Raw genomic sequence first — 60,948 nt, forward strand, 5'->3', positions numbered from 1 at the left:
TTTGGGTTCATTTTAAGTATTTTCAGCCAATATTTCACCACCCCAAATCTCGCTACGGTATTGCATTATTGGAACAATTTTTGTATCACAAATTTTAAAACAAAGAAATAGGCGCTTTTGTAGCCTGATCTGCTAGATGTTGTTGGCATATTGACCAAAAACCACGTAGTGAGGGTTTTATACCCAAATAAACGTAATACTTATTTACTTAATTATTTTCCCATCGTATCGCCACGGCTGGTATCCTCGCAACGGTCCTCCATTTCTAAAAAACTATTACATTGGTTTTGGTTAAATTAACTCTCAAACGATGTTTATCACAATATGATTTCAACTTATTAAGTAATCTTTGCAATCCAATTGATTGTAAGACATCAAAACTAAATCTACCGCAAAAAGAAGATAAAATAACTTAATTAAACCTACAGAACAACCAACACTATCACCTAAAAGCTCGTGTGACTGAAGTTCTACGTGAAGGTCATTTATAAAAAAAGAGAACAAAAAAGGTGACAAAATACCACCTTGACGTACTCCAACAGTTAAACAGGACAGTTAAAGAAGCGTGTCAGACCATCGCTGGTCAAGACACATGACTTTAAATTCATTGAGTTAAGAATGGAATACATTTTACCTCTAATACCTGCTTTACCAAGTTTGAAAAATAAAGCTACCCGATTGACTCTGTTGAATAGTCTGTCGGGGTGATGGTCTCGAGTCGGATTGGGTTGGAGAGTGTTCTGTTCGAACCAGGAGTGAGAGTGAAATGGCTTAATTCTGTAGTTGGGGAACTTTTGACTCACTTGGCTTCAGCTTGAGGGGCCGGGTCGTAACGCTTGTAGACGCACACAATGATGAAGAAACACCAAAATTACTTAGTTATAAATATATATTGATAAGATAAGACGCGACTTTTAAATACAATGGTTGTTGATACTTAGGCTAACTGAGCGCATGTGGGGAGTTGGCTGTGTTGCGACGTGTCGAGGAAAAGACTGGAAAACATATAGAGCTGGCGGCCCGTCGTAGGTGCTATGTCAGTCGGTTGCTACTCTCTGCCTCCACTTCCTTGCCCTCAGTAAGCTGCCCAAAGCCCAGTTCGACTCGTTGTGTGTATTAACCTTCTTTTAGGGGTTAACTTCTATCATGCGCCAGCTGCACTTTAGCCAGTGTTTGTAATTGAAAACAATACACTTTGAATATTAATTACAATATTTGATTATCGCTAATTAATGAGAAGGAAACCACTGTTACAATAATTGGCAATTAAGATAAATGAAAACAATACATCTCGCATGTTGGTTACCATGTTTGGTTGGCATTAATTATTAGACAAAAGACCGATGTTACTATCCTTGGCGAGATAAATTACGCTGTATCAGTTTTCCAAGTTCAAAGCCAGTGGAAATGATTATACTACCACCTGCTGTGCCTAATTAATGTGCCCATTGTCTCAGCTACTAATCCTCTATAATGATACGGGTAACGTAGTCAATGAGCTGGTATTGAACAATTGATTCATTAAACATATACCATGACAAAGGAAAATAATTCAGCTGGCGACATATCATGAACTTTCACATTGGAGATGCGACAGTGAATAGCGCTGGAAATAAATATACATAAAAAAAACTCCTAACAACTTCCTAACAAGTCAATAAAAACACAATAGAAACATCCCAGTTTAGTTGCAAGATATGCTTGTACCAATGTGTGAATAATAAATACGTTATATATGGTGCTATAACCTGTCCTGAAACCCGCTTGTTCTTCTCTAGTAAATTCAGTAATTTCATCCCATTTATGTAGCCTATTGTATAAAATTCTATTGAAAATTTTACTTAATATATATTGGTAGAAATGTGATATCCCGATAATTACAAGCCTTATTCCTAGAACCATTGTTATGTATCGGGAATATAATAGTCTCACACCATTGCTTGGGGAAAATGCTTGTATCGAAAATACTGTTAAAGATGCCATGTAATAATTGAATTAATTGAGGAGAGCAAAATTTGTAAAATTCAGGCGGTATGCCATCACTGACTGGTGATTTACAAAATTTCAACTGTTTGATACTAACCCCAATTTCAAGTTGGGAAATTGTATAGTTAATAAAATTAGTAATTTTTTCCTCCTGTGAGTAGTTGAAATTACCATCTTGGGCAGCAGATTCAATACTGCTCCACAAATTATCATGCTCAGTATTTCTTTCCACATTAATAACTGGATTAAATGAAGAATTGAAATAATTAAACCATTCAGTTGGACTAATTATGGGTGGTGTGTGCTGGTCTGCATTTTGGAAGAATCCCCAATCCGTTTTGCTATCACTGCCACGAGCGGCTTTTTCTAACTCGTATATTTGGTAATTTTGATAACCTTTTTTTCTTTTTTATAAGCATATCACTGTATTCTCTTTCGTTAGTACGATAATCAGTTAAAGAATCAAGTGTTCTTGTATGACAAAATTGTTTTAGTTGTCTTAGTAAATCTAACTTATCGTTATTACATTCAGTGTCAAACCACCTAGCAGAGTGAATGCTTACACCCATGTTATTCTGACGCATGCGTGGTCGAGTATTCATGAACAAATCCGTTAGTTTAGAAAGAGCACCATTTATATCACCGTTATCAGTGTCGAACTGAATGGTTTGGATCACATGATTAAAGTCATCTATCCATTTCGCTTGGAATATTTGACATGATTCCCGATTCACATAACATCTTCTAAACTGCAGCATACTTTTATTATTAACAGTTACAGTTTGATGATTACCAATAAAATATCCATCTATGGTGCATTCTACTGGCATCTGGTCCGATTCAATTCTACAGCCAACATATGCAAATCAGATATAGTGCTAAAAATATTTTGTGATCATACTAGCCCCATTGTAAGTTATGCATGTGAAGTGCCCTATGGTGTCAGCAGGTCTACGTCCATTTATGATCAGTGGTTTTGCATACACTCAATAATTTATCTCCATAATCATTATTTTCTACATCACAGTTACTACGCACGCCAATATCAATATTAGCACTGTGTGTGTCACCAATAGGCACATGAGTAGAATTTTCATCTTTGACATAATCATTTAGTACCCCTGTCAGTGCATTAAAGTCTCTCATTGATAACACATTTGCGTCATAATAACGACTGGATAGATTTACTATATCAGATTCAATTTCTGCAAAAAAAGTGTCGTTAGCATAGTAATAATTAGCATAATGCCACCGATGGTTATTATCTCTAATTGGTTAAAATAACCTCTTATCCTGGATATGCAAGAAACGAAGTGGCAATCATTCCATCATGATTTGCCTTAGTTGCCCTGCATATTCAACAATTATACCAAATCTGGACGAAATTTATCAGCTGTGAGTTTGAAAAATTATGATTATTTGTTATTTTAAATTCAGCCATTTGGTCAAAAACCATCTGATCAAATGTCAAGTTTTGTCACCGTGCCAATTTGAAGGAGATTGACAAAAAATGTGTGATATGGAGAGGTGAAATCAAGAAACAAATAAGCCACTAGTCAAATATTTTGAATAGAAAGAACAAAAACAGAACATACATCAGTATCTCAACCAGCATACAAAAATTTGAACAAAATTGGACAATGCATGTTGACAGCACTGAAAATGTGTTGACATTTTGGTCCAATTAAAAAAAAAGATAACATGCACAAGTAAACTAATGTGACCTGTCATTGTACCAACGGATCAGTCAACGGATGTCTGAGAAATGACTCCAGATATGCAAAGGCATAAACAAATGACTGCTAGTTGGCCATTTTGAATAATCTTTTATTTCATTTTGATTCAAAATGCATGCATCACACAACTCACATTAGATAGGGGGTTCTTTTATTGCTAAATAGGGTAGACAAGACAATAGTACTGGAATACACATACACCAAAATATCAACATCAAGTTACTAGCTTTAATACTTTTCAAAATAATTACAAGAAATAATAAATTCACTCAAATAGGGGATTGCCTAGGTAAGTGTGCATTGGTGATAACTCTCAGTTCCAAGATGTGGAAATTGATAACAGTCGATGGCTTCTGCAACACAACAACGAAGAAATACAGGAGTCTTACTTGAAGAGGAACACTGTTATTCTGGAGGGCACTGCTGATAGCAGGAGATTGCAGAGAAGTTCATACAAGTCTCACAGAATGATGGCGGAAGCTTGTATCACTTGTCTCACAATATAGCAGCAGCAACACACAGGATACACAGTAGAAATGATAAACCCACAACTGTCCCAAGTCTCGCCAATTTATAGGCATAAATGGCCCAGATTCAGGTACACCACCTGGATTTCCACATGAGCCAATCAGAATGTAATCTTGCTAGCAGCTATCTCATGTAGCCAAGTCAGTAGATCGTAATCACCTTTTGTTATGTAAATCACAAGCACACCTGGTAGATTCCATCTGTACTTGTGAGAGTTGTAAACAAGTATGACCTGTAAATCAACTTTATGACAGTTATCAAACGACAATGCACACCATTTCAGTAGTTAAAGTTACATTATAGGGACGACCATGAGGGCGCTGTTCATAGTTGGAAGTGATGATGAACAGCGCCCTCATGGTCGTCCCCATAATGTATCTGAGGTGGGGATGCGATGACGTCATACGGGGTGGGATGACGTCACAATGGGAGGCTGTGCATAGCTTAGCATAAATAATGACGTCACAATGGGAATTCGTACATAAATTAGCATAAATGAGGACCAATGCCGTAAAGGGGATCATTTGAATGAGGATGACGTCACAATGGGATATTTTAATACATTTGCATAAATTACCATCAATTTTTTTTGTAATTATTTTGTTTAATTATTTTTAATTATTTTTAATTGTTTTTTAATTGGACAGGCGTGGACGAAAGATTTTTCATGAGGATGACGTCACAATGGGATATTGTGAATACATTTGCATACACACTAATAAATACACATCATTTTGAAAACTAACAGAGTTTATTACACAAAGAAGGGAAATCTACTAATGAGTAAATAATCAAAAAGAATGGATTAAAAACTGAGTAATTGAAATTGAGTATATAGAAAGTATACATTTTGTTTTTGTTTTGTTTTTGTTTTTTGTTTTTTTTTGTTTAAGTAAATAATCAAAAAGAATGGATTAAAAACTGAGTAATTGAAATTGAGTATATAGAAAGTATACAATTTGTTTTTGTTTTGTTTTGTTTCTTGTTTGAGTAAATAAACAAAAAGAATGGATTAAAAACAGTAATATAAGAAATATTCGATTATAATAAAAACAAGAGAAAAACGAAAAACATCGAAAAGTCAATACACACTTTTTTCTAATCAGAATCGCTCATCTGTGATAAAAAGAAAAAAAATAATATGAAATCGATTTTTGTTTTGTTTTGTTTCTTGTTTGAGTAAATAAACAAAAAGAATGGATTAAAAACAGTAATATAAGAAATATTCGATTATAATAAAAACAAGAGAAAAACGAAAAACATCGAAAAGTCAATACACACTTTTTTCTAATCAGAATCGCTCATCTGTGATAAAAAGAAAAAAAAATAATATGAAATCGATATATATACATGTGAAATTTCAAAAGCATAAGTCATCTAGTAAAACTGCGTGGGAAAAAATATTTGTCATAAATAGGGAGGTTGAGTCCGGTCACGTTTTCGATATATCTGTTCACATAAAGGTCATTCAAATGTCTATCACGCGTAAAAGAGTCGGCTACGGAGTTCACAGGTTTCCCCTCGTCATCTGCGCAACAAATAGGGTTAGGGATCAGTAGAAAACTCACCGAGTGTCTTTCACTGTACTACGGAGAATGATTGACATTCTTATTCTATATATGTTGTTGTATAATGTCAAGGAGTTGGGAATCCATTTCACGAGTTGATAGCGTAATTTCACAGGAATCTAAACACAGTTCAGGGTTAGATTTATACCTTTGAAACAGAATACGTGTATAACGCTTGGAAAATTTTCCAACCAAATCTGGGTAAATGCGTTGAAATGCGTCATAACACATGGAAATTTTACCAATATCAATCTCAGATAAAGCTTGGTCAATAAAAAACCGGATTTCATCGATCCGGCTATTTTTATCGACGAATCCATAGGATAGACACCAATGTTGACGTTGTGACGGGTGGTCTATTTCACATCCGAGACAATTAGTTTGGATGATGCAACGTACGTGTCTACAAATAAAATGCAAAGTATGCAAAATCGGTTGGTCGACGTACAGTTTGTTTTTTTCAAAAATGGTGGACTACGGTACGATGAGTTAAAATATATAATTACCTGATCGTTTCACAGAATAACTTTTGACATACATAATCATCACACGGAATGAGTTTACGGTGTAACGTAGCGATTTTCATTTTTCCCTTGGCGAAGAAGATATGTCCTCGCCTTCTTGCCGAAGATTCAAAGGCGGTAAACCAAGTTTGACCTTCTATGAAAGGTCATCTCATGGATATCTACACAACGAGTCATACACGACGTATTGGCTACACATTGCTTGAAATCAAAGTATTTGATGATTGTAGATCCACGTACGAGAAATCTCTTAAATTCTGTGACATGATTACCGTACGAGTCAAAATAGTCTTCGTGGTAAGGTATTTCAGACAGAAAGTGGCCCAATGCGTTCCACCCGCGAATATCAACGGTGTTTGATACGAGCGATGTGTATTATTCCGAAGCACTGTCCGTGAATGCCAGTTTGAACTCAATCACAAGATTAAGTGTGAGTGCATAGGATTATTTATAAATCGTTCGTCATAAATGTTCCTAATGTGAAATAGACCTCCCACGTAGATGATAAACAACAGATGTTGGTGTATTTGTATATTTATGTTATCTAAAACATGAACACTCGCAAACAGCCTGAGGGATAGGGTTTCAAGTTGAAAGCATTACCCCTATACCTGCGTGTATGGGATAATGATAACAGGACTGGAAACACGGGGTCAACTTGATTCGGTCAACGTGAATCAGTATGGTTCTTGTCCATCACCAATTCACTTTTCTGAAAAGGCACACCCCCACAGAGTGTAATGGCATTCCACAGCTACCATCCAAGTGCTACAATTGATTTACTCATTACAGTAGCGTTAATTTGGATTAGCGCTTCCTTCTCATCACTTTTCTCATCACAGTACCGTCTTGCGTAGTTATATAGTGTCTTCACATACGCGCTAAAGATTCCTGACCTGACACCATTCAGTTACTCTGATCGTTTTTGTATCATTTTTGAAGGTTTATTTTACAACGACTGGAAAACCGACTGAAAATCAAGACTATTCAGTTCATTCTCTTCACTAATGAAATGGCAGTACTCAGCAAACTATCATTCGTCGTTTTTTTAAACATGATTTCGAATATCCACGATTTCGAAATTCTAGAAGAGGCAAGAACGAACGTTACATTTGAATGGTCAAATGACAAGGGGCTGACCCCGCTTGAATGCGCAACAGAATGTATTAAATACAACCATATTCAATATTTCGCTTTTTTAGTGTTGACCCATTTAAACGACAGAACCAGTCTCGAAACACTGAAAGCCATAGCGGATGCTTCAAAAAACGAATTTCTCTTCCAATGGCTCGAAACCAAATTAAATGAAGCACTATGATTCTTCACAAATTACGATGACATCCTTCACAGCCTGGCAAAAGAAATCACTCAACTAACCTCACCACCAGATTCGAATTTCCACGATCAACGATCAACGACGAAAAAAATTAACCATTGAGGTAACAGGCTTCGCCACAGAGAAACAATGGAAGTTACTAGCTCGCCAAATTGAATACTTTGAAACGGGACATCTAGCCGATCATCATCGAGACATCGACTCAGAGACTGTACGCCTCAGCAAAACAACCGATTGATGAATTCGTGGACTCAAATTCTAACAAGAACAATCCTGACATAATACTTAAACTACGCTCCTTGCAAGAACATGTGGACATGAACACGACATTTCTACCCACAAGATGAAGGACATAATTTTAGTATATCTGTTAATTACTTTACGATTGGAAACTGTCGATAGAACACATTTTTATGAATGAATTGGTTTTCCGATTTGAAAATCATTGAGTAGGTATTCATGCATTAATTAATTAATAATGATCAGTCCATTGAATTTGTGTCTCACCCAAAAAAAAAATCAGAACAGCATTACTAGACATCTCCATATTATCCAAATTTCGAAATTATACATATTTTAATATTAAATTTACTATTTTTTTTTACCATCAAACTACTGAATCACTGTACATATAATATACTATACGTATACCATTGACAAATTCATACTCCGCTTATAAATTATACTCGATTATGTTTTTACCAATCATTACCCCGCCCATCATTCATGATTCGATTGACCACGTTCTGAATAATTCGTACACACAGATAAACGGATTTTTGCGATATACATGTACTTCTTGTTTTCACTCCAAAACTTACTGCTTATTTGATCCCTCAATCAAAAGCTGTTTTACTTGGGATTGACCAAGAGTGTATTTCCACGTTAAACTGATGTGACGACATGTCGGTCATCAACGATTTCATAAAGGGTGACTGTCGAAAAGTGGGACACCAATAATTTAAAATAATTAGTTATACTGGAGAGAATGGATGACATTGTTTAATATTATAGAGATGTTGCGTAGTTTGTTCTTTGACGGTAAGCACGTACGCATACCATACACGTTGTATGCTAATTCATGTTAAATAAAATGCGCTAAGTTTTGATTATTCCCAAGATGTACAGAGAGCACTCGCTTATCCATTAGACAGATTCCACTATACAATTACATGTATAATATCCTGACCGCATTGTTTACACTCTCGTAAATCGACTGTTTGACGTGACTGGGGCACCGGTGGACGAGGAATGCGTGCGTGCACATTACATTTCGTCAACACTTTCATTCATAATAGTATCACTTGCAATATGGCGTAATATCAATCGACGATCCTCAAAATACTGTATGTATGTATGCACGTTGTAGTTCGAATGATTAGATATTTCTTTTATTTTGCCATTTTTGTCGATTCTTTCATTATGAACAGTGTTGACTTGCTCTCGAAATAAATACTTTTACACCGATGTTACCGTTTGTAATGTTTATAAGTGTATACGTGAAAGATATTCGCCTTTGAAATAATAATTGAAGACACAACTATATAGTCTTCAAATCAGCTGGGTGTTATTATTGAAGTAACGCACGACGCGTGATATTGTTGTAATGGGGTCTGATCGCGTTCCATAACTCCTGAATAATGCCATGAATCAAATTGTCCTAACAACATGGTAAACACGGGTCAGCAATAAGTAGCTATTTTATCGGTGAGGAAAGATCTGCTTCTTGATTGCGATTATGATTATGTCTAATATAATGTATAATAATCTATTACTCTACGTACACAACTTGAAGTGGGCTTTTCAATTCAACTCACTGCGGCCGTACACAACATGGCTAGTTCCCCCTTCGAAAGAGTGCGTGCGTGTGTTGCAACGCTTTCTGTGACCACTGAGCTTTTCAAATATTTACAAAGCACGATGTGATAACTGAGGTAGTAAACTGACCATGATGTCAATATCCAACCATCTAATTTGCACAATTACAATTAAAATTGAAACCGTATTCATGCGTGGGATCTTGGTTGGAAATACAACGAAGTAACAAAAAACCAACAAAGTGTAACAATAATAAAATCACAAACAAGTGAATGTAAAGCAAAAAAAAAAAAAAAAAAAAAAAAATATTTGGTGTTTGGTTTAGGCATTTGGCATTTTAGGATTTTTTTTTCTTATCGTGCCCTGAATCAGATGTGGACGAATTTTCCTAGCTCAATGATTGTTTTGTCATTTTAACTTTTTAGTATACCTGTTAGGTGTTCATCATCTGTTCTAAAGTTGATTTTATTGTATTTAATATTTTAATCATGATTTTTTTGTTTCTTATTGTATAGATTACAAATGAGAAGATATTTTTTTTCGTTCTCAATTTTCTAGTTGTCACAAACTGAGCAAATTCAGTCTTCAGCTATAAGATTATATACAATAAAGTAACAAAAATAAGCAATGTGTAACAATAATAAAATCACAAACATTTGAATGTAAAGAAAAACAAAATTATTTTGTGGTTGGTTTAGGCATCTGGTATTTTAGTTTTTTTCTTGTCGTAACCTGAAACAGATGTGGACGAATTTTCCTAGCTCAATGATTATTTTGTCATTTTAACTTCTTAGTATATCTGTTAGGTGTTCATCGTCCGTCCTAAAGTTGATTTTATTGTATTTAATATTTTAATCATGATTATTTCGTTCCTCCAAGTATAGATTACAATTGAGAAGTTGTTTTTCGTTCTCAATTTTCTAGTTGTCACAAACTGGGCAAATTTAGTCTTCAGCTATAAAGTTATTATATCTACCCCCTTTCCATTTGAAGGGTATGAGCCTTTATTCCGAGTTTCGCCTTAGCGCAGCACTATGTTTTAGATTTTTTATTGTGGTGAGATATTTTTTATATGCAAATTCTGTTTTAATTTTCTGTAGGTTCGTAACTTGTTTTTATGATGTGTACTTTTATTTGCATCATGTAATGTTTCTGTGCTATGAATTTCTAAAGGATTGTTCGAATTACCTGTCAATGTTTCAATGATTTTCTTTTTTGTCATCCTGAGATTTATGTGTATTCCAAAATATTTTTTTTTCCATAGTCAAATTGTCTAAAATCTGATTCATGTCTTTTACAAGGATATTTTCTCAACTCTAGCAGGCTTGCCAAATTTCTTGGTTTGCTATTTACTTTGATTCATGTCTTTTACCCAGTTGTCTTTTCCCTTTTCGTCAATATGTATTCCAAGTTTGTGAGCTTCGTGAACTAGCGAGTTTGAGTTAGAATTATTTATTTTGATCCAATATTTCAATCTAGTTGCTACGGGGGAGGATATTTTCCCAACTCTAGCAGGCTAGCGAAATTTCTTGCTTTGCTATTTAATTTTAGAAGGTATTTGCAGTAATATATTTTCATTTTTTTTTCCATTGGTCTTTTGATTGGAAAAACAAAACAAAAACAAAATGTATACTTTCTATATAATCAATTTCAATTACTCAGTTTTTAATCTATTCTTTTTGATTATTTACTCATTAGTAGATTTCCCCTTCTTTGTGTAATAAACTCCGTTAGTTTTCAAAATGATGTGTATTTATTAGAGTGTGCGTGTGTGTGTGTGTGTGAGCGCCATCTACGATACATTCTGAAAATCTTTCGTCCACGCCTGTCCAATTAAAAAATAAAATAAAACATCCAATTAAAAAATAATAAAAAAATTAAATTGATGGTAATTTATGCAAATGTATTCACGATGACCTCGACACGACCTCGTATTCACATCAATTTTATGTATGCAAATGTATTCACAATATCCCATTGTGACGTCATCCTCATTCAAATGAACCTTTACATCCATTTATGCTAATTTATGCACGAAATCCCATTTTGACGTCATCATTTATGCTAATCTATGCTTACACCATTTATGCTAATTTATGCACGAAATCCTATTGTGACGTCATCATTTATGCTAATCTATGCTTCCAAGTATGACGTCATCGCATCCCAATATGAACAGCGCCCTCATGGTCGTACCGAGGTCACACACACACACACACGCACACTCTAATAAATACACGTCATTTTGAAAACTAACGGAGTTTATTACACAAAGAAGGGGAAATCTACTAATGAGTAAATAATCAAAAAGAATAGATTAAAAACTGAGTAATTGAAATTGAGTATATAGAAAGTATACATTTTGTTTTTGTTTTGTTTTTCCAATCAAAAGACCAATGGAAAAAAAATGAAAATATATTACTGCAAATACCTTCTAAAATTAAATAGCAAAGCAAGAAATTTCGCTAGCCTGCTAGAGTTGGGAAAATATCCTCCCCCGTAGCAACTAGATTGAAATATTGGATCAAAATAAATAATTCTAACTCAAACTCGCTAGTTCACGAAGCTCACAAACTTGGAATACATATTGACGAAAAGGGAAAAGACACCTGGGTAAAAGACATGAATCAAAGTAAATAGCAAACCAAGAAATTTGGCAAGCCTGCTAGAGTTGAGAAAATATCCTTGTAAAAGACATGAATCAGATTTTAGACAATTTGACTATGGAAAAAAAAATATTTTGGAATACACATAAATCTCAGGATGACAAAAAAGAAAATCATTGAAACATTGACAGGTAATTCGAACAATCCTTTAGAAATTCATAGCACAGAAACATTACATGATGCAAATAAAAGTACACATCATAAAAACAAGTTACGAACCTACAGAAAATTAAAACAGAATTTGCATATAAAAAATATCTCACCACAATAAAAAATCTAAAACATAGTGCTGCGCTAAGGCGAAACTCGGAATAAAGGCTCATACCCTTCAAATGGAAAGGGGGTAGATATAATAACTTTATAGCTGAAGACTAAATTTGCCCAGTTTGTGACAACTAGAAAATTGAGAACGAAAAACAACTTCTCAATTGTAATCTATACTTGGAGGAACGAAATAATCATGATTAAAATATTAAATACAATAAAATCAACTTTAGGACGAACGATGAACACCTAACAGATATACTAAGAAGTTAAAATGACAAAATAATCATTGAGCTAGGAAAATTCGTCCACATCTGTTTCAGGTTACGACAAGAAAAAAACTAAAATACCAGATGCCTAAACCAACCACAAAATAATTTTGTTTTTCTTTACATTCAAATGTTTGTGATTTTATTATTGTTACACATTGCTTATTTTTGTTACTTTATTGTATATAATCTTATAGCTGAAGACTGAATTTGCTCAGTTTGTGACAACTAGAAAATTGAGAACGAAAAAAAATATCTTCTCATTTGTAATCTATACAATAAGAAACAAAAAAAATCATGATTAAAATATTAAATACAATAAAATCAACTTTAGAACAGATGATGAACACCTAACAGGTATACTAAAAAGTTAAAATGACAAAACAATCATTGAGCTAGGAAAATTCGTCCACATCTGATTCAGGGCACGATAAGAAAAAAAAATCCTAAAATGCCAAATGCCTAAACCAAACACCAAATATTTTTTTTTTTTTTTTTTTTGCTTTACATTCACTTGTTTGTGATTTTATTATTGTTACACTTTGTTGGTTTTTTGTTACTTCGTTGTATTTCCAACCAAGATCCCACGCATGAATACGGTTTCAATTTTAATTGTTATTGTGCAAATTAGATGGTTGGATATTGACATCATGGTCAGTTTACCACCTCAGTTATCACATCGTGCTTCGTAAATATTTGAAAAGCTCAGTGGTCACAGAAAGCGTTGCAACACACGCACGCACTCTTTCGAAGGGGGAACTAGCCATGTTGTGTACGGCCGCAGTGAGTTGAATTGAAAAGCCCACTTCAAGTTGTGTACGTAGAGTAATAGATTATTATACATTATATTAGACATAATCATAATCGCAATCAAGAAGCAGATCTTTCCTCACCGATAAAATAGCTACTTATTGCTGACCCGTGTTTACCATGTTGTTAGGACAATTTGATTCATGGCATTATTCAGGAGTTATGGAACGCGATCAGACCCCATTACAACAATATCACGCGTCGTGCGTTACTTCAATAATAACACCCAGCTGATTTGAAGACTATATAGTTGTGTCTTCAATTATTATTTCAAAGGCGAATATCTTTCACGTATACACTTATAAACATTACAAACGGTAACATCGGTGTAAAAGTATTTATTTCGAGAGCAAGTCAACACTGTTCATAATGAAAGAATCGACAAAAATGGCAAAATAAAAGAAATATCTAATCATTCGAACTACAACGTGCATACATACATACAGTATTTTGAGGATCGTCGATTGATATTACGCCATATTGCAAGTGATACTATTATGAATGAAAGTGTTGACGAAATGTAATGTGCACGCACGCATTCCTCGTCCACCGGTGCCCCAGTCACGTCAAACAGTCGATTTACGAGAGTGTAAACAATGCGGTCAGGATATTATACATGTAATTCTATAGTGGAATCTGTCTAATGGATAAGCGAGTGCTCTCTGTACATCTTGGGAATAATCAAAACTTAGCGCATTTTATTTAAATGAATTAGCATACAACGTGTATGGTATGCGTACGTGCTTACCGTCAAAGAACGAACTACGCAACATCTCTATAATATTAAACAATGTCATCCATTCTCTCCAGTATAACTAATTATTTTAAATTATTGGTGTCCCACTTTTCGACAGTCACCCTTTATGAAATCGTTGATGACCGACATGTCGTCACATCAGTTTAACGTGGAAATACACTCTTGGTCAATCCCAAGTAAAACAGCTTTTGATTGAGGGATCAAATAAGCAGTAAGTTTTGGAGTGAAAACAAGAAGTACATGTATATCGATAAAATCCGTTTATTTGTGTGTACGAATTATTCAGAACGTGGTCAATCGAATCATGAATGATGGGCGGGGTAATGATTGGTAAAAACATAATCGAGTATAATTTATAAGCGGAGTCTGAATTTGTCAATGGTATACGTATAGTATATTATATGTACAGTGATTCAGTAGTTTGATGGTAAAAAAAAATAGTAAATTTAATATTAAAATATGTATAATTTCGAAATTTGGATAATATGGAGATGTCTAGTAATGCTGTTCTGATTTTTTTTTTGGGTGAGACACAAATTCAATGGACTGATCATTATTAATTAATTAATGCATGAATACCTACTCAATGATTTTCAAATCGGAAAACCAATTCATTCATAAAAATGTGTTCTATCGACAGTTTCCAATCGTAAAGTAATTAACAGATATACTAAAATTATGTCCTTCATCTTGTGGGTAGAAATGTCGTGTTCATGTCCACATGTTCTTGCAAGGAGCGTAGTTTAAGTATTATGTCAGGATTGTTCTTGTTAGAATTTGAGTCCACGAATTCATCAATCGGTTGTTTTGCTGAGGCGTACAGTCTCTGAGTCGATGTCTCGATGATGATCGGCTAGATGTCCCGTTTCAAAGTATTCAATTTGGCGAGCTAGTAACTTCCATTGTTTCTCTGTAGCGAAGCCTGTTACCTCAATGGTTAATTTTTTTCGTCGTTGATCGTTGATCGTGGAAATTCGAATCTGGTGGTGAGGTTAGTTGAGTGATTTCTTTTGCCAGGCTGTGAAGGATGTCATCGTAATTTGTGAAGAATCATAGTGCTTCATTTAATTTGGTTTCGAGCCATTGGAAGAGAAATTCGTTTTTTGAAGCATCCGCTATGGCTTTCAGTGTTTCGAGACTGGTTCTGTCGTTTAAATGGGTCAACACTAAAAAAGCGAAATATTGAATATGGTTGTATTTAATACAGTCTGTTGCGCATTCAAGCGGGGTCAGCCCCTTGTCATTTGACCATTCAAATGTAACGTTCGTTCTTGCCTCTTCTAGAATTTCGAAATCGTGGATATTCGAAATCATGTTTAAAAAAACGACGAATGATAGTTTGCTGAGTACTGCCATTTCATTAGTGAAGAGAATGAACTGAATAGTCTTGATTTTCAGTCGGTTTTCCAGTCGTTGTAAAATAAACCTTCAAAAATGATACAAAAACGATCAGAGTAACTGAATGGTGTCAGGTCAGGAATCTTTAGCGCGTATGTGAAGACACTATATAACTACGCAAGACGGTACTGTGATGAGAAAAGTGATGAGAAGGAAGCGCTAATCCAAATTAACGCTACTGTAATGAGTAAATCAATTGTAGCACTTGGATGGTAGCTGTGGAATGCCATTACACTCTGTGGGGGTGTGCCTTTTCAGAAAAGTGAATTGGTGATGGACAAGAACCATACTGATTCACGTTGACCGAATCAAGTTGACCCCGTGTTTCCAGTCCTGTTATCATTATCCCATACACGCAGGTATAGGGGTAATGCTTTCAACTTGAAACCCTATCCCTCAGGCTGTTTGCGAGTGTTCATGTTTTAGATAACATAAATATACAAATACACCAACATCTGTTGTTTATCATCTACGTGGGAGGTCTATTTCACATTAGGAACATTTATGACGAACGATTTATAAATAATCCTATGCACTCACACTTAATCTTGTGATTGAGTTCAAACTGGCATTCACGGACAGTGCTTCGGAATAATACACATCGCTCGTATCAAACACCGTTGATATTCGCGGGTGGAACGCATTGGGCCACTTTCTGTCTGAAATACCTTACCACGAAGACTATTTTGACTCGTACGGTAATCATGTCACAGAATTTAAGAGATTTCTCGTACGTGGATCTACAATCATCAAATACTTTGATTTCAAGAAATGTGTAGCCAATAGTCGTGTATGACTCGTTGTGTAGATATCCATGAGATGACCTTTCATAGAAGGTCAAACTTGGTTTACCGCCTTTGAATCTTCGGCAAGAAGGCGAGGACATATCTTCTTCGCCAAGGGAAAAACGAAAATCGCTACGTTACACCGTAAACTCATTCCGTGTGATGATTATGTATGTCAAAAGTTATTCTGTGAAACGATCAGGTAATTATATATTTTAACTCATCGTACCGTAGTCCACCATTTTTGAAAAAAACAAACTGTACGTCGACCAACCGATTTTGCATACTTTGCATTTTATTTGTAGACACGTACGTTGCATCATCCAAACTAATTGTCTCGGATGTGAAATAGACCACCCGTCACAACGTCAACATTGGTGTCTATCCTATGGATTCGTCGATAAAAATAGCCGGATCGATGAAATCCGGTTTTTTATTGACCAAGCTTTATCTGAGATTGATATTGGTAAAATTTCCATGTGTTATGACGCATTTCAACGCATTTACCCAGATTTGGTTGGAAAATTTTCCAAGCGTTATACACGTATTCTGTTTCAAAGGTATAAATCTAACCCTGAACTGTGTTTAGATTCCTGTGAAATTACGCTATCAACTCGTGAAATGGATTCCCAACTCCTTGACATTATACAACAACATATATAGAATAAGAATGTCAATCATTCTCCGTAGTACAGTGAAAGACACTCGGTGAGTTTTCTACTGATCCCTAACCCTATTTGTTGCGCAGATGACGAGGGGAAACCTGTGAACTCCGTAGCCGACTCTTTTACGCGTGATAGACATTTGAATGACCTTTATGTGAACAGATATATCGAAAACGTGACCGGACTCAACCTCCCTATTTATGACAAATATTTTTTCCCACGCAGTTTTACTAGATGACTTATGCTTTTGAAATTTCACATGTATATATATCGATTTCATATTATTTTTTTTTCTTTTTATCACAGATGAGCGATTCTGATTAGAAAAAAGTGTGTATTGACTTTTCGATGTTTTTCGTTTTTCTCTTGTTTTTATTATAATCGAATATTTCTTATATTACTGTTTTTAATCCATTCTTTTTGTTTATTTACTCAAACAAGAAACAAAACAAAACAAAAATCGATTTCATATTATTTTTTTTCTTTTTATCACAGATGAGCGATTCTGATTAGAAAAAAGTGTGTATTGACTTTTCGATTTTTTTCATTTTTCTCTTGTTTTTATTATAATCGAATATTTCTTATATTACTGTTTTTAATCCATTATTTTTGTTTATTTACTCAAACAAGAAACAAAACAAAACAAAAACAAATTGTATACTTTCTATATACTCAATTTCAATTACTCAGTTTTTAATCCATTCTTTTTGATTATTTACTTAAACAAAAAAAACAAAAAACAAAAACAAAACAAAAACAAAATGTATACTTTCTATATACTCAATTTCAATTACTCAGTTTTTAATCCATTCTTTTTGATTATTTACTCATTAGTAGATTTCCCTTCTTTGTGTAATAAACTCTGTTAGTTTTCAAAATGATGTGTATTTATTAGTGTGTATGCAAATGTATTCACAATATCCCATTGTGACGTCATCCTCATGAAAAATCTTTCGTCCACGCCTGTCCAATTAAAAAACAATTAAAAATAATTAAAAATAATTAAACAAAATAATTACAAAAAAAATTGATGGTAATTTATGCAAATGTATTAAAATATCCCATTGTGACGTCATCCTCATTCAAATGATCCCCTTTACGGCATTGGTCCTCATTTATGCTAATTTATGCACGAATTCCCATTGTGACGTCATTATTTATGCTAAGCTATGCACAGCCTCCCATTGTGACGTCATCCCACCCCGTATGACGTCATCGCATCCCCACCTCAGATACATTATGGGGACGACCATGAGGGCGCTGTTCATCATCACGTCCAACTATGAACAGCGCCCTCATGGTCGTCCCTATAATGTAACTTTAACTACTCATTTCTTCCCATGATTCCATGCACACTTCTATTTGCAGGGTTTGAGGTAATACATGTACGACTAAAACATGGAATAAGGGATGCTGACAGGCACCTAACATAAAATCATAAGCATGTCTGAACAAAGTATTTTAAAGCATTTATATTTGAATCAAAATATACAACAAGCAGCCAGTCGGCTGAGATAGCTCCGATGTTAGCAATGCATATTTCAATAAAAGAACAGAAGATATCATTAGAAAATGAACAATATGTATAGTATCAAAACAATGGGACTTAATGTTTTCAACAAGAATTCAAGAATATCACTTTTCACCAAAAATAATCATCAAAATTAGATAATTGAAGAGATCACCACAAAATTAACAAATCTGAAAGAGGTCCACATGTAGTACCTATATATGTAATATCAAAGCAATTGGACTTGTCGTTTTTAACAAAAATGCGAAGATATCACTTTTTACCAAAAATGACAAAAATATTCACCAAAATTAGACAATCACTCGTATGATACGCTCAGCTCGACAAAGTCGACAGCGGAGCTAAAAACTTGAACAGACTATTAAAAAAATATTAATTAATTTGTGAAATTACTGTATTCAACACTAACAAAAATCATTCAATTATATTGTTACATCTCCACCATCATACCATGCAAGTTACATAAGTATTAATAAAACTGGTATTGAATTGTTGATCTAAAACAAAAAAGTAATTCTGAACACGTCTACATTGTCAATTTGTGTATCATGCTTCAACTGAATTTTATGCAGATTAAAGTTTGGTACAATTAAAGATTCAAACAAAACTGACAATCCAGAAAGCAAATGATTTGAAGTGGAAATATTTTCCACAGGTTTTTCACCTGTATCAGACTGACTCGAACTTTTTTGACATTGGGTTGAATGAAATTCTTTCTCATTTTTTAGCATGTGGTAATTTAGGTTACCCGAAAAAGTAACCCCCTTCATACATTGTGGACAAGGAAATGGTTTTTTACCTGCATGTACTAACATATGCCGTTTAAGATCAATAAACCGATAAAATCTCTTTCCACAGTGTTGACACTGAAAAGGTCTATCACCAGTATGTGATAACAGATGTTTTTTTAGATGACCTGAATGAATGAAACTCCTCTCACAATGACTACAATTGTATGGTCTTTCACCGGTATGTGTTCGCGTATGAATTTTTAAATCACTGGCCTGATTAAAACCCTTTTCACATTCTTGGCATTGAAAGGGTTTAACACCTGTATGTAATAATTCATGCCGTGTCAGATAACGTAATTGACGAAAACTCTTTTCACACTGTTGGCAATGAAAAGGTTTCACATCTGTATGTGTTAATGCATGATATTTCAGATGGCTTGCCCAACGAAAACTCTTCTCACAATGTTGACAATGAAATGGTTTTTCGCCTGCGTGTACTTGCAGATGCTTCTTAAAGTTATCAGCCCCACTTATACGCCTATCACATTGCTGGCAATGAAATGGTTCATCATCTGTGTGTATTTGCATCTGCTGTTTTATATTATCAGCCTGACTAATACGCTCATCACATTGCAGGTATTGAAAGGGTTTACCACCTGTATGAGTTTGCATATGTTGTATTATATCACTCAAACAGTTGAAGCGCATCTCACATTGCTGGCAATGAAATAGAACAGTATCTGGTTGCTCAGACATGCTTTCCAAATATACTAAAATTTGCTCAAGTTCAGGATGACATTTTCTTCCACTGCTACAGATGATATGCAGGATTGTCAGATTTACTGGTTTTCTTCTTGACACAGACTATCCTTGATGTTTGGTATAATAATACTCTTCATTATGTCCAATGCAACTTTTTAAAATTATGTTTTTATGTTATTATATTTGGTTCAAATCCTGAAAATGAAAAAAAAGTTAAAAGTAATCAGAACAGAATGATAACAAAACTATTTGCAGAAATATTGTCAATAGGTGATTTTCCTTTCACTAGGAGATCTTGCATATTGCGTGAAATACTCAGATCAAATGTCAGCCACAAAATTTTAACTAGAATTTATTTTTTTATAGCTCAATGTAGTAAAGACTTCATCAGACTTTAAGTGACCATCATCAATGACCATAGCAAAGTATTACATGCGGAAATACTACTTAAATACTTTTGTGTTTGTTTAAAGCTCACACAATGTTTTGACATTACCACAAGATTGTGTTTGCCCTGTTTTTACGTTCTATCTCACATACATTACTGGATGTTGCAGTGATCAGAAAATGGTCTATTCCTTTCAAGTGGCACAATCACCATAGTTTTTAATAATCTTTATTTCAGCGATACAAATTGATTGGAAACATGTTTTCAAATTAAAGTATGTAAACAGGTGTGTAAACATGGTACTGTTTTAACAAGTCATTGTTAATGTTATAGTCCCTGGTGGAATTAAGGGAAATGTTATTAATGCCATAAAATAAAGTAATGTGCACTAACACCAAATTTAATAATTTAGAGTGAATAATTGGCTGGTCCAGCATCAACAGGAATTAGGTATATTAAATGACTTCAGAAATGGTAATATATGGTACGAAATTTAACGGGATTCATGCATTTTTTGTATCAAAATAAAATTTCATTTGTCCTGGCTCATGTACAGAGATACAAAACATAAAATGAATCATGGACATGTATTTCATCATATATAATGTTTCTAACAAATTTGAAAACCGACAAATCCTGTCAAAAAACCACTTTTCCGAAAAAAACAAGATGGATGCCAGTCGGCCATGTTTGATCTGATTATCAACCAAACTAACATGGACATGTACTTCAATATGTATGATGTATGTGCCAAATGAGATTAAAAATGGTCCATAAGCTTTAGGAGATATAGTAGTATGGTCAAAGGGCAAGATGACTGCCAGTCGGCCATGTTTAAGCAAATTGCATTTAACGAATCGTCTTAGACATGTATCCTAACATGTAAAATGTATGTACCAAATTTCAACAAAAACTGACAAAGCATACATAAGACACCACATTTTCAAAAAACAAAATGACTGCTAGCCATCTTGGATTGAATCAGTAAACCACTGCATGTGCGTATGTCCCAGATAAAGTACTAGGCACATGCAAAGAATGAACAATTTTGGTTAACAGGCTTCTTATATCTGCATCTGGATGGATGGATGGACGGATGGACAGACAGACCAACCAACTAATCAGGAAGTGGTCAAATGGCCACATCCGGTTTAACTGCCAAACCAATTGACCAATCAAATTTTGAAAGTTTAATGCACCAGATTACATTAGGGACTATAAACAGTGAGAATTTTAGCTCATTCTGTTTTTGGTGGTTTTCTCAAACAAAAAAAGTTTCCAAATCTGAAGATGACACAGCCCCCACTTGTCAGATGTGATTATAGTTGGTTATGAATTATACAGTTCGAATGTATATATATAAAATCGGGTAGGAAGATTAAGTTGAAAATCAACATTACAAGGCACATACCAAGTATGGTCTTATTTTAACTAATAATTCACAAGATATTAACAAAAAAATTTAATTAATTAAATATGCCCATTAATTAAGTTGAAACTCAATATTGCATAGCATGTAGACCGGTCTGGATACGAACCATATTTATTTGAAAAAGTGCTTGTCACGTGTAAACGATCAGCGTGCATATCATTAGCATTCTTTTTGACCCTCCAGAGATGGATTGCAGCCAGGTTAATATGCCCAGAATGCAAAGCGCCTGACTGAACGCATGCGTAGTGCATAGCCAAAAGATTGAAACCATGCCACGGAAAGTATACATTGACTTTATAGATTTTGACGACGACAACATTGACTAGGATTTTGTTCTTGAAATGGAAGATGCAGTTGCAGTGGAGGAAACTCACATTACTAATCCTGATATAGAGTCGATTAGTAATCATGACATCGTGAATCGACTGGCGACATTAAACCTTTTCAACAGCACAAATGCTCAAAATATAAACATCGTGAAAATCCGACCAATTCCTAAATAGTTGTATCTTGACATATAACAACAAATAATTGGGAAACGGTTGCAATTCTTTACAAAGGAGTGATAATGAAATGTTTTGGACGAGTGCCATAATGCATACTTGGAATTAAGATGGCATTCGCAAACATGCAATCGTAAAACAAAAACAAAAAAAAATACAAGAAACCTTCAATTCTATAATATTAAAATACTTACAAGCGATTGGACAGAAACACAGTTTAACAGCTATACTAAGTCATGATGTACTAATTTAATAGCTACTACAGATAAGAGAACGATGTATTTATACCTGGACAAAACATAGAGAAAGGGTGCCATTTTCAACAATGAAAATATTAGGGTTGTACAAACCCATTTGTTTACCTAATCATACCAGAAAGTCTGTGGAAATAATAAATTCCATTTATACTCGTTAGGCTTAACTACAGATTACAGCCCCAATCGGAAACTATTAGGGAATATACCCTGTTCACAAAGAAGGTGGGGAAGTTCCAACGGCTGAAATGTGTATTTTTTTCAAGGTCCAAAAACAAAAACTGAGAAATCTAAAGCTACTCACCAACAAGGAGTCTAGTCCCAGGATAAAACCAATTAGGTGACTCTTCAGAGACGGGGTACCCGAGGGTAGACACCCCCCCCCAATTTAGGGAGGCTACTAAAGCCATTCAACTGAACAATAAATAGGGCCCCCAACAATTTTAATGCATCAAAACAGTATAATGCTAGGGTTCGATAGCGCTGAATGAAAACCGACAGCGTCAAGGAAAGGAAGTTGGTTTCGGCTGAAGGCACTTTCGCACATAGGCCCCCTTGGTGGTGCGGGCTCGGTCAACGAACACAGACTGACCCGTCACCACTGGACCCAACCTGTAGAGGCCCTCAGTGCTTGGAGGTCTCTCAGGTAATAATTAATGAAGACATTCAGAGATCTCCAAAAACCTGCTCGAAGCACCTGCCAATGAGTTAGCTACCCAGCGCACCTTGCGTGCCTTCACCATGTGGCGTTCCAAACGAACTGATGAAGAAGCAGTTAACCTATATGCTTCCACAACCGTATCAACAATCCACTGCGAAATAATGATATTCAAAGCAGGGTGGCTCTGTTTGCCTCACCCATAACAGACAAACATGCAATTACATGTACTTGCTGGCATGCATGGATCGGACATCTAGCAAATACATAGCTTGTGTAAGCTATCTCTCCTCAGTGAAAACCCATTTTTAGTAACCACACATGCACCTCTCCATAGGAGGCAATCAGGTTTTGATAGACACTATCTGTCAAAATGTACCAATCTGGACAGAATCAGGAAAACAAAAATAAAAGCAACCAGGTCTATATATTGCAATGCAGTCAACCCTTACATTATATCCAGCCATTTTACATCAAACCAATGCACTCTGATACAATTGAAACGTATTTAGGGGACTATCGTCCACGTATTTCTTATAAATCATTGGTATGATTAACTAGAAGATTAAATGTATTCCAATTCAATCTTCATGACGAAAATAAATATTTTGCATGTAATTTTGAAATGTTTCGTACACAAAGAATGACTATGGAATGAATTGCTGTATGTTTGTGCTTGACTGTTGATTCCCTTACGTAATCAATGACCATGAATAAATTGAATTACTTCGTCAATGAATGACCATAATTGACCATGACTGACAACTGACTGTCAATACACCATTCATGGCATAGTTTCAGAAGTCATACCTACACTTTATGCAATTTTTTAATATTATGCTAATTTATTCATGACGTTTCTGTGCTCATGAATAATCATTAATTAGTGGGTCAATACATTCAAAAAGTATTATTTTGGGAGGCAAGAGTTAGAAAGGGGGAATTAGCAATCCTCAGGGGGGTCAATACAAAAGAAGGGATCCATTTGGAGAGCAGCAAAGATCCTTGTGTCTGTTGTTGTTGTTGCATGTACTTCGACGCCTGCTTCGTCGGCTATGACTGGCTTCCATGTGAGCTAGTATTCTTGTGTTCTGTTATTGGGGTGACTTGAGTTCTTGATATACTGAAGCTGTATATGTTTTTAACGTCTTTCATATCTTTCATACGAGTGTCCAGTCCATGATTCAAATTTGCAATCCATGACTTTCCAGTGCACTGTCTTGTCCACTGTTCCACGAGTGTCTTCACACAAGTGATAGGATTTAAGTCCTATTTCTAGGAGCACTGTTCTCACTAGCATTCAAAAATCATACTAACCAGTGGATTCGAACCAGCGATCTCTAACATTACTGACAGTGCACAAATCCACAGAACCATGCAAATGAATAATTTGTTGTCATACTTAGCTTTATTGCAAGTTAGTGTTTGCGGGAGAAGACGGGCAGGCATGGGAATTGAACTCGGGTCTCCCTGATCACTATGTAGACAACTGACCCACAAAACCACGATGGACTGACTGGTTGTGTGTGCATTTGTTGAGACTATATTTCTATTATTGAGTCACAATTGTCAATAGTATTGCCAATTTGGTGTTTTCTCCTTGTGTAAACTATATGCATGCCATAACCCGTTGATGTGTATCTTTTGGTGTTTGTCATTTGCATTGCCCATACCTAACCCTAATGCCAAGCCACGTTAGTGTTTATAATTGCGATGCACATACCTGATCCGACCCTAACCCTAATGCCAAGACACGTTCCTGGTATTAATTGCGTTGCCCATACCAGCCCCAAACCTAACCCTAATGTGAAGACATATTCCTTTTATAATTGTAGCTCAATAATGACACTCTCTTGTGCACTGTCTGCGGGTACGTTGGAATGAAGTCAAACGATTAAACAAGTCATGTTTAATTATCTTCCACCATTACAAATTCTTAAATTGAGAGAACAAATGTTTCAACAAATATTTAAAACTTATTTTGGTCTAAACAACTCATTACAAGTTGTTAAATTAAGAGAATAAATGTATGGACAAATATTTGAGACTTTTTTTGGTGTAAACAACTTGCGTTTGATTAATTCCGACAATTACAAGTTGTTAAATTGGGAGAATAAACGTGTGGACAAATATTGGTCATATATTTATGAGTAAATACCTGTCATTTAATTAATATCCACCTCTACTAGGTTGTTAAATTGAGAGAATAAATGTGTCGACAAATATTTGAACTTGTGTTTGATCAACTTCCACTATTGCAAGTTATTAAAATAATGAAATAAATATACTGGTATCATTGGATATTTGATTTAATTGTGAAACTTTCTAACAAAATATTAACTGCTGACTTTGAACCCTCAATCAACAAATCCACAGAAATTGTATAAATACCACAACACCACAGAAGATATTTATCTGTTGTTTGAATTGTTTTCGTAATATAGAGAACACCATCTACACTTTAACAAAACTTACCTTGACTTGGGTCTTTTGTTTATCTCTTGTCACGATCTGGAAACTGTTGAACAAATTGCGCGTCGTACAGTTTAAGATGTAAGTTATTTTATTATTTATTCATTCAGTTTTGCATGGTGGATTTTCGTGAGGTTTATTTTTTTCGCGATGTTCTTTGTTTTACTTGTTATGGTTTGAAGGATTTCAGTTTATTTGATTTACTATTCTACGGTACCTCTGAGCGGGACTCAAACCCAATGCCTTTTTAAGCTAATTTTGTTTTATCTCGATGGTACGCTTGTGTACCATGCCACGACGTTGGTCTTTGAGTGGTGTTTGTTTTGCTAACTACTTCAATGTTCCGATGAGTTGAACGGGAAAGCCAAAACGATTGCTGGTTTCCAATTGCTTCGGTTCAATTCGGTTCCGGTGAGTGTGTACATTGTATCTAGTGGGATTCGAATCCATGGTGTTTGTGCGGTTTTTCATTTCCCATGTTGGCTACGCCGTAATATGCAACCATTTTCCCGTTTTATTGTGAATTTGTGAGTGTTTAATGATGTCTTCCTCACCTGTCACACCATGACCCAGTTTCAACCATGCGACCATTTTGCAACAAAGTGCGTGACCCTTGGCGTGACCCCACTGAGTATATGATAGTTCTATTCAACTGTTATTATCATTATATTGTCACATGATTTGTTCCACCTTATGTGTAATGTCTTAAGAACCTTTATTGTAATTCGTATATACTGTAAAATACTTTATTCTCGCTTGGAATTAATATTCGCTATTTTCGATGAAAGAAAGCTTCAGTGAAAATAAAATCCAGCGAATATAATTTTTTGTCTATATTTATATTGTCCAAAATGCGTTATATCGCGTTATTTTGGTCAAATGAAAGCTGGGCAAGGGGGTCGACATAACCACAGTCAGCTGGCATCAGTGTTGCTGGGTGTATATGATAGAGGGAAGTTGTGCAACCAAATTTGCTGAGTTCGCAGTTTTTCGCCGATAAAAAAATAACTAAGGCAAAAACTCAGCATTTTCAGCATTTTTGTAATAAAGACATTATTGTCTATCAATAATCCGCCCAAAACAGAAATATTTCTACTAATTCTTGTGTTTTTTCGTCGTTTTTCAAAAAACCTGCAATTCGGCTGCGAAAGTAGAACATTTCGAAGGGGTGAAACGGAAGAGCCAAATACACCACGAAAAAGGGAACGCGTATTTTGACCTCTATGTGGCCAACCAATGGCTGGACACGATACGTTTGCCGCCGTTGCCAAAGAGCCCCGCGTTCATTGCCTGGCAATGCTCTTCCATTTCGTCCCTCCGGAATGTTCTACTTTCGCAGGCTATTCGCAGGTTTTTCGAAAAACGTTGAAAAAACACAAGAATTAGTAGAAATATTCCTGTTTTAGGCGGATTATTGATAGAGAATAATGTCTTTATCACAAAAATAATGAAAAACCTCGAGTTTTTGCCTCAGTTATTTTTTTATCGGCAAATTTGGTCGCACAACTTCCCTCTATCATATACACCCAGCGACATCAATGCCAGCTGACTGTGGACATAACGACCATGATGGTTGCTGAGGTCACCGTCGTGAAGACACGAGAACAATTAGAATCGTATCTTATATGTATTATTTCTCAATAGCTCAGACAGAGAGTAATCACAGTTGTACTTGCCTTCCCTGTTCGACTAAAGATGCTTCTAAATTTACAACACACACAGTTCTGCTCATCTGCAAAAACAAACACTCGTTCTGGCTCACGCTTTTCACTGAGGTCAAATAAGATTCACTGTAACAAACAAACAATTTATTAACTCATAACAACCTACTGAAGGAGGTTAAAGGTTACAACAACAACAAAAATTACAGATAAAAATTAATCAAATTACAATGACTAATAGTTTAAAGACAACCAGAAACAGACTAAATTGAAGTTAGTAACGGAAATATATAATAAAGTAAAATGAAACACCAACAAAAAACTATAAACTGAATATAATATCACTGGCCTAGGGAGCCTGCAATTACAGATAGGAGTTCATTGTTGTTACCACTGGTGGCGCTTTTCATCACAATCTCCTTTTTATGTTGCTCTTATCATCGAAAATAAAAAGGAAAAACTATATTAGAGGAGAATGTCGTATACGTATACGTCGCTATGAGTTCCATATCGAACAGAACGCGACGCGACGACTACCTCCCTTTTAGCATAATGTAGTAATAAACATTTGCACCAATAAAATATATAAACTATCTTAGCAGAAAACAAGATGTCTGGTAATCAATATAAGCACGCCTATGAATAACTCTTCCAGTAACAAACTTTTGATTGCGATCTAAAGCCAGTAGAAAATTATTGTCACACGCAACGTAATATTACCGTAATTGGTATAGTACAGGTGTGTTGGTTCAAATACCAAAATGGCAACAGTAACAGAAAGACTTCCCTGGCGGCGATGATAAAATACGAACACGGAGCCAACAGATGAGGTTTCAACTGGTACTGGTATTATTATACTCTGCAAACATCAAGTACAATAACGCGGTAAAACTCCACTACTCCAATAACTAGATACTTAAACTCCAATACAATTCAACAAGATCTCTGATCTGAACTCAGTGCTGAACAACTCCCCTATATATACCCACACTGTTTATAAATAGACCATTACATCAGCATACATAATGAGTCTGGAACTTACTACCAATTTCTAGAATGTTCCATTACCCTATATTGCCTCCTACAGTGTTCTATTACCTATTCAACCAGTTTTTAAACAAAATCTAGAATATTCCACCCAGACACAGTACGGTTCTAGAACATTCTCAGTGACACGGAAGTGGTACATAAGTCGTATGCGACATGCCTCCCTTCTCAAGAATATTATAACATATAATATTACATGACTAGCAACGACGTCAATAATACAAATACAATAACAATTTCAAATAAAACAACAATACAACATATCAAATCGAACTGAATAAAGCTCTGAATACATTCGAAAATCACATACAGTAGAATATAATAAAATATGAAATACAGTCATAAACGAATAACATTCTACTATACTGTTCAAAAGTTCTTCAGTCCATCAATCTACTCAGGTAGTCCGCTACCACATTGTCCCGTCCAGGAGTATCCTCAACACAATAATTATATCCTTGCAGAGTCATCGCCCATCTCATCACTCGGTCATTTGCAAACTTGGCTTTATCCAGGTAAGACAATGGTTTATGATCCGTCTGCAAAATGAACTCCACACCGGCTAAATATAGGCGAAATTCATTCACGCCCCATACAATGGCTAAACATTCCCTTTCTACAGTTGAATATTTCTTTTCTGCATCGGATAACTTCTTACTTGCATACACAACTGGATGAAGCTTCTCACCATGATTCTGCATAAGTACTGCTCCAATTCCTACCTGAGACGCGTCCGTCCGCAACACAAATAGTTTCTGTGGGTCTGGCAACTTCAAAATTGGTTTGCCCAATAAGTATTCCCGCAAAGTGTTATATGCTTTCTCCTGGGCCTCTCCCCATACAACTTTGTTGGGTTGTCCTTTCCTTAGTAGATCACTCAGGAGTGCTGCAATAGTTGCAAATAAGGGGATGTGGTCTCTGTAGTAATTTACCAGCCCAAAGAATATTCGGACATCTTTCTTGGTCGCTGGTCTTTGCGCTTCTCGAATTTTTTCCATGTTGTCGTGACTCGGACTCACCCAATTGTGTCCAATTGTATCTTCTTCAGCTACTGGTATCTGCCAATAACCCTTACTTAAATCAATTTTTGACAGGAACTTACTATTATGTAGCCTCTGAAATGTATCCCCTGTTGTTACTATTGGCTCGGGGTCGGTTACAGTGAATTTATTTAATTTCCTATAGTCTACACATATGCGATTCGATTCATCTTTCTTCTTTACAATCACCACCGGTGACGCATAGGGTGATGTAGACTTCCTGATTACTCCCATTTTTAACATATCTTCAATATCTTGTCTAAGGTTCTCCCTTATTGCATATGGTAGTGAGTATGGCTTAGATCGTATTGGTGTATCGTTTGTCAGGTCAATCTTATGACTGATTATCTTGGTCTTTCCTGGCAAGTCAGTAAACACCTTATCATAAGTATTGACTAAACCCACCAGTTCTTTTCTCTGGTGTTCTGTCAGGTCTGTACCAATTTGAACATCTTTACCTGACTCCTTTGGTTTACAAGTTCCTAACTCTAGAAGATCATCTGCGTCTACAGCATTCTCTCCATCTGACTCGTTGCACCCCGCTGTAGCTGCGCGCACAGCATTCATCAAGTCTATGGACGTATTTGGTGAGTAACTTGTCTCACTTCCATCTGGTTGAGGTGACGTCTCCCGCTCAACATACAACTTTAACATATTTACATGATACATCTTCACTTTGTCACCTACCCTCACTCGATAATCGTTTTCGCCTATTACCTGCTCCACCACATAAGGACCCTTCCACTGCATCAATAGCTTGTTGTTGTCACTTGGCAGCAAAATTAACACCTTATCTCCTTCCTTAAGCACTCGCTTCTTCGTTTTACGATCATAGTAACACTTGTATCGGTTCTGTGTCTTTTGTAATTCCTCTCGAGCAATCTCTAAAGTCTGTTCTAACCGATCTCTCAACTCAAACACATACTGGTAACTATTAACTATCTCAGGAGTATCACTCTCTTCGGTCCATAACTCTTTAAGGATCTTCATTGGGCCTCTAACCGTTCGACCATATAATAGCTCAAATGGGGAAAAACCAGTTGACTCCTGTGGTACCTCTCTATATGCGAAGAGTAAAGCACTAATATACCAATGCCATTGCCTTGGTTGTTCATGGCACAACTGCTTTAACATCTTCTTCAAAGTACCATTAAACTTTTCCACCAGTCCATTACAAATGGGGTGATAGGGCGTAGACGTCAGTCTCTTAATGCTGAGCAATCTTGATACTTCTTGCATACATTCTAACACAAACTGAGTCCTCATGTCACTTAGTACTTCTTCTGGAACCCCCAATCGGCTATAAAAGTCAAACAACGCCTTGGCTACAGTCTCTGTATTTATATTTTTAAGTGGAACTGCCTCTGGATACCGTGTAGCATAGTCCACCATAGTTAAGATGTATCGATGACCCCCGTCACTGGCTGGCGTAATTGGTCCAACCAAATCTATAGCCACACGCTTGAATGGCATATCAATTAAAGGCATCTTATCTAAAGGGGCCTTCACAACTGATCCCTTTGATACAGTCCTCTGGCACACATCACACGACCTACAAAAACTGGTAACATCTTGATGTAGCCCAGGCCAATAAAAGCTAGTCACAATCCGGTCTTCTGTCTTCTTTATCCCCATGTGTCCACCAAATATTGAATCATGGGCAATCTCCATAACACGAGTCCTCAACAGTTTCGGCACAACCACTTGACGTACCGTCTTTCCTCCTGGAACTGAACGATCCCAAAACACACGATATAGCAAGCCTCCATATACCTGGAACTCGGTTGTGTGGTGCCCTCTCACTTCTGGTTCTCTCTTATTATAATATTTCTTCAACGATGTGTCTGCTTGCTGCATCTCGATTAATTTGTCTTTTGTTACATGTGCTTCAGTCTTCACATCACACACTTTGAGCGGCTTCACCTTACCAGATTTCTTCACTTGCGCTCTGGTTGTTACTGCTCCACTCACATTCCACACTGGATCCGGGTCATCTGGTGGTCTTGCTCCGGGTACATTCCCAACAATTAACTCATAGATTGGGTCCTGCACACATAATGCTTCAACCATGCCTCTCAAATATGGCGTATCAATATCCACCATGGCGACTGGAACCCTTCTTACAGTACGATCAACCATCAATATATGACCCATCTTTTTTGTATACTGGTCATCTGGTATCAAGCTCTTCTTGACTATAATGCCATTACACCCAGTGTCTCTCAACATGGTCACAACTGTGTCACCAACCTTCCCTTGACCCACAGGCAAAGTCCTGTTCTCCACAACGCCACTCCGTTCCATACATGCACCATTCACAACCTTTAACTGCTCCCCCGATGCTAACAACAAATGGTCCTTCTCAATTGTTTTAGGCACATTACTGTCAATTTGAACAGCACAGCTAGCACTGATATTAGACTCCTCTTTAACCACTGCAGCTGCAGCAGTAGTAGTGCTGGGTTTGACACTCTTTCTTTCTTGACCCTTGTGTTGTCCACTACGGCAGAACTTAGCCACATGTCCTATGTCACCACACTGAGGGCACTGTTTACCTTTGTCATGGTTGAATCAGTAACGCGGGATGGACATTGTGCTGCTCGATGACCAACACCCTGACATACATAACACCGGATACTACCACCATCAGTATTTCTAATGGCAGTCTTATTATCGTTACGCTTCACCTGGTCCTTGGTGGATAACTGTCGACCATGTGCCACTAGGTGCTGCTTTGCTGTTACTGCCAACTCATCTAAATCTTTTGGTGCTCTTTCTTTAAGATAAACTGCAAGATCTCTTGTACAGGCACCAATAAACTGCTCCTTCACCATCAAGTCGGTAACACCATCATATGTTGCTGCAGTGCCTGACAACTCAACCCATTTAGCAAAATAATTCTTAAGCGGCACAATTAACTGGTCAGGCCTCTCGGAACTTTCAGGTTTAATTTCACGGAATCGCTTCCTGTACCCATCCTCTGTGAAATTGTATCTTGTCAATAGCGCCACCTTCACACGATCATAGTCAACTACATCAATGTCGGACACCCTGGAATATACTTCCAGTGCTCTACCAATCAACAGCGCACTCAATTTTGTGGCCCATCCATCTCTATGCCAACTCGCATTTGTTGCAAACCTCTCAAACCGCAATAAATAACTATCAAGTTCGTCCTTACCATCAACAAATGCAGGCAACTTTGGTGACTGTGCATCACTGACCACATTTTGTTGACCGCCAAAATCAGACTGTTAGAACCCCGGCATTGCTGCTTGAAGCTCTAATCTCCTCAACTCAAATTCTCTTTCCTTTTCTCGCTGTTCTGCTTCCGCTTCCAGTCGTAACTTTTCCTTTCTTTCCTCAATCTCCATTTTCCTTACCTCTGCTTCCCTTTCTTTTTCTCGCTGTTCTGCTTCCGCTTCCAGTCGTAACTTTTCCTTTCTTTCCTCAATCTCCATTTTCCTCATCTCTACTTCTATTTCTATTTTTGCCTTTCTCTCTTCCCTCGCCGCTTGTCTGTCAGCCCGCTGAGAACTCAATTGCTCCAAAATAAATTTCCTTTTGTCTTCTCCAGTCATTCCCAGTTCATCCGCCCATTCCATCAACTCTTGTTTCGACATATCTTTCATCTCGCTGGCCATGTTGTCTTCTATATGTCTTCACTGTTCCCGGATGAGCCCCCAGATGTCACACGCAATGTAATATTACCGTAATTGGTATAGTACAGGTGTGATGGTTTAAATACCAAAATGGCAACAGTAACAGAAAGACTTCCCTGGCGGCGATGATAAAATACGAACACGGAGCCAACAGATGAGGTTTCAACTGGTACTGGTATTATTATACTCTGCAAACATCAAGTACAATAACGCGGTAAAACTCCACTACTCCAATAACTAGATACTTAAACTCCAATACAATTCAACGAGATCTCCGATCTGAACTCAGTGCTGAACAACTCCCCTATATATAAGCACACTGTCTATAAATAGACCATTATTACATCAGCATACATAATGAGTCTGGAACTTACTACCAATTTCTAGAATGTTCCATTACCCTATATTGCCTCCTACAGTGTTCTATTACCTATTCAACCAGTTTCTAAACAAAATCTAGAATATTCCACCCAGACACAGTACGGTTCTAGAACATTCTCAGTGACATGGAAGTGGTACATAAGTTGTATGCGACAATTATGTTGTTGAGTCCAAAGTTATAAAAACAAAAATACAAAATTTTGCACTTTGCAAATATGTATACTCTATTTAACATACAGCTCGCGCAGTGAACAAAAACATTTTTATATGTCAAACATTATATACTGTTTCTAGGTATTTGTCACTCACTGTATATGTAAAATATTTACACAAACCGATATTTTCACAATGCGTTTTCATGAAGTAATGCATTTTCGTGATATAAAATATTTATAAATTGACCGATCATAAGCCTTAATGGATGAATACCACCCATATAGAATTCCACTGTGGTCAGTCAACCTTTAACACTGGCTTGCTTTCACATTTTAGTGATCATACTAATCTGTCCAGGCGTAATGTAACTGTCCAAGTCGAAAATACTCAGTTGTTGACAGTGTACATAACATTATTTGAATGGCTTGGGTATTAACTATTAAAAGTTGACAACAATACCTCAAGCATGTTACATAATTCCTGTTGTGTATTAAATGTTAAAGACCATATGCATATAGAATTTAGTTGTGTGTTATAAGTAATAGGAGTAGTTTTGGGGTGTTCACGACAAAGATAAATTGTGTAGCGCCCTCTAGTCATATTTGTTTTGAAGTTGACCTTTTAACTTTTTGATTGTCATTGATTGGGTGTGGAGGATGAAGAGAGATAAATAAAGTGATGACACAAGAGACTTGAATGCGGGTGAAAGGAGGTGAGGTCTCACCCTGGCATGTGTAAGTGTCTTAGCGGTCCCTCCCATGATGTGTCTCGCTTGTTTGAGTGGCATCATGACATTGACAACGTGGTACCTGAGTCTGAGTGGTTACTATGGCAACCCTGGTGGCGGTGGTCGTCGTAAGTGCAGTTGTCACAGTACAGTCTCTACATCGACTTGCACTATGGCAAGGACGCCGTGGTACCCAATCAAGGTTGTGCATGCTGCAGTGACAGCCCCCAAAATACGTGTTGAAAATTAGTTAGACACATTCTAATGCGAATGAGTCATGCAAATGAGTCTTATTAATCTAATTGTTCTAAGTTGACTATAGATACAGATGAAATGTCTGGCCTAAAGCTTACTAGCAGCTAATACTAAATGAATAATGAAGCAGTGAATGAAATTAACAAATTTAAACTGGATTTGAATGATTTGAATTCAGTGAATGGTTGCAGGTAGAAATGCATGAATAAGCTAATGGAATCAAGTGGTATTGTACGATATAGGTCAATGAGATATGTTCGTAAGGAAGTTCATGTGTGATTCGACAATGCTATAGTATGTAATAAAAGTATTATATTCTCAACAAGAAAATTGAATGTTACTTGCTGCAATGTTTTGCTATAGTCCGTGGTACTTCCTGTAGTGTTGCTATAGGTGTCTTGATGACATGACGTGCATCACTTTGCCATCGTCCTAGGCGTTTTATTAGCCTGTCTGGGATCCTTGCAGCAGCAGTAGTGGTATCAACCTCACTAGGTAAGCTTGCACGACATAAACATATGATCCTGAAACTGAGACGATATTTTGCCCATTTCGGAATGGGTCAGACGATTTTATGCTGATTTTGAGACTGTTGAGTGATTTGTCAAAGTGGATATCAGAACGAACCATCGTTGTATCCTCATTGAAGTTGGTCGGTGATGTTTACGTGACTGCTTTATTTAACAACAACATGACAAGAAACAAGTACAATTGCGCATGTGCGAAATACATTGATTCGGGTATCTGTTTATCATGAATACTCATATTTGAAACATAAATGCTTAACATGCATTACTATGAGTGAACTCACTCATACTGAGGAAACCAAAGAATGCAATTGTAAATGCTGACTCCCCCCCCCCCATGAGTTGATCAACTGATAGGAGTGACTGTGAACAATGAAGAGCATCTTTTAATGTCCAGTTGGGCAAGTCTTTGTTATCTGTCTCGCTAACTTCATTGTGGCTGTGAGATATAATTTGATGGTGTTGTATGACAGGCGAGAGGATGGCAGGTATGTGACAAAGAGCATTGTGGAGTACTGTGTTACAGGTAAGTTGGGAATTCCATGAGAGTAACAAAAGTTTGTATAAAGAATCTGTCCTGTAGTATATGAGCGACGAGTTGACTCGACAAAGGAATGGTATGCATAGTGTTTGGTCAGTGTTAGAATGTAGCTGTGATTTAAATTGTATTGTACTTTCTATATACAGGTGCAGTATAGCGCCACCTACACCTACATATTGTGTATAATAAAAGTCCCCGGCTGTTCTTGTTATACTTCCGGTTAATGGCGCGAACTTATAGTTGGATGTTGTTTATTTTGCCCGACTATATCTTTGACTATTTCCCCTATCATGACTAACCCTGTTTCTGCGACAGGTTATGAACCCAGTACAGGTCTTCATGAACGATATGGGCGATTGATGTTCGATGGGGATGAACAGAAATATGAACAATGGGAAGTCAAATGCGTTTACAGAAACTGAAAGAAACCATATTGAAACCGGAAGGCGAGGAGATAGACAAAGCCAAGAACGAGGAAGATTTTTAAGAGCTGATTCAATTTATTCATGACAAGAGTCTTTCCCTTGTGATGAGAGATGCTTTGGACAAGGGGAGAAAAACACTACGAATTCTGAGAGCTCACCATGCAGTCACAGGTAAACCACGTGTCCTAGCATTACACTGAATTGACGTCGCTCGTGAAGCAGTCAAGCAAGTCTGTAACCAATTACGTCATAAGAGCAGAGACGGCAGTGGCAGCATTAAAAATGCCAGAGAAACTGTAGATGACAGTCTTATAATTGCTATGGTAATAAATAGTTTGCCAGATAATTACACACCGTTTATTGTAGTTATTACCCAGAGTGATAAAAAGCAGACATTCAGTTAATTCAAAGTAGCGTTACGCAGTTTGAAGGTACCAAGTGTTCCCGGAAGTGCAACTTGTGATGATTAGGTCATGAAGACAGTGATAGCAGAACATGTGAACACAAATTTATCGCCGAGGTTTATATGTGCATGTTACAATTGTGGTAAGATTGGACACAAAAGCCCAGAAATGTAGAAAACCCAAAAGTAAGATGTGGTGAAGAATCTGCCGAAATTCCACGCATAACGAAAATACGTGTCGTAACAATAAAGACAAAGTGGTTCATGTTGCTGACGTTCAAGTCATTGATGAACAAGAATACTCTTTCACATTTAAGGCCAAAGAACACATTGATAATATGAGGGGTGTACAGCCAGACACGCTATTGGTAGACTGTGGTGCAACAACGCATATCAATCACAGATAAATCAAAATTCACTCGTTTTGTTGAGTCATTCAAGCTTGATAAACATTATATTGAGTTGGCGAATGATAAAATATTGCACCTAAGAGAGGTGACGTGAAAGTGTCAATCATGGATATTGATGGTACTTGTGTTAATGTATCAGAATGCATTGTAGATTCCACCATATCCTCAAAAAAATGTGTCTGTTCAAGCTGCGACTGAAAAGAGTGCTACAGTCACATATCAGCCAGATTCTGCTGAGTTAATCCACAGAGATAGTACAAAGTTCAACATTGAGAAACATGGTAGACTGTACTCTCTTAATACATGTAAGGACACTGACATTATGTTAATTATGTGTGTGATCTTAACAGTTGGCATAAAATAATGGGTCACTGTACTAATGATAATATTTTGCGATTAGAAAATGTAGTTGAGGGCATGGAGGTAACTGGTACAACTTTTAAGCCAGATGATTGTGATATTTGTGTGCTTGGCAAAATGACCCAGGATAGAAGTAGAAAACCATGTGTTCGCTCAACTACTTCATTAGAGTTGTTACATACTGACCTAGCGGGACAGATAGATCCAATCTCCAAAGAGGGTTTTAGATATGCCATTCACTGATGATTATTCTAGGACCATGTTTGTACACTTTCTGAACAGTAAACATGATACTGCTACTGAAAGGTTCTTAGCTGATCAGCCCCATTTGGCAATATTAAATGTATTAGGTCAGATTATAGTTCAGAATTTACTTAAAGAGCTTTCAATGTGCTTCTTGAAAAGAACCGAATAAGGCATGACACTTCTGCGCCTTATTCTCCTCATCAGAATGGAACTGCTGAGCGACACTGGAGAACCCTATTTGAAATGGGTAGGTGTTCACAATTAAGTAAAGAAATGTGGCCTTATGCAATAATGGCATCTGCATACATACAACATTGCTGTTCTAATAAGCCTATAAATCAAACGCCATACATTGTTCTAACAGGTCGTAAACCTGACTTGTCAAATATGAGAGTATTTATTTGGATCCGAATGTTATGCATATAAACAAAATGCTAAAAAACTAGATACACGATGTACAAAGGGGATTTTTGTGGGATATGATAAGGGTAGCCCAGCGTAATTAGTGTATTTCCCTAAAACGGGCAGAATATATAAGTATAGAGTTGTGAAATTACAGAGGGCACTTATATTAGTGATTGTTTGTCAAATAGAGATGACTACATACTAAGACATAATGTCAGTAGTGACAAATCACCTCCTGTTGGTAGGTCAGAAAGTAATAATGACCAGTCCATAGAGGGATATGAACCCAAAGAGGTACCTAATCCTGGAGAGGGAACTGAATCTATAGGAAACACTTAAATGATACTGGGACTGGGGAAGCTTTAGAACATGCAACACAAGTGTACGATATCCCGAGAAAGGAAAGTCCCCGCTACATCTCAATAATTTAATTACTGATTTTGAGGATGATGATCAATTAATGTCCACTATTGATTATTGCAATAGAGTATCAGATTTTCCTCAAACTTATAATGAATCTTTAGAATCACCAAATTGTGAGTATTGGAAGATACTGAGAGATGGGATGGGATGAATTCCCTGAAAGAAAATAATACCCTGATCTCATTACCACCAGATACAAAAAATAGTTGGTGTCGGTGGGTATACACTGTCAAGGAGAGTTCAGACGGTTCTCAAACTTATAAAACAAGATATGTACCAAGGGGTTATAGTCAAGTGAAAGTTGTAGATTATAAGGAAACTTTTGTTCCAACTGCCAATCTCACCTCAATCCGCATTTTAATGCAAATAGCTGCACGGCATGATTTAATTTTGCATCAAATGGATGTGAAAACTGCATATCTTAATGCTCCGATTGATTGTGAAATATACATGGAGCAGGCTGAAGGTTTTGATGTGTCTTCTAAATGTGAAGGGAGACTAGTGTACAAACTAAATAAATCTTTATATGGATTAAAACAGTCTGGTAGAAATTGGAACAATTTGTTGCATAACTACTTGTTAGAAAGTATTTTTGTACAAAGTTCTGTTGAAAATTGTTTGTACATAAAACAAGTAGAGAGTGAAGTGATTGCCATACTTGTATGGGTATATGATATTGTTTTAAGGGAAAATAATGAAATACTAATGAATGGTGTCAAACAAATGTTAAATGCAAAATTCAAAATGAAAGATTTAGGTAAACTTTCCTACTTCTTGGGCATTGATTCTGAACAAGGTGACAATTTTGTAAAAATGAATCAAAATAGATACTTATGTAAAGTGCTTGAATAATTTTTCATGCTTGATTGTAAGCCTAACTTAACGCCCTCTGAGTAGAACAATGATTATGATGAATTTGTAGATTCTAGAAAACATCGTGAAGCAGTAGGTAGCTTGATATATGCCATGATATGTACTAGGCCAGATACAGCTTGGATTGTTACTAAGTTGTCACAATATTTGTCTAAACCACTCAAAACACACTGGGTGGCAGTTAAACATGTTTTAAGATACTCAAAGGGCACTCTTGATTGTGAATTGTGTTATAGAAAATGTGAAACTTTGAAGTTAATTGGTTATAGTGATCCTGATTGGGCATCGTCTACAGATGATAGACATAGTACCACAGGGTATTGTTTTAGCTTGTCAAAAACTGGTCCTTTGATTTCCTGGAAATCAAGAAAACAGCCTACAGTTGCCCTGTCATCATGTGAGGCTGAATATATTGCACTAGCAGCTACTGTTCAAGAGAGTTTGTATCTTATTCAATTGTTGAGTGATATTGATGGAGACTATAAATATAGTCATGCTTATATACTGGAGGATAACCAAGGCACAATTTCATTAGCCAAGAACCCAGTACACCACCAAAGGTCAAAACATATAGACATCCGATACCATTTTATCAGCAGTGAAGTAAATAGTGGTAAAATAGTTATTGTGTATTGTCCTACTGGTGATATGGTGGCTGATATAATGACTAAGCCTACAACCAAATTCAAACTACAAATGTTTAATAATTTCTTATTTGGAAAATAACTTAGTTTGAGTTATGTAACAGTTATACACAGTTAAGTAACTTTTATTGTATTTTTGAAAGCATTCATTAACAGGGTTGAGTTATTTCAGAACCATGTGGGATCAAGTGGGGGTGTTAGAATGTAGCTGTGATCTAAATTGTATTGTACTTTAAGAACTCTGTATACAGGTGCAGTCTAGGGCCACCTACAGTTGGATATTGTGTATAATAAAAATTCCCGCATGTTCTTGTTATACTTCCGGTTAATGGCGCAAACTTATAGTTGGATGTTGTTTATTTTGCCCGACTATATCTTGATTATTTTCTACAGCACAAACTTGTGTATGTAGTTGGTGTACTCTTGGATGCTCACTGGTTGTTTCGCCGCTTCTTGTACGAATTGACAAAACCTTCTGGTCTGTAGGCGAGACAAAGCATCACCAACATTGCTATTAGTACCTCTGATATGGGTATGACTTGGAAATTTTATTTTACAGCTTTGCAGAAAATTACCCGTACTAAAACCATGATATACGGATAATGTGTGGATCCCTTATTCCAGATGTGTACTATCCTATCTCACATCATACCACACTCTCATTATATGGCAATGGAACATGAAACATTTACCAAACCATGAATTCCCCCAAATTAAGCAGGTTAGCAAAATGGGGAGTAACACTTTCCATGCAATAGAGATTTCAGAACTATTGTTTTTTTCCAGAGAGAAGAAAAACCATTTGAAGTAACCACCACGACCAAGTGTGACACATCAGTGTAGAGATCCATTCCATGTGCAGTAGTTCAAGAAGATTGAAGAAAGCAATGTCCACCACTGTAGATCTAGGTGGAAGGTTGCAGACAACTTCAATTAGTGATAGAGTGAGGCAATTGTAGATGCCAGGTCGATCAGATTTGCCAAGCTGGTACAGTAGTGCATACTGTCATTGAAGCCCATTTCTAGGTGATGTGGTTTATATCATACAGTTTGTCAGTTGGTAATCGCAGAACTATGTCCACTGTGTCTAGCTCGATGCCCAAGAATGTTAGTACAGTTGTTAGACCCTCAAGCTTGTCTGGTGCGATAGGGACACCAAGGTCCTTACATACTGATTATAATGAGTTTAGGCTGTCCGGACACACCATTAATATAATGAAGAATATTGTTATTTTGGAGCAATTGCATACAATCCAGTTAATGGCTTCAGTAATTTGATTAAATAAAAAGGTGCTGAAACAGCGCCCGAAAGGTAACACACAGTCCAAAAAATAAAAACCATCCCATTTGTAGCCCAGCAAGTGCAGGTGTACACATCGCACAGGGAAATGTCGAAAAGCATGCTTAATGTCCACTTTAGCTAGTTGAAAATATATTGTCCAAGTTGGTTGATCATTTTCACAGCATCATCAATAGTTGCATAATGGAGTGAGAATTCTTCTTGGTTTATATAGGCATTGACACATTCTGATATTGGCTGTGATAAGTCTATTATAATACGATGTCCTTCATTCTTTTTTGGTCATAAGCCCAAGTAGTTCACAACAAAATTGGGAAAGGGGGGTTTCATGAAAAATACACAATGTATCAAAGTCATTGGCATGACATGTCACACATCCTGCTAGGGGCGGACCATTTGTTATCTTGGGGGCCATGAATATTGAAAATGAAGCCTACTTCTTCCCCTATCTGATATGAGGCCTTGTCTTTAATTTTTTTGTCATTTTAATTATTTTGTATCAGTATTTTAAAGCGAGTAGGTCGTCACCTGCGCACGAGTGGAAATTGAGTCCCAAGCGACGATAACCACACATGGAAATAACGCAAAGGTTCATGGGCAGGCGCTTGTTTGTAAACAATGACACGCTATGGCCATCTGACGCATGCGCAGGTGACGACTCCCCGGCTTTAAGAAAAGTAAATGACTTCTATAATAGTAAAACCCTTCCATGATGTTAAAGAGGGCTATCAGTCCACCTCCTGGATGTTTTCTTTCTTCCAAACCAGGCTTCTAAACAGTACACTAAACTACTTGACATTTACTTACCGACCCACCTGAACAAATTCCAGACCATTCTGGTAAAGGAGGAAAAGGAAGCGTTTGCAGATATCAAACAATCGAGAAAAAGACTACAGGACCCCCGAAAATGCAGGAAACACACTTCTAGCCTTAAATACACCAGTGCTTTGGTACACAAACCAGATGACCCTTTTCAGGGCCACCACATCATCGCAAAAGAGAACTAACATTATTACTATGGACTCAATACAATCAATAACACAATCTCAATCAACAATCTCAACAATATCCTTTCAAAATGAAATTAACATGGAACCCACCAGTCTCGCATAACAGTAGCCTCGAAAATTACATTGAGGCAACCAAAGTTAAGATATTCAAAATTACTACCAATAAACCAAAATAAAACATGAATTTTGCCGAAAGAGTAGCAATAGACTACATACCATGATAACACAATTGTAATAAAACTATTCGACAAAGGTCGTGGCATTGCAATCGATTGCAATTTTACTACTTGGTGGTCGACATATTAAAACTTGGTATCGTTTTCGAGATGACATCTTCATGGTATTCAAAGGTACCGTACCTGAATTACACAAATTTTTCAAACAAATACTGGCTCGCATTTGAATACCCCGTGACACAAGTCACATACCATGACCTTGACTTATTAAAGGCGAAACTTTTCCGTATACTCAAACATGTAATAATCTAAACGATCTCTTACATAAACGTAATCTTTTTATTGAAAAAAGTTCTACTCTACATACTGACAAACTCATGAAAAACGACACACCAAACTTACTTTTCATTTGCGTAAATTGTATAATAACGTTGAACATTCTGAAAGCTAAATAAATCGACTATTACTATTCCGACTGATGAAGAGTGCAACAAATACCCGAAACAGCAGCATTGCACTAGTGAATAATCCAATTACAGGTAAATTTGAGTGCTCTATCGACATAGGCTTTCTTTGTATTCAATTTAGTATTCCAATAATGTTTCCGTGTTTGCTTCTATCAGAATAACACCTGAAATATTTTAACACGAATAATACATCTGTTACGTATTTAGTTAGCTAATGCAATACTGCCCTCAGTCGGTGAGATGTTCGTCAATCCACCACCCCATCGATAATAAATGCATTTCTATAAAGAAATACAGCAGAAAGTCATTGTGAAAGAACTGTTGAACAACATAGTTGATGAAATTGTTGAGGGAAAGGCTCAATAAAAATGATTCTTTAAATTTTTTATTCTGTCTTGTCTTGGGTCTGAAAATTTCAGATTTTTTTACATGCATACAGTGTAGGTTTTTTTTCAAGCATTGTCATAGATTTGTTTTTCCCACAAAATTTTCCTGCCTCCAGGATATGAAATGGTCCTCCCCTTACATGAATAAACTCGACTACAGTTTACTCTTAAGATGAATGACTAGCCAGTTAGAGTGGTGTAAGTAGATCCTAAAATAAAATTTAATATTTTGTTTATGGTATCAATAAAGTATTCACTAAACAACCATGGGTTTATTTTTATTCAAATCATTTCCACCATGATTACACAAATGACGACTTTAAAGATTGAAATTTCAAGTCGGTGTGCTTATTTTGTTGATATCAGATTCTGTTTATAAATATTTGTACCGAATTTAAGGTGAAATGAATCATAAAGTTTGCTTGATGTTGGGAAAACATTGTTTTGGTTTTACTGAATGCCATGTTGACAGAGGTCAAATAACATCCAATCAAAATTCAGGATTCACGCACTGTAGTTGTAACAAATTAGCTACAATGTGAATACAAGGTTACGTTTTGTAGTACATTGTTTCTGTGATTTTTTTTTGTTCTGCGAGAAAATACAATACCCGATAAATTTGTACATTTCATGCTGGTCCAAAATGCAGTGCAGTTTTTTTCAAACGTGATTCTGTTCAGGCTGATTAAACAATTTGGCAGACCCCAGTTCCGCACTTTATTTCAATGGTCTTTACTTTTTGGTGCTGATCATTGATGTTTACCGTATTTCATATTAGTTTCCTTACCATTGTATCACATGACACCTATGGGCGAGAAAATCTTTAATAGACTACATGAATTCCATTAGTGTATATTTTGCGAAACGACCAGCTGATAGTAATCTTGCGACTGAATCACTTAAGAAGAAAAAAAACATTTCAAATGGTATTATCAGTTGATCTGTAAACTCTAGCAAGGTTATCTTGGTTAAAATAACCTTTTATCCTGGATATGCAAGAAACAAAATGGCAATCAATCCATCATGATGTGCCTTAGTTGCCCTGCATATTCAACTATGAGTTTCATAAATTATGATAATTTGTCATTTTAAAATCAGCCATTTGGTAAAAAACAATCAAATGTTTTATTACCTGTCACCGTACCAATTTGAACTAAATTGACAAAAGATGTGCGACATGGAGGGGTGAAATCAAGAAACAAAATGGCCACTAGTCAGAAATTTTGAATAGAAAGACAAAAACAAAACATACATCAGTATCTCAGCATGTTCAACCAGCATACAAACATTTGAAACTGAATCGGACAATGCATGTTGAAAGAACTGAAACTGCTATGTATTGACATTTTGGTAAAATTTGGTCCAATTAAAAAAAGGTTGACATGCATAAGTAAACTATTATAACATGTCATTGTACAAACAGATCAGTCAATGCATGTCTGAGAAATGACTCCAGATATGCAAAATAACTGCTAGTTGGTCATTTTGAATCAAAATGAAAAGAAAAGAACATGCATCACACAACTCACACTGGACAGGGGGTTCTTTCATTGCCAGAATGGGGTAGACAATACAACAGTACTAGAAATGAAATACATATACAACAAAATATCAACATAAAGTTACTGGCTTTAATACTTCTCAAAATAATTTCAAAAAACTAAGCACAATAATAGAATGAATAAATTTACTGAAATAGAGGATTGCCTAGGGAAGTGTGCATTGGTGATAACTCGTAGTTCCAAGATGTGGAAATTGATGACAGTCAATGGCTTCTACAACACAACGAAGAAATACAAGAGTCTTGCTTGAAGAGGAACACTTATTCTGGAGGGCATCGCTGATAGCAGGAGATTGCAAAGCAGTTCATACAATTCTCACAGAATGATAGCTGAAGCCTGTATCACTTGTCTCACAATATCGCAGCAGCAACACGCATGATACACAGGAGAAACGATAAACCCACAACTGTCCTCTATCTAGCCAATTTATAGGCATAAATGGCCCAGATTCAGGTACACCACCTGGATTTCCACATGAGCCAATCAGAATGTAGTCTTGCTAGCAGCTGTCTCACATAGGCAAGTCAGTAGATCGTAAACATCCTTTGTTATTTAAATCACAGGTACACCTGGTATATTCAAATTGTCCTTCCAGAGTTGTAAACACCCTTTGTTATGCAAATCACAAGCACACCAGGTAGATTCCAATTGCGGAAGTTGTAAACAAGTATAACCTGTCAATCACCTTTATGACAATTATCACATGACAATGCACGCCATTTCTTCCCATGATTCCATGCACACTTCTAATTGCAGGGTTTGAGGTAATACATGTACGACAAAAACATGGAATATGGGATGCTGACAGGCACCTAACATATAAAATCATAAGCATGTCTGAACAAAGTGTATTTAAAGCATTTAAAACAAATGGTAGATAGTGGTGCATTCATTTTGAATCAAAATGTACAAAAACTTGACAGACAGTGAACATGCACAACCTTCATATCAAGTGTCTATTATTGAATAAAAGATGGTTGGCAGTTAGCTATCTTTAATTGGATGACAAAATTATTGTATGCTGTGTTTATGTATAATATTTGAACTGAATTACTCATTCCATGTATGAGATTAAGTGGAATTTGTCAAAAAAAAAATGGCTGCCATTCAAGTACCCGTTTTCAAACTTTGAACAGGGACTAAGAAATGCAAGTGTATATGAATTATGTATGATGACCGAGATCCTGTTCGATAATCGTAGAAACACCAATTTTGAAGAATATTTATTACCAATCGGTCATCTTAAACTTGCTTATGAACAATAAATACATATTTATGATATGTGATGTATATGTCATGATTTATTGTCAAGGCAGGTCAGATTTAGATTTAACTGGATCACGAAACAAATGCATAAACTAGGATAATAATGTTTTATTATTTGTGAAGTTAATCTGCCCATGCATGTATGAGACATAGGAATGAATGCATGGACACATAGAGATGTTTTATGACTATGACTAAACAGACATAAATAATAGTAATTAATTGGTGAAATTACTGTATTCAACACTAAAACAAATCATTCAATTATATTGTTACATCTCCACCATGATACCATGCAAGTTACATAAGTATTAAGAAACCTGGTATTGAATTGTTGACCTAAAACAAAAAAGTAATTCTGAACACGTCTACATTGTCAATTTGTGTATCATGCTTCAACTGAATTTTACGCTGATTAAAGTTTGGTTCAATTAAAGATTCAAACAAAACTGACAATCCAGAAAGCAAATGATTTGAAGTGGTAATATTTTCCACAGGTTTTTCACCTGTATCAGACTGACTCGAACTTTTTTGACATTGGGTTGAATGAAATTCTTTCTCATTTTTTAGCATGTGGTTATTTAAGTTACCCGAAAAAGTAACCCCCTTCATACATTGTGGACAAGGAAATGGTTTTTTACCTGCATGTACTAACATATGCCGTTTAAGATCAATAAACCGATAAAATCTCTCTTCACAGTGTTGACACTGAAAAGGTCTATCACCAGTATGTGATAACAGATGTTTTTTTAGATGACCTGAATGAATGAAACTCTTCTCACAATGACTACAATAGTATGGTTTTTTACTGGTATGTGTTCGCATATGAATTTTTAAATCACCGGCCAGACTGAAACTCTTTTCACATTCTTGGCATTGAAAGGATTTAACAACTGTATGTGATAATTCATGCCGTTTCAGATAACATAATAGACGAAAACTCTTTTTACACTGTTGGCATTGAAAAGGTTTCACATCTGTATGTGTTAATGCATGATATTTCAGATGGCTTGCCCAACGAAAACTCTTCTCACAATGTTGACAATGAAATGGTTTTTCGCCTGCGTGTACTTGCAGATGCTTCTTAAAGTTATCAGCCCCACTTATACGCCTATCACATTGCTGGCAATGAAATGGTTCATCATCTGTGTGTATTTGCATATGCTGTTTTATATTATCAGCCTGACTAATACGCTCATCACATTGCAGGTATTGAAAGGGTTTACCACCTGTATGAGTTTGCATATGTTGTATTATATCACTCAAACAGTTGAAGCGCATCTCACATTGCTGGCAATGAAATAGAACAGTATCTGGTTGCTCAGACATGCTTTCCAAATATACTAAAATTTTCTCAAGTTCAGGATGACATTTTCTTCCACTGCTACAGATGATATGCAGGATTGTCAGATTTACTGGTTTTCTTCTTGACACAGACTATCCTTGATGTTTGGTATGATAATACTCTTCATTATGTCCAATGCAACTTTCTAAAATTATGTTTTTATGTTATTATATTTGGTTCAAATCCTGAAAATGAAAAAAAAAGTTAAAAGTAATCAGAACAGAATGATAACAAAACTATTTGCAGAAATATTGTCAATAGGTGATTTTCCTTTCACTAGGAGATCTTGCATATTGCGTGAAATACTCAGATCAAATGTCAGCCACAAAATTTTAACTTGAATTTAATTTATTATAGCTCAATGTAGTAAAGACTTTATCATACTTTAAGTGATCATCATCAATGACCATAGCAAAGTATTACATGCGGAAATACTACTTAAATACTTTTGTGTTTGTTTAAAGCTCACACAATGTTTTGACATTACCACAAGATTTTGTTTGCCCTGTTTTTACGTTCTATGTCACATACTTTACTGGATGTTGCAGTGATCAGAAAATGGTCTATTCCTTTCAAGTGGCACAATCACCATAGTTTTTAATAATCTTTATTTCAGCGATACAAATTGATTGGAAACATGTTTTCAAATTAAAGTATGTAAACAGATGTGTAAACATGGTACTGTTTTAACAAGTCATTGTTAATGTTATAGTCCCTGTTGGAATTAAGGGAAATGTTATTCATGGCAGAAAATAAAGTAATGTGCACTAACACCAAATTTAATAATTTAGAGTGATAATTGGCTGGTCTAGCATCAACAGGAATTAGGTATATTAAATGACTTCAGAAATGGCAATACAGTCAAACCTGTCTATAGTGGCCACCCATGGGACTTTGAGATTTTGGCCTTTATAGACAGGTGGCCTTTCTATACAGGTTCACTAATTTATTCATGAATATTAATTAGACATTGAATCAATGTATTAAAACAGATCTCTCAACTCCATTTGACACACACAATCACACTACTGTACACATGGTATCCAAACACTTTATTACAAATGAAAATTTTTTTATTCAATTTTAAATTGTATTATGTAAATTAAAATCGAACAACAATAATGAGTAGTATTGACAATCAAATATTTGAAGATTTGTACAGTAAAGTTCATGTTCAGCAGCAGTTTTAGTCTAATATCCTACTAAAGAAATCACTCAGCTTGCTTTGCTTAGCTGTTCTGAATTTGTATGTTTCTTTTAATATTTATTGTGTCTCGTAACTGTTCTAATAAATCGGAGTGTTTCTGGGCTATAAGAAAATTCTTTATTTTTTTTAAAAAATCTTCCTGACCTACATTGTACCTCACTTGCAAAATCAAACATTACTTTGCGCAATCAAAATCTGGGCAACTTCCATGTCATCGTACTGTTGCAACAATAGAAACCTGTAAAATAAACGTGGCGGCTTTGGCCGGCGAACTGACGTCAATTTAACATCATTGTTAAAAACATCTATTGTTACATGTACATGTACAGAGGCAGTAGCGACCGAAAAAAAAAAGTTTAACGAATTTAGTTGAACAACGAGACGATACTGCACACATATTCCCTCACAGTGATCGATACACAGTAAAGGAAGCGGCTCTACTTTTTGACTCGAGTTATCATAACCCCGGAAGAACAAGGCTAATTAGCATATTTTATTTGGATAAACAACAGGCATGGCCGTTGCATTGATTTTTTCTTTTGCTATCAGTTCCAGTTACATGCGTATTTGTCGATATTTATAGGAGTTCAAATTGAATAAATATCGATACTAAATAACAAGCGAGTTGTTGATAATCAATTCGATTGGGGATTTACAGTCGACATATCGATTCACCCCGGCGGACTGTGCCCCGGCGATTCGCAAAACGTTTGTGGGTCGTCATTGTTGTGGTTGCTTGATTCATTGAACAAAACCCCAAGTACAAAGCACTTCTGTCCAAGTTATTCCTGTGGTATACATATTTCATCAAGTTATCGAAAATGACACAGTTCCCGTTCAAACTGTTAAAATCTTTATGTTCTGTACTTGGTCTTGATAATTTCAAGTATTTACAAAGTGCTAAAAAACCCTTCAAATACAGGTTATGCCTGTATAAATACTTGAAACTGAGTACCAGGTGCAATGACATGAAAAACACAAAATTTGGTTTACAGTGATCAAGTTTGAAGGCAAATTAGAGGGAGGTAGTCGTGTTGTGCATGTGCGACATTAGTGTTTTTAAACAGATTTTCCCCAAATCCAATGCGCAAGTATGAGCTTTGACCTGGTCGCCAGACTTGTACTAATTATTGCCAGTGACTTCTTTGATACCTTAAATCCAATCACCTAAAAAATACCCAATTAAAGCTTGGTAACGTCTCAGTTTGTACTCTTTGATCTTTAAGCTGGTCAATTTGAGAGGTCCGTTTTTGATAGCAGTTAATAAATGTGCTGGTGAGAGTGTGCAAGTGTCACCCTCATTTATCCTAACCTTGCTTCTCCAGTTTTAAAATTACGTGCACCTCTTCAGTACAAGTATAGTTATCTGGAGGGGCATATACAATTGCATGGGAAGGGGAAGGGGCTCTTTCCAATAAGCAAGTCATGAAGCAAATTCAAAGCCAGTTATCAGACTTTAGCATATGAATGCAACATAGAAATTACAATCTGCATACATATCCTGGATATGCAGGAATAAACATGCAGCCAACAAGTCATTGTCAATGACACGTCCCCGTTCCGTTCATATTTGAGTGACATATACATTCAAAGCAGATCATGACCGAAATGCACCTGCATATGTACAACACATTGTGCTAAATCTGAACAAAATCCATCCATGTATGACTGAGATCCGGTTCTGGAATTGTGAAAATACGTGATTTTGATGCATTTTCGGCCTTAAAATGGCCATCATTCCGCTATTGTTAAGCAGATCATGAAACAAATGCACATATCTATTTGTGACATGATGTACCATGTGTGTGTGAAGTTTGAACTTGATCAATCCAGACATGTCTTGGATACGAATCCAGAACTGAATTCTTTAACAAAATGGCCGCCAGTCGGCCATTTCGAACTTGATCCGAAAAAAAAAAAGACGTGCATCAAGGTCCTATTATGTTTAATGTATGTACCAAATTTGAACAAAATCCATCGATGCATAACTGAGATACGGGTCCGGAATGGTGAAAATGTGCGATTTCAATGCATTTTCGGCCTTAAAGCGGCCCCCATTTGGCTATCGTTAATGAGATCATGAAACAAATGCACATACATATTTGTGACATGATGTACCTTGTGTGTGTGAAGTTTGAACTTGATCAATCCAGACATGTCTCGGATACGGATCCAGAACTGAATTCTTTAAAACAAAATGGCCGCCAGTCGGCTATTTCGAACTTGATCCGAAAAAAAAAATGACGTGCATCAAGGTCCTATTATGTTTAATGTATGTACCAAATTTGAATGAAATCCGTCCATGCATAACTGAGATCCGGGTCCGGAATGGTGAAAATGTGCGATTTCAATGCATTTTCGGCCTTAAAGCGGCCGCCATTTGGCTATCGTTAATGAGATCATGAAACAAATGCACATACATATTTGTGACATGATGTACCTTGTGTGTGTGAAGTTTGAACTCGATCAATCCAAGCATGTCTCAGATACGGATCCAGAACTGAATTCTTTAAAACAAAATGGCCGCCAGTCGGCCATTTCGAACCCGATCCAAAAAAAAAAATGACGTGCATCAAGGTCCTATTATGTTTAATGTATGTACCAAATTTGAACAAAATCCGTCCATGCATAACTGAGATCCGGGTCCGGAATGGTGAAAATGTGCGATTTTGATGCATTTTCGGCCTTAAAATGGCCGCTATTCGGCTATCGTTAATGAGATCATGAAACAAATGCACATACATATTTGTGACATGATGTACCTTGTGTGTGTGAAGTTTGAACTTGATCAATCCAGACATGTCTCGGATACGGATCCAGAACTGAATTCTTTAAAACAAAATGGCCGCCAGTCGGCTATGTCGAACTTGATCCGAAAAAAAAAATGACGTGCATCAAGGTCCTATTATGTTTAATGTATGTACCAAATTTGAATGAAATCCGTCCATGCATAACTGAGATCCGGGTCCGGAATGGTGAAAATGTGCGATTTTGATGCATTTTCGGCCTTAAAATGGCCGCTATTCGGCTATCGTTAATGAGATCATGAAACAAATGCACATACATATTTGTGACATGATGTACCTTGTGTGTGTGAAGTTTGAACTTGATCAATCCAGACATGTCTCGGATACGGATCCAGAACTGAATTCTTTAAAACAAAATGGCCGCCAGTCGGCTATTTCGAACTTGATCCGAAAAAAAAAATGACGTGCATCAAGGTCCTATTATGTTTAATGTATGTACCAAATTTGAATGAAATCCGTCCATGCATAACTGAGATCCGGGTCCGGAATGGTGAAAATGTGCGATTTCAATGCATTTTCGGCCTTAAAGCGGGCGCCATTTGGCTATCGTTAATGAGATCATGAAACAAATGCACATACATATTTGTGACATGATGTACCTTGTGTGTGTGAAGTTTGAACTCGATCAATCCAAGCATGTCTCAGATACGGATCCAGAACTGAATTCTTTAAAACAAAATGGCCGCCAGTCGGCCATTTCGAACCCGATCCAAAAAAAAAAATGACGTGCATCAAGGTCCTATTATGTTTAATGTATGTACCAAATTTGAACAAAATCCGTCCATGCATAACTGAGATCCGGGTCCGGAATGGTGAAAATGTGCGATTTTGATGCATTTTCGGCCTTAAAATGGCCGCTATACGGCTATCGTTAATCGGATCATGAAAAAAATGCATGTGCATATGTCCCATATAATGTGTGATGTATGAGTGAAGTTTGAACTTAATCGGTCCATGCATGTTCGAGATACAGGTGATCACGGACGCACGGACGCACACAGGGCAAAACATAAGTCCCCGTTTTCGGACTGCGTCCGAACGGGGACTAAAAAAATGGTCACATGACCAAAATTGGTACAATTAGTAATCTTTCAGGTGAAAGGCTTCACGTAACATCAAATCTTTCAACTAGCTGTCCAGGGATATACGGTGGTTTGGGTTATTTCATTATGTAACAGGTATGCATACTATTTCGTTTATTTAGAATTTCAGATAACTATTGATGACAAATTGTAACTTAAGTTTGAGCGACTGTTCAACTTATTAAGTTGGAATGGGTAATTTCAAATGCTACAACATCAAGAGATTGTTTGGTTAAAGTGGTGAAGTGTCGGATATGGGCAGCAACTTGAGTTAAATTATGAAGAACAACCACAACAGCATTTCCATCACTATCCATGTAACCTTGGCCATTTCTGCTATGTGAATCAAAAACATAGAAAATAGTCTTATCAGTAAATATGCCTAACCCATAGTCTTTGACAATAATAATGGCATGAGCAGTACTTTCAAAAACATGTTTTAATGCAGTGTCCAATGCCTGAAATGCACTGTCAATGTCAAAGTAAACTTCAGCAAGGCACCCAAAAATTGATGTGCATGGAATACAGCTAAAATGATATAGTCCAAATGAAATGTAACTATTTAAATCAGCAGCCTGTAAATACGTACTAGAATCTTTGGTACATTGTATGCCTGTTAGGATAAAGTTTTAAATACAACAATTGCTCTGTATCTAGTATGTTATCAATATTCGCACTGTTCCAGTTAGCAGCATCCATAATCATTGAATATACCAGAGCTACAAGACTGTTTGTCATGCATGTACTGGCTCCAGATGTGGTACCTAAATATTTAGGTGAACCTTGATGAAAAATACCTGCAATCACTAATTTACCTTGACCTGATATGTCACAGTTTGAAGTAGAATCAGGATTGCTTTCTATATCACCACTTAGCAACAGAATCATTCTCATATAGTACAAATAAAGTTGCATAATCCACACAGGAAAAAGTCTTTTTATTACAAACTTTAGTTTGTATACAATGACAAATTCAGAAGACCAAATACATACTTCTATATGAATGATTTCTCATTCAGAAAGTCTTCTCTGTAATATAATATAATATTGGATATGGTACCGTTGTACGATAATTTATATGGTACTAATAGTATGGTAAAGATATGGTATATAATGGTATAATGTATACTGGTTCAATCTGGAGTACTTTGGTAAGCAGTGTATGTAACAGTACGTTAACAACTGACACCTGCAAGCCTCTCTAAAAAGGTTGGTGAGAGGAGAACAGTACTAAATACAGAAAAAATCTTCTTTTAAACACAGATCCTGTAAAAAAGCAAAAAAAAGTACATTTAAACAAATAGGTTCAAACAAGTCACATTGGACGTAGATGGCGCTATGACAGCAACAAGACGGACTTAAAATATTAAAGATGGCGTCCGTGTTGACAAAAAGCACTGAAGGTCGTCACGATATTAACGTAGACTAATTCAGGTCATTTAAAAATGCCGTGTCATATATATTGACAGTGCACTTCAAATAGTGTAGCCAGTCTTCAAGTTCGGGACGCGATGACGTGACGATACAAACCTCCAAGATCTTTCCAACTTGCGATGAAATTTCATTGTTCCATCACAGTGATTTTTTTTCAAATACAGCATTTGCCGATGCCAATTTCTATAAATCTGCCTGCTTTGCACATCCCTAAAATCACCCTGTCGACCGTTGCCGACTAACATCCAGAACATAGTGTATGTATGTGACATGGCGAGACATCGTTAAAATTAGAATGTTGACAAAATATTCTCACATACATTCCACTCAAAATAAAAAAATTGCGGCCATCAGACAAAAAAAATCGATCACAGAAAACTTATTATTTTTTGTAAATAATTAACTTGTTAAAAGATAGATACCGGAATACCAGTAACGTAGACAGTCACCAAACGACTCCTGGGACTGCCCGGGCTTCTCCCGGGAACGTCCGGTGCACAAAAACGGTTAAATACACGCCTTGTGGTTAGAAGCGTGCATAATTCACATGGCACACAGCAACACTAGAATATATTTTAGTGTTATTGCTCAATATTGTAATTTCGATCGTTGACACAAATGACGGCCATCGCAGTGCAGTGATCACCGGCTACAGACATCGTCAAAATCTGAACAAATAACCTCTATAGATCGGCAAAGATACAAGTCCCAAACATTCATATATCATAGTACTTACAAATATATCACGTACTTACCAAATAATTTATTGATCTTCAAACTATTCAGTATTAGCGCGAAGTCACAGAGAGCATCCATAAAAAAAATTGTCCTACACGAGGTTTTTTACCATTTACCTCATTGAAGCGAATTCACTCCCATGATGCAACAGTAGAACACATTGCCTGAACCCGAAGATCATGCCACGTTTAGCATGATCGAGGTACGTGGTAAAAATACTAATATCTTTATTGCAATCATAATCAAATCAGGATATCAAACAAAATACGAATAAAGGTAACATTCTGACAAACCAACATAATACTACTACTTTATTGACATCAATTTAACAACATAAAAACAATTTTGTATTAGATGCATGTAATTTATAGTCCATCTTAATCAGAATCTGCACATTTTCGGGTTTAAAATAGCTGCCAAACGCTCAAAATTGATCTAATCTCAAAACAACTTCACATGCATATGACGTATACCTTCATGACATGCATGTGTACCAAATTTGAATGGAATCCATCAAAGTGTGTGTGAAATATGACGATGCACGCACGCACGCACGCATGCACGCACGCACGCACATAACCAAAAACACTACTTCCCTTTTCAGACTACCGTCCGAACGGGAACTAAAAAACATTAATGACAGCATGTTTTTATCAGGACAATTTGAAATTCTTAATTATTTTTTTTGCGTTCCCAGGCCATCGGTACGGTGTGTTGGCTGTACGTGGTAAACTGAATAAAACATAATTGCCGAAGCCATCGGTTGAATGAAAGGTGTAAAAACATGCTAACTTTGTCCTTTGTGATCTCTGGGGCTTATATACTAGTAGTTGTCTGAGGTTTAAGGCAGTACTCTATATGCAGTTCAACTGATCACTGCGGTCGCTAAAGCCTGGCCGTTGGCCGCATTAGACAGGTGGTAAATTTCGTATGGACTGTTCGGTTGTGACCGCTATAGACAGGTGGCGCTGTATCCAGGTGACCGTTAACACACAGGTTTGACTGTATATGGTAGGAAATTTAACAGGATATGCTATTCACGCATTTTTTGTATCAAAATAAAATTTCATTTGTCCTGGCTCATGTACAGAGATACAAAACATAAAATGAATCATGGACATGTATTTCATCATGTATAATGTTTGTATCAAATTTGAAAACCGACAACTCCTGTCAAAAATACCACATTTCCGAAAAAACAAGATGGATGCCAGTCAGCCATGTTTGATCTGATTATCAAACAAACTAACATGGACATGTACTCCAATATGTATGATGTATGTGCCAAATGAGATTAAAAATGGTCCATAAGCTTTAGGAGATATAATAGTATGGTCAAAGGGCAAGATGACTGGCAGTCGGCCATCTTTAATCAAATTGCATTTAACAAATCGTCTTAGACATGTATCCTAAGATGTATAATGTATGTACCAAATTTCAACAAAAACTAACAAACATACATAAGACACCACATTTTCAAAAAACAAAATGACTGCTAGTCAGCCATCTTGGATTGAATCAGTAAACCACTGCATGTGCGCATATCCCAGATAAAGTACTAGGCACATGCACATGCAAAAAATGAACAATTTTGGTTCACATGCTTCTGATATCTGACTCTGGATGGATGGATGGACAGACGAACGGTTGGACAGACAGAGACAACTAATCGCCTAAACCCTCAGGAAGTGGTAAAATGGCCGCCTCCGGTTTAACTGCCAAACCGATTGACCAATCAAATTTTGAAAGTTTAATGCACCAGATTACATTAGGGACTATAAACATTGAGAATTTTAGCTCATTCTGTTTTTGGTGATTTTCTCAAACAAAAGTTTCCAAATCTGAAGATGACACAGCCCCCACTTGCCACTAATTATGTGATTATAGTTGATTATCAATTATAAAGTCTGAATGTATATGTATAAAATCGGGTAGGAAGATTAAGTTGAAAATCAACATTACAAGGCACATACCAAGTATGGTCTTATTTGAACTAATAATTCACAAGATAAAAAATAAACAAAAAATAAAAATTAATTAAATATGCCCATTAATTAAGTTGAAACTCAATATTGCATATCACATATCTTATATTGACAGATCACAGTTCCTCTATAGACCGGTCTGGAAACGAACCATATTTATTTGAAAAAGTGCTCGTCACGTGTAAACAATTAGCGTACATATCATTAGTGTTGTTTTTGACCCTCCAGAGATGGATTGCGGCCATGTTAATATGCCCAGAATGCAAAGCGCCTGACTGAACGCATGCGTAGTGCATAGCCAAAAGATTGAAACCATGCCACGGAAAGTATACATTGACTAGGATTTTGTTCTTGAAATGGAAGATGCAGTTGCAGTGAAGGAACAACTGAACAATAAATAAGGCCCCCAACAATTTTAAACAGTATCGAAACAGTATAATGCTAGGGTTCGATAGCGCTGAATGAAAACCTGCAGCGTCAAGTAAAGGAGGCTGGTTTCGGCTGAAGGGACTTTCGCGCAAAGGGCCCCTTGGTGGTGCGGGCTCGGTCAACGAACACAGTCTGACTCGTCACCACTGGACCCAACCTGTAGAGGCCCTCAGTGCTTGGAGGTCTCTCAGGGAATAATTAATGAAGACATTCAGAGATCTCCAGAAACCTGCTCAAAGCACTTGCTCGAGCGTGGCCCCGGACATCAAAGCCAATGAGTTATCTACCCAGCGCACCTTGCGTGCCTTCACCGTGTAGCGTTCCAAACGAACTGATGAAGAAGCAGTTAACCTATACGCTTCCACGACTGTATCAACAATCCATTTTGAAATAATGATATTCGAAGCAGGGTGGCTCTGTTTGCCCCACCCATAACAGACAAACATGCAATTACATGTACTTGCTGGCATGCATGGATTGGACATCTAGAAAAAATACATAGCTTGTGTAAGCTATCTCTCCTCAGTGAAAACCCATTATTAGTAACCACACATGCACCTCTCCATAGGAGGCAATCATGTTTTTATAGACACTATCTGTCAAAATGTACCAATCTGGACAGAATCAGGAAAACAAAAATAAAAGCAACCAGGTCTATATATTGCAATGCAGTCAACCCTGATATTATATCCAGACATTTTACATCAAACCAATGCACTCTGATACAATTGAAGCTTATTTAGGGGACTATCGCCCACGTATATCGTATAAACCATTGGTGTGAATGTGATTAACTAGAAGATTAAATATATTCCAATTCAATTTTCATGACGGAAATAAATATTTTGCATGTAATTTTGAAATGTTTGGTACACAAACAATGACTATGGAATGAATTGCTATATGTTTGTGCTTGACTTGAATAAATAGAATTACTTCGTCAATGAATGACCATAATTGACCATGACTGACAACTGACTGTCAATACACCATTCATGGCATAGTTTCAGAAGTCATACCTACACTTTATGCAATTTTTAATATTATGCTAATTTATTCATGACATGGCAGTTTCTGTACTCATGAATATTCATTAATTAGTGGGTCATACCAAACCCGACCCTAACCCTAATGCCAAGACACATTCCTGGTATTAATTGCGTTGCCCATACCAGCCACAAACCTAACCCTAATGTGAAGACATGTTCCTTTTAATAATTGTTGCTCAATAATGATACTCTCTTGTGCACTGTCTGCGGGTACGTTGGAATGAAGTGAAATGATTAAACAAGTTGCGTTTAATTATTTTCCACCATTACAAATTCTTAAATTGAGAGAACAAATGTTTCAACAAATATTTGAAACTTATTTTGGTCTAAACAACTCTCGTTTGAATAATTCCCACCATTACAAGTTGTTAAATTGTGAAAATGAATGTGTGGACAAATATGTGAGACTTATTTTGGTGTAAACAACTCTCGTTTGATTAATTCCCACAAATACAAGTTGTTAAATTGTGAAAATAAATGTGTGGACAAATATTTAGGACTTATTTTGGTGTAAACAACTTGCGTTTGATTAATTCCGACAATTACAAGTTGTTAAATTGAGAGAATAAACGTGTGGACAAATATTGGTCATATATTTATGAGTAAATACCTGTCATTTAATTAATATCCACCTCTACTAGGTTGTTAAATTGAGAGAATAAATGTGTCAACAAATATTTGATACTTATTTAGGTGTAAGAACTTGTGTTTGATCAACTTCCACCATTGCAAGTTATTAAAATAATGAAATAAATATACTGGTATCATTGGATATTTGATTTAATTGTGAAACTTTCTAACAAAATATTAACTGCTGACTTTGAACCCTCAATCAACAAATCCACAGACATCGTATAAATACCACAACACCACAGAAGATATTTATCTGTTGTTTGAATTGTTTTCGTAATATAGAGAACGCCATCTACACTTTAACAAAACTTACCTTGACTTGGGTCTTTTGTTTATCTCTTGTCACGATCTGGAAACTGTTGAACAAATTGCGCGTCATACAGTTTAAGATGCAAGTTATTTTATTATTTATTCATTCAGTTTTGCATGGTGGAGTTTTGTGAGGTTTTTTTTTTTTTTTTCGCGATGTTCTTTGTTTTACTTGTTATGGTTTGAAGGATTTCAGTTTATTTGATTTACTATTCTACGGTACCTCTGAGCGGGACTCAAACCCAATGCCTTTTTAAGCTAATTTTGTTTTATCTCGATGGTACGCTTGTGTACCACGCCACGACGTTGGTCGTTGAGTGGTGTTTGTTTTTCTAACTACTTTAATGTTCCAATGAGTTGAACGGGAAAGCCAAAACGATTGCTGGTTTCCAATTGCTTCGGTTCGGTTTCGGTGAGTGTGTACATTGTATCTAGTGGGATTCGAATCCATGGTGTTTGTGCGGTTTTTCATTTCCCATGTTGGCTATGCCGTAATATGCAACCATTTTCCCGTTTTATTGTGATTTTGTGAGTGTTCAATGATGTCTTCCTCACCTGTCACACCATGACTCAGTTTCAACCATGCGACCATTTTGCAACAAAGTGCGTGACCCTTGGTGTGACCCCACTGAGTATATGATAGTTCTATTCAACTGTTATTATCATTATATTGTCACATGATTTTTTCCACCTTATGTGTAATGTCTTAAGAACCTTTATTGTAATTTGTATACTTTAAAATACTTTATTCTCGCTTGGAATTAATATTTGCTATTTTCGATGAAAGAAAGCTTCAGTGAAAAAAAAATCCAACGAATATAATTTTTTGTCTATATTTTACATTCAACTCAACAAAAATCAGTAAAAATAAATTCCATACAAAACACCCAAAACGACTTTTCAGCGAAAATTAATTTCAGCTAAAATAAATTATTTTACAGTATACCAATTCGTATATACGGAGGAAACAACCCCAATTGAAGGTCATTTTGTGACGTCACCAATTGTGTGTATGTACGGCTTCTAGAACTGTGCCCCATTCATTATCGATTATGGTTGTTTCACTATCAATCTATGATAAGATTGTCATTGACCGCATTTTGACCATGTCCAAAATGCGTTATATCGCGTTATTTTGGTCGACATGAAAGCTGGGCAAGGGGTCGACAAAACGACCATGGTTGCTGAAGTCACCGTCGTCGTCTTGAGAGTGAAAAACACGAGAACAATTGAATTAGAATCGTGTCTTGTATGTATTATTTCTCAATAGCTCAGACAGAGAGTAATCACAGTTGTACTTGCCTTCGAATATCCCTGTTCCACCAAAGATGCTTCAAAATTTACAACACACACAGTTTCCTTGAAACGAAAAGCTCATCTGCAACACTCGTTCTGGCTCACGCTTTTCACTGAGGTCAAATAAGATTCACTGGCCTAGGGAGCCTGCAATTACAGATATGAGTTCATTGTTGTTACCACTGGTGGCGCTTTTCATCACAATCTTTTTTTTACGTTGGCTGGTTCCCGCCTCAAGTGTCATGGCGTACCAAGCCACAAGAGGCCGGTAACTAGTAACGAATCCGGCATTCCGATTCACCAGGATTCAAACCTGGGACTTCAGGTCTATCTTTTTTAAGTTTCTAGTCTAATGCTGTAACCACTGAGCTATATGAAGCTTTATCATCAGATGTATAGAGAGATTCTAGAAAACATATACAGAAGATTCTAAGAACAAA

General features: G+C 36.3%; 2 protein-coding genes across 2 annotated transcripts; one reads left to right on the plus strand and one right to left on the minus strand.

The window, feature by feature from the left end:
• The first annotated feature begins 39,476 nt into the window (after positions 1 to 39,476).
• Positions 39,477 to 40,109, plus strand: LOC144341681 (uncharacterized). Its single transcript, XM_078005342.1, has one exon. It carries the CDS (start codon positions 39,477 to 39,479, stop codon positions 40,107 to 40,109), a length of 633 nt encoding a protein of 210 aa, XP_077861468.1.
• Positions 40,110 to 44,977: 4,868 nt separating this feature from the next.
• LOC144359977 (uncharacterized) lies at positions 44,978 to 60,635 on the minus strand. Its single transcript, XM_085496164.1, has 2 exons — positions 60,515 to 60,635; positions 44,978 to 47,724 (listed from the first exon to the last, which is right to left on the minus strand). Exon 2 carries the CDS (start codon positions 47,521 to 47,523, stop codon positions 46,534 to 46,536), a length of 990 nt encoding a protein of 329 aa, XP_085352290.1. The 5' UTR covers positions 47,524 to 47,724; positions 60,515 to 60,635; the 3' UTR covers positions 44,978 to 46,533.
• Positions 60,636 to 60,948: the final 313 nt, after the last annotated feature.

Source organism: Saccoglossus kowalevskii, chromosome 22 (genome assembly GCF_978046115.1).
Source record: "Saccoglossus kowalevskii chromosome 22, keSacKowa6.1, whole genome shotgun sequence".
NCBI lineage: Eukaryota > Metazoa > Hemichordata > Enteropneusta > Harrimaniidae > Saccoglossus > Saccoglossus kowalevskii.

What these genes read in the sequence shown, in the direction of transcription:
- LOC144341681 (XM_078005342.1), top strand. Translation starts at nt 39,477, where the DNA reads ATGATATGTACTAGGCCAGATACAGCTTGGATTGTTACTAAGTTGTCA.
- LOC144359977 (XM_085496164.1), bottom strand. Translation starts at nt 47,523, where the DNA reads ATGTCTGAGCAACCAGATACTGTTCTATTTCATTGCCAGCAATGTGAG.